The sequence below is a fragment of the Rissa tridactyla genome, chromosome 3 (genome assembly GCF_028500815.1).
Source record: "Rissa tridactyla isolate bRisTri1 chromosome 3, bRisTri1.patW.cur.20221130, whole genome shotgun sequence".
Lineage (NCBI taxonomy): Eukaryota > Metazoa > Chordata > Aves > Charadriiformes > Laridae > Rissa > Rissa tridactyla.
Window position 1 is genome coordinate 112,856,409 of NC_071468.1, and position 72,089 is coordinate 112,928,497.

General features: G+C 39.0%; 1 protein-coding gene and 1 long non-coding RNA gene across 4 annotated transcripts in view; both read left to right on the plus strand.

Annotated features, from left to right (window-relative positions):
• The first annotated feature begins 13,654 nt into the window (after nt 1-13,654).
• Nucleotides 13,655-59,158, plus strand: LOC128907722 (uncharacterized). Its single transcript, XR_008465713.1, has 4 exons — nt 13,655-13,703; nt 15,601-15,745; nt 19,522-19,586; nt 59,068-59,158. It is a non-coding gene; the product is annotated as an uncharacterized LOC128907722 (long non-coding RNA).
• Nucleotides 59,159-69,073: 9,915 nt separating this feature from the next.
• The window catches only part of LRATD1 (LRAT domain containing 1), an 11,566-nt gene continuing 8,550 nt past the window's right edge, over nt 69,074-72,089 (plus strand). For 2 of the 3 annotated variants that reach the window (XR_008465712.1, XM_054196908.1), the window contains exons 1-2: nt 69,074-69,208; nt 69,856-70,639. Coding sequence is in view for 2 of the 3 variants with exons in the window: in XM_054196908.1 (XP_054052883.1) it covers nt 69,893-70,639 (747 nt within the window). In the remaining variant the exon portion in view is untranslated. Of the gene's footprint in view, nt 69,209-69,855; nt 71,190-72,089 lie in introns of those variants that run through there. The other variant, XM_054196907.1, reaches the window with a different exon arrangement.

Here is a 72,089-nt window from a genome sequence, read left to right on the forward strand (position 1 = left end):
AGACATTGCAGACGCAAAGACCATGCAAGAAAAAACAGACCAAGTATCCTATATGCTCTGATGTAAGTACACGGTATGCCACTTATTTCAGAAGGGAAATGGGGAGTATCTAACACAGTAGTGGTGCAATCCCTTCCTATTCTGACTGAGTAGAAACAACACCAATTGATACCACTGAGTCAGAAAGTTAATTCAAACTGTGACTAGTTTAACTGTATTATAAACCAAAGCTCAGTGGGATCAGTGGGAAGGCTCTCAGGGTCTGAGAGCATTGAATGCATGACTTTGCTAAAAGCATCCACCAAATTTATGGAACACTGCATCAGAGAACATCAGAGAAAAATTAGTTGTTAACAATAATTTTTCAGTCTTAGTTAAGGCATATGTTTTTTCTGGTATCCCATTCTCCAATCTGTCTGGTAGCCTGACTTGCCTGGTCACAAAAAATAAATTAATATTCTTCTCTTTCTTTACTTTATGCTAATGTAACACACATACTTCTTAATGATAAATGCAGCAATATTGTAATAGCATACAAATTTTGAAGAAATGAGCCACACCAGTAAACTCAGATGCAGTCTGATAATGTAACTAAACCCTGTAACTAAGCACTGAATCTAAGAACAACAAAGAAACCAATTTCTTCTGTATTCACTTTGCGCAAGCTTCACCTTCTTATCTGCTGTGAAGAAAATTATCCTACGTAAATAATATCATCCAGGTATGCTTGCAAGCAAAAGTTAAGGCTGAAAAGAAATGTGACTACAACATCAAGGTAATGTTGTATTACAGAAAAACTAAATATTCTAAGTCTAAAATGTAAACTGTTAAGACTATAGAGTCTTTTTTAATGTATAAATTTTATATTTATAAAATGCATATTATAACCTTCATGGTTTAACTACAAAGCAGAGGTAAGACTTTTAATTGGTTTAACTGCATTTGTGCAGCTTAGCATATTAAGATATTAACCATGAGATTTAAAATTGTAAAAGCAATTAAAATGCTGTAAGATATTCATTTGTATGTTCTGTGTACTTTATGTTTCTTGGGACACCATGAAAAGATAGAGCTTTGCAAACAAAGCAGGTGGGTTCAAAATTTCTTTGTTTCATTGGAGCAGAACAAGTAACTGGGTAAATACCCTGTATTCCTCCTATCGTTAACTCGATAGAATACATCTGCCTGCTGCACCCTTATTTCATTGTAAGCATGTAGCCATATTAGTATATTAACTTTCCTGTTCTGTCTACATTCACAGTTCATAAGAGTTCTTGTAATCAGAAAGGTTAGAAAGTAAATATTTAGTATTCACAATATTTTTTCTCCTGGTTTCACAGAAAATAAGGAACGATTGCTTTTTTCAAATGTCTATTTATCAAAATTAGGTCACTTAAGCAGCTTTCGGGAAAGATGATGACCACCAACTGTGTGAAGAAATGGGGACTATTTAGTCCTACGAAAATTGGGAGGAGATTGCCTTTTTCCAAAATGGTCACCTAAATGGTCACTTTTGGCTTTGGTTCCATAAAGGTTTTGGGAAGTGGAACTCTTTTTAAAATATTTTTTTTAATTAAATTTGGTATCATAATGTTGTTCTTTGATATAAACAAAAATCATATTTTGTATCTGAAGAACAGCAGTGTTTCCAAATTATCTGTTCTAGCGTGACCCAGGACAATTTCAGCAGTATTTAGCTCTACAGTGATATGACCTAAAAATATGATATATTTCATCAGTAAGATCATGAAAATCTTACAATTTTAACAAGCTTATTTCTATTTCTAAATCAAATAAGCTAACACAAATTAACAGTGAATGTTACCACCTAAATCAAGGCAGTCTCTCTACCTCTACGGTACCTAAAGCATCAATCTTATGCACAATTCTATGCACTGGACTTATGGGTTATCAGTATATTAAAGTGTCAGGCTGTAAACAAGTTAGTGAAATGAAACTGAAATGCCTGTAATGCTACATCTTCAGAGAAGTACTTGGCACGCTTTTTGGCCTGGGCCAGTGACTTCCTAAAAAACCTTCGAGGCATGGCTCAGAAGTTAGCAGGAATATGCTGGATGCAGGCTAAGATAATTTCATAGTATGGATGTACTCAAATTCTGCCAGCTGGACTCAGAACTGGAGAAAAACTCTGGCACTGCTCAGTTTCATATAAATATAGCTATGAATAAATATTAATAGACCCTTTTTACTGTACTTTTCGGAACTGAAAAAATAAAAGAAAACATTTAAAGTGTATTCTTGGTACAGTGGTACCTTGATTTTAAGGGCAAGTCTTAGGTAACGTCTAAAAATGCTGAGAACTGAATTGGCATGAATTGTAGGCAACCAGAAATGACCCTTCTTCACAAGCATACCTGGTATGAAATGAGACGATAAAAGGGAAAATTTCTCTGAAAAGGCTTCCATTTAACTGTTACCCCATGACATGCTTCTTGTGTCTTTGTAATAGGGGCTATTGCGGACATTATTTCATGACACTACATTGAAAATTGTAAACTGCTTAGTTGCTCTCCCCTGGTGTCTTTTCCAGTTTTTGTAACAGCTTGAGACTTCTAAAATTCTAAAACCATCCTCCTCATGTATGCTTATTTAAGCAACACATTTTTATTACAAGTAAGCAGAACTTAATATTGGACATGAAGAAACAGATAGGTTTTTTCATTTTTTTCTTTTTTTTTTTAATCCTGAGCTAGTTTTTTATCATCTGTGCAGCATAGCAATTGTAGCTTCCACTGCGGAAAACCAGCATTTAATCATCAGTGGTTGCTTGAGGGACCTGACATTTTGCATCTCATAGTATTTTATTTCTGTAAAGATATCATGTTCAGTCCATAGCCAAACCCACAAATCTGGTTTGACCCCTCATTGAGGTTAATCAGATGCTCTGATATAAAGAGGACTGGAAATAACTGAAACCTTGTGATAGAACATGGCAAGGACAGGGTTGCTGTCTCTATTTTAAGTCTGAGGCACAGAGTAAAGGACATGTCAGGCTTTGACAAAACAGAGAGGAGAAATAAATTAATATATGGGTAAGTAAGGTAAAGTGTGACAGTCAAAATACTTGATGCGCAAATCAACATTTCGGGCTACTTAAAACTTTTTTTTATTGTTGTTTTTTTTATATTCAGTTGTGCTACCTGCAGGACACAGAGAAATCCTTGGAGTGACTCTGGGACACTACTGATCACTTAGGCTGGTACTAAAATGTGCACATTGGTTTCAGTCAATACGTTTTCACGCAGGAGCAACTGCCCATCATGGGAAGCAGAAGACTGCTGTCTGGCTCTGTGGACCAACCGTATTTATGGGTTACCCAGAATATAAATAATAAACGATCACAGTAAAATGCTTACACAGAAATCCTTTTGTTCCACTTGATTCTTCTGTAAGGGGAAGATTTCACAGGATCTTTTGAAATGGATAAGGTTAGAAATGGGCGTATAATGAAGTCTTTTTTCTCCCCAATCTTTAATCATAACAACTGACAGATTATTGACATTTAACCTTGAGTGTGTTATTTTCCTAATGCTGAGCTGGGTTTTTTTTTTCCTTTCTGTTACCATGTCCTATTAGACTGTTACTATATAAAGTAATGATTTCAAAAGAAAAAAAAAAAGTAATGACTTTTTTAAAGAATCTTTCAAAATGGTTTCACTCCCACTGAATTCAGAAAACGCTTTCCTCCCAGAAGATCTGAACAATGCTGTAGGCTGATGCAATTTGTTTTAAACTTACTGAGTATCCAAAACAGTTCCCTGACAAGAAGGCTAGGATTTACCCTCCCCTCTCTTTTCACGCTGTATGTACAATAGAGCCCTTTTTTCCTCTTCACCCTTGATCCACCCTTTTGGGAGAATTTTTTATTTTAGCTTCTTTTTCTGCTGTATGATTTATCTGACGCCTCTCTCTGTGCTCTCCTCACACCACATACAAATCCAATACTGACAAGCCAGCACAGTTTAAATTATTCACGCTTCAGTGTACGTGAGCTGCAGTGCAACAATCAGCAGAGCAATCATTCCATTCATTGGTCTCTTCTGAATTTATTGATGAAAAATTGCAAGAGGAAAACTAGAATCCTGTGTTGCTAATGAAAGCCTGACTCTGAGCAAAATAATTTCCATATAAGCAAACAGACCAAAAAAAAAAAACCCAAACAACTTAGCAAGAATTAGAATAAATGTATAAATACATAAATAAAATGAAAAATTAATATATTAAAATAATATTAGAAGACTGTGGAACAATTATTTAGACTTACTTTGCATGTCTAATATGATAGCACAGAGTCACATGGAAAACTTCAAAATCTCCTTTGTTTTCTTAATTAGTTGCAAGACCATCACAGCAAGATCATTTAATTGACTTCTGTTTTACATGTCAGAGGTAAAAACGAACTGGTAGAGACCGTAAAGGACGTCAGGAAACATTTATCTCTCTTCTGCCAAAACAGCTCGGCTGACATAAAGCATGACACTGAAAGCCAGGTTTATGCATCACAACGTTTAGTATTCTGGGTCAATACAACAAATGAGATATTTTGTGATACTAAAAAGAAGCACAGATTTTACGGTTGAATTTTGTAGAAAACACAGGCATCGTTAAAATTCATCTTCCTCTAAAATGAAATCTGCCTACCTTTTTTTTTTTTTTTGGTTTATGTAAATGGAGACAAACTTCTACAGGCCATACAGTAGTAGTGGCAGGCCAGACAGAGGAGTATGGCAGAGTAAGTAACTTTCCTCCAGAAGAAAAAGGCTTGGAAAAAACAATTTATTCAAAAAAGATGTTGCTCTTTTGGCCCTGATACAAGTGAAATGTCTTTGATCCAGTGATCCTCAGATCATAATAATAGGAATCATGTAGCTTATGGTGTGTAGTTACTCTAGTATCTAAGCCATATCCTAGGCACAGGCTCAAGCACGGGCTTTCAGTGCTACTTAAGTACAAGCAGGTATCTCACTACAATTTCACCCATGCCAATTAGCATTCTCTACCCTATAATGCCCTTATAATTCCCCAGAAGGCTTTTCACCCTGAGACACTTCCTACACTAAGGCATGTAATTTTTACCTTCTTTTATAGAAAAACTCTACTGTGCTATGCTGCAACACTGTTCTCAGCTTGTTTCTGACATTTTGAACTTGTCTCGTCAGACAGAGAAGCACCAGGAGACATTGTAGACTACAGCCGCTCCAGTGGAAACTGTGACTGTTCCCGCCTCCTGGAGAGAAAGGTAGGAAGCCATCTGCAAAAATATAATTGATAATGGGACAGCAGTGGTTTTAATGCAGAAATAGTTGCAATGTTGTTCCTTCAGAAACCCCTAGTTTACTGTGCTCATAGCTTATCAGCTGAAGGCACTTAAAATGTAAGCCAACGGCAAAACTCCAATTTATTTAAAAAGAGGCAACAAAACTCAAAGCTGGGGGACCACACAACAAATCTAATGAGCTCACATCAACAGGCAAATAAAGCTGGATGCTGACTCAGCTGTCTGTAGTCATTTTGGCCTAGAGTAAAGTGGGTGAGTTATAGCAACTTATACAAGTAGTTTGGTTAATGGGGGGGTCAAGAAGGTAGCTGAAAGAGACAGGTTACTAGAACAGTCAAACAATGAAACCTTTTGTTTACGGAATTTCTATTTTTCAAATAAATAAAATTCAAGTGAATTGAAAAAAATGAATTGTAAAGATATTCTCCAATTAGAAATTGTCAGAGCAGATGTTTTGGTTCTGGTAAGAAAGATTATTTTTCTCTGAGTTGTTGCATCATTTTCCTTTCTTACATATCAGAGGATCTAACAATACAATGAATTCAATGTAAGGTCACAGATGGTTTCAATCAAACAAAACGTATGTTGGGCAGTGAAAAAAATCTCACTGTTGAAATTTTTTGCACCAACCTCACTATGATCTGGAAGACTAATTGAAGGCAAGCGATTTCGTCTCACAGACAGGGCAACACAAAGGGGAGAACGAAGTTACTTACATAACAGTAGGCAGATCTTTTCACTGAATATAGCGCTTATTGCAAAACCAGCACCTATAGTCATCCTGATCTTGTACAAAGAAATTCTATTTTATGATTTCAGGTAGCCTATGTTGAAAGTGATGTCTGACAGGCAAGCTTTGAACAGGGAATCTTCTAGCATATGCAATTTCTCAGAGCAACTTTTTTGGTAGTGTGGTAAGTCTGTGTATGTGTCATCACTACTTTTCATTAATTGCTCTCTAAACTTCATATCATTCCTATATTGTTGCATGCCTTTTTTTTTTTTTTTTTTCCTTTCACAGAATCACATAATCACAGAATTGTAGGGGTTGGAAGGACCTTCAGAGATCACCTAATCCAACCCCCCTGCCAGAGCAGGGTCACCCAGAGCAGGTTGCACAGGAACGCACCAAGGCAGGTTTTGAATGTCTCCAGAGACGGAGACTCCACCACCTCTCTGGGCAGCCTGTGCCAGGGCTCTGCCACCCTCAAAGGAAAGAAGTTCCTCCTCATGTTGAGATGGCATTTCCTGTTTTCTAGCTTGTGTCCGTTGCTCCTTGTCCCGTCACTGGGCACTACTGAGAAGAGTTTGACCCCATACTCTTGACACCCACCCTTTAGATATTTATAAGCACTGATAAGATTCCCCTCTCATTCTTCTCCAGGCTAAACAGGTCTCTCAGCCTTTCCTCGTAATAGAGGTGCTCTATTGCCTTGATCATCTTTGTAGCCCTCTGCTGGACTCTTTCCAGTAGTTCCCTGTCCTTCTTGAACTGGGGATCCTAGAACTAGACACAATACTCCTTTTTCCTAACAGAAACAGAGATTTCCTTTCATTTCCCCCTTTCTCTTCCCTTTCTCCCCAGTTTTAGCATTGCTTCAATAAAGGTGATGGCAAGAAAATCTCTGTTAATGCCTTCAGGGCTACAGCTTGAAATTAAAGGTGTTGCAGCTAATCATAAACAGTTACATGGGTCTAATTCCCCCAGTCATTTTAAAAGCTAAAATCCAGTCCTTTTACAGGATATGTACAGTTTTAGTAGCTTCTTTTTGTGTTTCAGGATTACAAGGAATTGGCAGCTGCTGATTGCCCTACCTATCTCTTCAAAGAGTAAAATGCCACATTAAGCACCTGGTAGGGTTCTTCTTCAAGTATCACAAAATCTAATGTCTTACAAAGTGCTTAGCCCATCCAGACAGCAAAGGATATTGTACTGTTAACAATTCACTTCTTCTCTCTGCATTAGATCACTGTCAGGTCTCTTTGACAGCCTTTTAGAACTAGAAGAGATCAAACTCACACAAATGTATACAAAGTATTTTAAAGTAACAAGATACTCAAAAATTATCATGCGACATTGTCAGAAAATAGTGATTCAGTTGGTGTGAAATTATGCTGCTTTTAAGAAGTTTCCTTCACTACTGGGTTATTTCTGGAAGCAGGAGGGAAGGATGGGCGATGAAGAGGTTATTTTCAAGCAGTTTGACTTGCTGTCTTTAAGAAAAACAAAGGTAGTGACTATGTTATTGCTTTTCATGTGAACAAAGCAAGATTTGGAAATGCTCCTATTAAGGATTAAACTCCATGCTAAATTCCATGCTAGGTGGAATGCCAGATGTCTAATCTAAGTACTACCCCACTTTTCCCTGAAGATCAGATATCAAGTACCAGACACAGGCCTGAATATTCTTTTATGTATGGACACAGAGAAGCATGAATCACATTTTCTGCAGTCTAAGAGCACAAGCTAAGCCAAAAGGTTTTATATTTTCCCAACTGATCTGAGCACTTCTGATTGAAGGCACTGTTTGGCAACAGAAGGAAGTATTTCTGATCCATATATTTGTAGTTAACAAATATGTCACGGGATTCTCTCATTTGGCCACAGATCAGTTCTCCCAGGAATTATCCTCATGAGAATAGAGCTTGCATCAAAGGAACCAGGTCAGGTACTGAAAGCAGTCTGGCTGTGGCGATATGCAGATCCTCTTGGCTTGCAAAATCAGCTTCTCTGCTGCAAAGAGCAAAGTTAGCTCATTTAAACTTAGCTCTATACTGCTGTCTAGAATCCAGAAGTTACTTCCAGTGGTGCTAGAAGCTAACAGTAGCTATTCTCAGATAGTTCTGATATATAAGAGGCTTAACTCTTGCAATTTCAGAGGAAGAAAGTGCTCTAAACCATCTGGTGACGTAGTCTCATATTGATAGTTTAAATTCTTCTCTTAGGCACCCACAAATGTTACTGAGTAGAGGTGCTCTGGATTTTATAAAAGCAAATCTGTGTTTCCATGAAACTTTTCCAAATGCATCAGATTATTGTACAATTATCATTAAGGATCTTGAACTCCACCAATTCATGGTCACTGCAGCCAAGGCTATCCTTGAGCTTCACATTCCCCACCAGCCCCTCGTGGTGAGAACAAGGTCCAGCATGACACCTCTCCTCGCTGACTCCTGTATCACTTGGAGAAAAAAGTTATCATCAACGCATTCCAGGAACCTCCTGGAATGCTTATGCCCTGCTGTGTTGTCCCTCCAACAGATATCAGGGTGGTAGAAGTCCCCCATGAAGATCAGGTCTTGTTAATGTGAGTCTACTCCTATCTACCTATGGAGAGCCTCATCTGCTTGGTTTTCTTGGTTGGGTGGCCTGTAGCAGACCCCCACAGTAATGTTACCTGTCCCTGTCCTCCCTTTAATCCTGACCCATAAGCTTTCTGTCGGCTCCTCATCCATCCCCAAGCGGAGCTCCATGCACTCCAGCTCATCATTGGCACAGAGGATGTCACCCCCTCCTTGTCTCCCCTGCCTGTCCTTCCTAATGACCCTGTTCTGTAACCATTTGTTGATTTGACAGATTTGACTGGCCCTTTCAGACCCTGTCCCTTTGACTGGGAGGACTGAAAAAACTTCCTGCAATCCAAAGTCCTTTACCACCACTCGCAGGGCTCTATAATCCTTCTTGATACTCCTCAGACTGCTCCTGGCAATATCACTTGTGCCCATGTGAAGTGACAGCAGCAGATAATAGTGGCTTGTACAAGGCTTGGTAGTGTCTTGGTGACATCCTTGATACAAGCCCCTAGCAAGAAGCACACCTCTCTAGAAAGTGCATCAGGTGATCAAATGGGTGCCTCTGTACCTCTCAGAGAAGAGTTGCCTACTACTATCACCCATCACCTTTTCTTAGTTGCACTGGTTGCTACTTGGGGAGCTGATCTGGCTGCCTTACTCAGCTCCAGCATGTCTCCTAACGTGACTGGTCTTTCTTCACTCTGCAGAGCCGTGAAGTGGTTCTGCAAAGGTACCTCAGGCTTCAGAGGAAGTCTCTTCCTCCTGCTGGTCCTTGCCATTGCAAGCTTCCGTTCTTCTGCATTATTGCTCCCCCTCCAGATATGTTCCCAGTGTGTTCTGGTGGGGGAGGAGTTTTAGTTGTTTGGTCGTGGGCTGTGAGTCCACTGCAGACTACACTTGGAACCAGCTATATAACTCCTTCTCAACCTCTCTGATGCTACGCAGCCTCCTCACCGTCTCTGGCAGCTCAGCCATCTGCTGCAGGAGATCCTACACCTGGGCACAACTTTTGCAGGCAGGTCTGCCGCCCATCCCTACCCCAGGAGAAAGGTCTTGGCACCTTCCACAGTCTGAGGTCTGCACTGCAGCCTCTCCCTTCAGCAGCTCCATCTGGGTGGAGGCATCAGCCACTGCTGGGGTAGATGGTGCGGACTCCCCCAGCCGCAGCTGCAGCTTTTGCTTCCAGGTGAGTGCCCACCATTCTACCATTGAGGGTTAGGTAGGATGAGTGCCCTTGACCTGTGCAGATGGTCACAGAATGTTGCCTGGTTGCTGGGCAATGGAACACTGGAACAGGCTGCCCAGAGAAGTTGTGGATGCCCCATCCCTTTTCTAGCGGGAGATGTCCCTGCCCACGGCAGGGGTGTTGGAACTAGATGATCTTTAAGGTCCTTTCCAACTCTCACCATTCTATGACTCTATGAATGCAAGTTGAAAAGATTCAGCACTAGGTGCTTAATCTGATCACAATTTCTCTACTCAGTCTCTATGGAGAAGGAATGTAAGAATGCTTTGAAAACGGTTAAGTTAATGCTTGAATCGGTCCTTGTCAAATATATCATATACGTATATGATGTCAAGATATTTTGCAAAAGAAGCCGAGGTAGGTAGGATGAATGAATTGAGACTCATAAAGCTAGTAATCTAAAAATTATGCTTCCTGTCTAAATAATAATGTAAATTATCTATTTCTAATCTTTGCATAGTAAGAATTTAGAAGATTATTGAGACCTTGTTAGACTGAGGCATTTTTCCCCTACTCATCTTAGACAGCTCTCCTCCCGTCTATTTTATACATCATCTTAAGAGTCATCCTCATAGATAACTAGGCTAGGAGTTTCTGTTTCCCATAGGGGAAACAGAGCCAAGGGATTTACCTCCTGTTAGATACTTCAAGTTTGCAATGATCTCTATGCTTCATATACATACCTCAAAGGCATGCAAATGTTCAGTATTTTCCTACATATTTATCTGACAATTTAATATTGGATCTGGTGCAATTTACATTCATATTTACAGGTGAGATGACTAAAAGCTGTGAGACTTATGCATCATACTTAAAGAGAAACAATTTTTATGCAGTTATGAAGTGCCTCGCAGAAACTTTGTTTTATTTCTATAGGTACTTATAGAATGGTCGTCTTATGTGATTAATAATGGCAAAAGTAACTTAAACAATGGAAACTTTTCCCCAAACCATGCCACTGATAATCGCTTTTTGCACTGGAAACTGATAACCTTCATGGTATTTCTGTGTATACATGTATGTGTGTGTGTGGGCACACGTGTGTCCAACAGAAAAATATTGCTTATACAAGGTTGACTTTCACTGTAACTGTAACATGTCATCTTGAAAACACTAACCTTTTGATATTTATAGAAAAGTTCTATCTTTGAATCCTTTTGGAATATATTGTACTTGTGATAGAAGGATGTATTACTCCTTGTAAAGCTGCTATATTTTGTCTTCTGCTTTTATGTGTTTATCTGTCTATATTGACTCATTCCTGGTCAGGTCAGAAGTGGAATTCCACTTTGACCTGGAGGGCAAGTTTTGTGTAAAACTGATTGCACAACAGTCTTCTAACACAGTGGAAAAATACACACAGATATGTAGTTAATGTAGAAAACAGGGAAATGTTATTTTTTTATGTCAATGTTTTCCTTCATTTTAATAAAAACTCCAAATAGATTAATACCAAGAATTCTAATTAAAAAAAAAAGAAATCCTACTAGATTAATACCAAGAATTCACAATTCTCAGAGTAAAATCCCAGCTCTGCTGAAGTCTTTGTGAATTTTAATTTTAACTTTGATAGGAGCAGAATTTTATGCAGCAGCTACATGGAGAAACAGCAAGAATGAAGTAGCTGAGAAAGTGTTGTAATTTTGAAGGAAAACAAAGGAGATAACATTGTGTCAATACAGACTGACTTTCAGTATTCAGACTGTATTAAATTGTGCTATATCTCATAAGCATTATCTTTCATCTTTGGTGAAAAAGTCCACTACTCAGTCTAAGAGAACATATCAGACTTGTGTTCTTGTGGCTTGTGTTCTACAGAAAGCTCATAAGCAAATCAAACATTTCTGTTCAGCACATATTTCTCTATTGATTAATTTGATAAACAGTACAACTATCACATGGTGTTACTGTTGTATATCAGATTTTAGATCTGATATAACAATTCATACCTTATTTTCATGACAAATCACTTAATTGTACTTTTTCCTTACCAAAACACAAAAATATGTAATTTCTTAGCAACATACTTTATAGACAAAAACTGCATTAAAAGAACTGTATTCAGACCCATGAAAGCATGAAAAATCAAAATTAAAGACCTGACTTCAAGGCTTTAGGCACAACAGGGAGCATGTTAAAGAACATAACTGGACCCTTGCTGTGCCTAAATTGTGAGCTTTAGCTATGTCATGGTTTAAGCTACACTTTTAATGTCCTTATGCCAGGTAGTTGAGTGATGAATTTGCTTGATTTTTGGGATGTGGGTTGTTGGTTTTTGTTGGTTTTTTTTTATTAGACTGGGATTTGTCTATTTCCCTATCTGTTTGTTAATACTGATTATTTTGCAACAGTACTGGGTGTTGTAGACTCAAAAGGAAATTGATTATATTAACACACAATTAAAGCAATTATTCTGTCCAGAAATGAAAAACAAATTCATAACTGAATGAAAAATAGACAAAACAGAAGTACCAGAAAAATCATTGTGGAATTTCAATAATCTACTACTCAGCAATTACATACTTATTTTAAGAGTTTAATCTCATCAATTAAAAGCTTTTCATATTGCTGTATATTCAAGTCAAGTTTACGGTATATTTATCTTGCCTTGTCTGCTTCAGTATTACAAACAAGCAGTACCTTACACTAAAAAAATTTTCATTGATTTCAGTTGGCCTACTTACAAAGAAATATCTGTTCATATTAGTAAAGGTGGTTAAATTGGATAATTGTGATCTACATCGTACATTTGAGAACAATTCCTGTTACAGTTAATGGTCTCCATTGCCATATGGAGATTTTGGATTTATGTCCCTGAATTTTTACTGTATGTACTACTACATGAATTTCATATTATATTGTGAAAAAAATATTGGATATGCACAGCATTTCCACTTGGCTTTTCTGTGCTCAGATTGCAGTCAGAACGGGCAGTACCACCTCACTAAACTACTTCCACATATATATACATAGAGGAGTCTTCCTTACAACAGAACTGTCTCCCTTTCACATCACATGCACAACCCATGTCTTCCCATATATATAATAAATATTTAATATTCTCCATCTCTCTCCTCTGTAAAAGCTTGAGACAATATTATTTACAGATCATTTCACCACACAAGGCCCAAAAAACCAAAAGTCACTAGACCAAATACTGGAGATTGCTTGCAAACCATGATAACCATGGGTGCCAGTGGAGGTCCAAGATCTGCTGGCATCCTACCGGGGGACTCCCCTAACAGAATGAGTGAACGCTGCTGTAGGCCATCTACCCCAGCAGCTGTGGACTGGATTCTTCATGAAGTAAGCTTCTTTTGACTTCAGTCAGGCATGTTACTGGGAAGACCTAGTTGTTTCACACCAGATGGGAATCTGAGGACCTGCTAATGTGCATCATCATTGAACAAAAATTAGGGGAAAAAAGGAGGGACTAAGCTAACAATGTACAGTCATACAGACTGCCCATGCCTGAAATTCTTCTAAAGAGAAGCCAAAAACGTCAGCTCAGAAATGCCAGTCATTAGCACAGAAAAAAAATGCCACTTGACAGAAAAAAAGAGTCATCTTATCTTCTGAGAGTCATACAAGTGTATGCCTATAAAAAAAGTGCAACTGAGTAAATTTCAAACACCCTGCACAAAAGAACATTCTATTCCAAAACTCTGTCACCCATAACAGTGAGTAACGTGGGATTATTTAACAGAACAAATAGTTTAAAATGAACACTATTGAGCAAGGGGGTCAAATTACTGTTTTGGGCAGCTGAAGTATGCTATAGACTTGTAACAGAAAACAATCTAATCTTAACTCCAGAAGAACAAGCACACATATATGCTGGTTGAGTCAGAAGTACTTTGGATGGTAAGTTAAAACACATTGGATAAATCTAGTAAATTGTGCGGGTACAAAACATTACCAATTTTTTAAAAGTAATGAAAAAAATTTAAAATTATGTATGAAAAACTTTTTTTCCTTATTAGAAATGTTGTCTTGTTTCTTATTTGTATATTCTAGACTCTGTGTTTCTAAGGCTAAGACTTCAAGAGCCATACTTTCAAATTTTTCTGGCAACCTATTAATTTATCAATGAAAACTGAGATCCTCACATGGTCACATGAATGTAGGCTTCAGGAAAACACTGCATGTTGAACGGCTGTATATACAGTCCTATAACTTACAACTATGGCACTGGTGGAACTCTTGGATATCAGTAGAACCTTATTGGTACACATCCACAGGCCATTTGGGCATTGCATACGTAAGTGCAAAGATATCACTGGACTACTTTTAGAACAGAACTGGAACTGGGTAGGTGAAGAATTTTTACTATATCTGTAAAGGAAATAACACTAGGGCCTTCTCTCTGGTCCCCAAAACAACTGGCATGGTTTGGTTGTATCCATTCTATGAAACTCTCTTAGCGCCCTCCCTAGCAATCTGGCTACATTCAAACTGTGTACTTAGTTTATGCTGGGAAACCTGAGAAACTATTTGGAGAGTGTTAGTCTGCCAAGGTGAAAAACAGACTAGGGAATATTGCAACAATCAAATAAGGAGCATAAGCAACTGAGTTCTAATGCCCACATAAGAGGAATAGTACTGTAATTCTACCCTGGATGAGATCTGCAGATAATGCTATTGTAGCACATATGGCTAATGATGCTGTAATCGTATGTTGAGCCAAGCAAAGAAAGGAAACCAAACTACAGTGTGAAGAAGGTGAAGGAGGGAGAAAGGATGGGAGCTGCTTCTTATGGAAAGGGAAAATTCCTATTCTGCTGAGCCATTACTGTTGCTTATTTGCTTTCTGCTCTACCAGGTGGCTGTAAGGGAAGAACAGAAAAGCTCAGCCTGCACGTGAACAGTATTCAGTAATATCTGAAGTCAAGGTTAAAAGACTGCAGTGAGAGGCTGATGGTTCTTTTGAGGACCTGAGGCTGAGGAGCATCTTTGGGAACAGAAGAAAAACATGAGCTGATAAGATGGGAGAGATCCTGAAAATCTAAGATGGGACAGACTTTAGGACTGAGAAGCTACGATAGGTATTTGAGATTTGGATGCTTAAGGGGGCATTGAGACACAGTCAGAAGTCTTGTTTAGGAAAAAAGAGGAAAATGAAGAATTCAGGCTGCATCAAAACAAATGTGGCCAGCAGGTCAAGGGAGGTGATTCTGCCCCTCCACTCTGCTCTTGTGAGACCCCACCTGGAGTCCTGCATCCAGTGCTGGAGTCCTCAGCACAGGAAGGACGTTGACCTGTTGGAGGGGGTCCAGAAGAGGGCCACGAAGATGATCAGAGGGCTGGAGCACCTCTCCTATGAAGAGAGGCTGAGAGAGTTGGGGTTGTTCAGATTGGAGAAGAGAAGGCTCCAGGGTGGCCTTATAGCAGCCTTCCAGTGTCTAAAGGGGGCCTAAAAGAAAGCTGGTGAGGGACTTTTTACAAGGTCATGTAGTGACAGGATGAGGGTCAATGGCTTCAAACTGGAAGAGGATAGATATAGATTAGATATCAGGCAGAAATTTTTCACTATGAGGGTGGTGAGGCACTGGAACAGGTTGCCCGAAGAAGTTGTGGAGGCCCCATCCCTGGAAATGTTCAAGGCCAGGTTGGATGGGGCAACCTGGTCTAGTAGAAGGTGTCCCTGCCCATGGCAGGGGGATTTGAACTAGATGATCTTTAAGGTCCCTTCCAACTCTAACCATTCTATGATTCAAGATAGAAAAGAACTCTCCCACTGACTGGAATTTCTTCTTGTTAGGAGTCCACATCTGTAGAGTAAAAAGAGGATGCCCAAATGCTTTCCTACCAGTAATATTCTATGTAGTCAGACTGACCAGCCTGATAATCTCTGTACTTTCAACACAGATGAGAGAAGATTCAGCTGGATGGTACTTTGAGGACAGGTAAGGGGAAAACTGTATTTTCATTAGTCTGATCATCCTCTTCCATTTTGGGGGGATTTGGGGGGGCGGGATTTTTAAAACAAAGCAACACAAACACACTATATTTTATGTCCAGGAAAAAAAGCAGTGTAGTCCAAAACAATAAATAAGATTATTTTCATTGCTGGCAAATGTTAGTATATAAAAACAGGGGAACAGTAAAACAGCCAAATCAATTTGAAATGCTTGGCTGCAAAAGTTATTTTCAAGCTGGATATACAAGAACTCAATCCCTAATCTCCTGACAACCTCTCTCCTGACGTGGGCAAGAATACACTTTCATCAATATAGAAAGCTTCCGCTGAAGCTTCCGCTGAAATCCTTGAAAGAAAGATCTGAACCCAAACAGTAAAGGAAAATTGCAATGTATATGTTGAATGTAGTCTTAAATGGGCTCCCACAAATCCTCATATGCAGTCAAATAAAGGCTGGATAGTTTTTTATCTATCTGCATGCTCAGAAGAAGCTGCCTTTACACCTAGTTCCCAGCCCAGATGGGATCAAATTATACAGCTTTTTCAACACGACTAACTCTATCTACAAGCCAAACCAGGATAGTGCGAACCAGTTCTGGTCCCAAAGTAATGTGTTAGAAATGCAGGAATATGCCTAGAGGCTAGTGAGCCACCTGAGAGGCAGAATGCATTAGCACTCTGCACAGCCATGTCATGTCAGTGCATGCGAATTCATCTAAATTGTATCAGCACCAGAGTTGCCTTACGCCCCAGTGTTTTGGGACACAGGGGAAATGACCTATGGCTATCAGCACTTAACAGTCTAAACAAACTGCATAGGATTTATCTGATCTAATTTGGGCACCTAAAAATTTATTTTGGTCAGTGGAAAGAAATAGGTAATTCCCAAGGATGATTCAACACACATATTTTAGGAGCCTAAAGTAATTAGTTTGAACTGTAACAGCTAATGCTTAGCTACCTAAATTAGATTAAGCTGTGTACGTAACTGCAAATATCTTTTGAATATAAAACAGTTTCTTGCCCTTATAATGGCTACACTTGCATCTGAAAAGTCAGTGCTAGTTCTTTCTGAAGGAATAACCACTCAACATGTTTTGTAATGAATTTTTAATAGGCATGAATAAATTTGGGGTAAAAAATTAAGGAGAGCTTTAGAAGTATCCAATAGTACATAATATTATTTTCTAGAGTAGTACTCTTCACGGTGATAATGTGACTCAGGTCAGATAGTAATTGGCCTCTTTAAGGAAGACTGCCAATACACCACGGTGTCAATTCTGTTGGTTTTTACTGAGCATATTCTTTGGGAACTGCACCTCATTTCCTGGGAACTGAAGTTAGGCTGGAAAATAATTTTATTTCTCCATCAGATTGAAAGAACTGTCTGCTAGGAACAGGACAGACTATCTTTAATAGGCGACCTACCAGTAAAACCATAGTGAAAGGACATTGTGCAAATGGAAGAGCAGAAAATTTTAACTCCAGATTTTGAAAACGAAGAATTCTGGGAGGAAAAGGTGCAAATGCGTGGATCCATGATAACCTGAAACAAGGAATATCTGGCTTCTATAAGGCTGTCTGTTTGCTTTCCAGGTGCCCTGAAAATGCACTTCATGTTGCTGAAATCAGCTACAAGAGGGTTCCACAGGGTAGAATAAGGACAGACATTACCAAAAATACACATTAACCTACACTGTTTGATCTCATCTGTTTAAGAGAAAATGTGCTTCTGGTTTTGCATCCTTCACAGGGAAACATTGGCTTTGGTTCCCTGTCTTCTCTTGTATAAATAGTATGTTCATGTAATAGTTATAAATGTAACTATTTATAATGATGACATGAATTAGGTAGAGAAATGTCAATGCCTGTTTCTTGTAACAGAAAAAGTAAAATTGCATATCAACTCACTGTGACAAGCAATATCACAAATGGCACTTCTGGAAAAAAGATGTACTGAAGTAACTTTTTAGGGCTGTGCATGGTAGATTACACATGCAGTTCCCCTTAACATTAACAGAAATTACATGCTTAAACTACCACAAATGCTGTTGAGATTTCTTTCTGTGTTATAAAGCAAAAGCCATTGATTTCCACCAGAAAATAAAACTTCACAGTCAAAGGGATAGATGCAGACTGTACTCCTATGTTGTCAGCAGTCACAGATTGTGAGAACCAAAACAGTTACAGCTTAACAGAAAAGAAAAACTAGCTTTTTCAAGCATGACTATAACACCTTTTTCTTACAGTGTACTATCATTTAAAATTTAGTTAATGTAACTGCATTTCCAGCTTCAAGTAACATCCAAGTCCTCATCAGGACTTTTCAGTTTTTTAGATATAGATATGGGACTAAATAGCAGTGCTAAATTATGAAGCCTTCTTTATTAATAACCACCCTCTCAAATGAAGCTTGGTGCTTGAAAACAACCTAAAAAGTGCAGTACAACTAGAAATAATCACTTATCACGGCAGTAGTGCATAAGATTTATATGGCACATTTCCCTTTTTAAATGGATTTTGTAATGGTTTTCATTAAGGAGATATCTGAGGATGTAACAAAATTCTGAAGTGTACCTATCTGGGCATAGCCATCTTCAGTTTGCAGTGACCTGGGCCGGGGGGGAGTGTGTGAGGGTGGGGGTGGGAACTTTTTTTTTGAGATGGAAAACGTGGATTTTGTTTGCTTTATTTTCCTTTTCATACTGAAGAGAAAACTCCATCAAAGACTTTATCTATGGCATTCCCCATCACTGTAATACCTATATACTTAATAATCTGCTAAAAACTCCTGACTTTAGCAATATTATTATCCCCATTTTGTTATTGAAGGGAATCTGAGTAAAATCTGCTTTCTCTGGGGAACACAGGAAGTCTGTCAAAGACACCCATGAGCATGGATCAAGGTCTCCCACTTTAGCCTGTAGGTGGCATTTAGTCTCAGTCATTTTCCTTTCTCCCCTGGCAGTTTCCCAGATCTGTGGAGAGTTTGGTGATGCAGCTTCGGCTCCTGCAAATGAAATGCGCTGTTGTGACCGACAGCTTCATTGATAACCTCGTAATCCAAAGGGAGAGAATGATGGGTGCTGCACACTGGCATGATACGCTCTCAGAAGCCTGTATTGATCTTCCTGCTTAAAAATTGTACAACTATATTTTCAGGTGCTCTTGCTCCGTGGTGTCATTGTTTAGTTGCTGGTTATTCTTTGGTCCTATAAACCAACCATATAAAGTACAGTCTAGAAGGTGCAATCCTGCAACTCCCATCCCAGATGAACAAGTGCTTTGCACATTCAAGAAAAGAACAATCAGGAGACAAAAAATGTTTCTTTCTACACTTTTCTACGCTTTTTTTTAATTTTATAATTAGTCCAAACCAACTGTATGGTTACAACTCTGACACAACTGGAATCAGAAACATTGTAGACTCGAGGATCTGTAGTTACTTCTTATCACTACCTTTGTTTTTAAGCCTAATTATGTTCATACCATTAATAAGGATGTCATGTGAGTTGTTCTGATACATTAGTTTCTGGATTTATAAGCAAAACAAGAAAAGAGTTAAGATTGTTCAGGGTATGCCTCTGAAGTGAGCAAACCAAAGTCACAGTCCCTCTGAATACGATCTTCCCGCTGTACAGCATGACAACAGCAACAACAACAGCAACAACAACAACAACAAACTAAAGAGGCAGATAATGTTATTTAACAGTAATTAATTAAAGAATTTTTTTTCATTCCATTCATTTTGTTTTTTTCCAGTAATTCAGGTAGTAGTCTGTCCTCAGCCATAAATGTGTCAACACAAAACAGAATCTGAAGGCACAGTAAGTATAATAAATTTACCACAAACAATAGATATCTCCTGGATCAGTGATATATATTAACAATAGCCACTTCTTAATTCAACACTTTCCATTCATATATCATCCAGTCTTCCTGCTTATAAGTTAATACAGTCACAATGTGACAGAGTAAACCCGAGCAACAGGAATAAACCTGTCTTCCTAACTGTCTTTCCATCATTCTCTATCCCTGTCCCCTTTGTTCTGTGCAGACGTGTCAGGAGAGAAACCCATGGAAAGCTTAGGAAATGAGATGTTATATTTTATCTCCATTCCTAGTAAAATTCCCATTACATAGGTCTAAGCCGTTTGTTGGTCATGCCTTGTCTAGCTCGGTTCAATTAAATCATAATTTTGCACATTTTTCAAATCTGGGTTAAAGATCCTGTTACTCCAACATGATAAATTGTCATTGTTTAGATAGCATAGCCTCAGCAACTCAGTTCCAGTCACACCGTGTCTAACAATAAAGCCCTAGACTCCCCATGTAACTCAAAAAATGGCCAATTTCACACTTGATTTTCCACCTGCTCTATTCTGTAGATTTCATGCTTCTTGTCCATCTTTATACTTTTTTGCAGAATTATTTTGGATCAAACCATTAATAATCACACTATTAAAAAAGTCCCTTCATGTAAACAGTATAACCCTTAATTCAAATTCTAATGCTTTGAGTTTGCCTTCCTCTAGAACAACGTTTTCTAGCTTTTTATATGTTATAACTTACAAAAGTTTGAAGCCCTTTTTGTTTAGCTGTAAAGAAACTTCTGTTCTGACACCACCCTGTACCCACCAGGGACATGCAACATCCCTGAAAATACATATTCTGGACTATCTTTTTATGTTGAAGTTTAGAGAGCTGTGCTAGGCATCTTTGTGCTTTCCGCTCCTCTCTCCTCTGCCAGTAAACCTGGCAGAGAAGATCTCAGATAACAAAGTCATAAGACTTCAGTTTTTAAGCTAAATGTACATTTAATCTGTCAAAGATCTTAGTTCTCTGGTTTCGTCTCAGAAACCCATTCACTTAGTTGTTTATTCACTCTCAGACTCACTTCTGTGTGGAATTATCAGGGAGACAAGACAGTGCAGAACTGGTGAAGGAAGAAGTGATGGAGATCATAAAACCATAACTGAGTTGTCAAGTGAAAAACATGGAAAATGCTAGGCCTTTGCAGTCATCAGTGAAGATAACATGAAGAGGAAACTAGAGCTTTGTAAAATCAGTATATTAGCTTGTGTTTTCTTCCAGACTAAACATGATAAACTGCTTTGCAAAATATCCCTATTAAAGTCATGATTCAAACTCAGACTATAAAGGCTTGTAGAGGAGAGAAAATAATGTTTGAGATAGAATTACGGTAGTATTCATGTATTGGAATTAAGCTGTGTTTCTAATTCTTTGTATTCTTATAGAGATATTTGGAATATTTAAATATTTATTTCAGAGAACAGAAACAAGACCCAAATAGGCCCCTGAGGTGCTTCCAATTTAGATTTCATGGTATCTAAAATTAGCCTCATGGGTGATTCAATTAATACAGTCAGACATCCAGGCTCTCTAAAAGGTACACGAAGAAAGAGACATTCTGCAAACAACACAGAACAGTCCACTGGTACCCAGGCTACATGAGTTAGGCGTTCATGCTAGATACACACGGGAGGTCCATAACTGGAGTTCCCTTCTGATAGAAGATATCTCACATGGCATGACTCATTTGTTGAAACATAGTTAAGGGATGAACTTCTAAGGGTGATATTGGCTGTTTCTTATTAAATACTTAGTGTTGCAGAGGAGCATAGTACTCTTTCAGGAAGTAGATGTTTTGGATTATTGTATAGTTTTTATCTAATATTACCCGTTTTGAAGCTGCTCAAGCAGGAGTCTTCGGGAGTGCTTTTTTTTTTTTTTTTTCCCAAAAGAAATATCAGAAACCCATTAAAATTTAGTTAAATAAAGTTAGAAATATATTTTATATTATTCCTTATTTTTAGTACCTTTCTTTAAGAAAAGTTTTAATTGAAGAAGGAATTGCTGTGATTGTTGTACCCTCCTTTATAATACAGGGCACAGAATTTCAGCTATTAAGTCTTATGTCAATAGTTTCTGGCTGAAATATTTAATTTCTTTAAAAAAGAAAAAGCAACACATAACATTTCTCAGCACATCCTTAGTATTATGAAATGCTCCTATTGTAACATTTTGATTTGCCCAACTTGTGTTTTTAAATATTAGACATTCGTGACCTTCAGTAAGGTTTGTTGGCTGGGAAAGTGGGTCTAAGATTATTCTTCATTACTAAAAATATTATTAATGTGCTTTGTCTTTTAACATATATATTTGAAGTCACAGAGCTGTATCAGGAATGGTTGTACTTTTGCATCCTTTCCCACCCTGCAGCTAATAAATTCCAGATCACTGTAACTTAGTTGTCTACTGTTGAAATGTTAGCATCCTTTCTGATCAGCTTTTGGCCTAGGCCATCTAGCACTCTCACAAACAAGTCCTTCAAGTAATTTGAAATTGATCTTGGGTGGGGAACATCTGTCAATTGGTTTGATACCAGCAAACACACAGATTGAATGCAATCGTCCTAGATTTTTGATCTTAAGAGAGTTTAGTATCATTGATTCAACACATATTGGTCTTGCAGCCAGAAAATGAATACCTACAAATTCAGCCCTGTATATGGTCAGGTGCTTGGGGAAAAAAAACAACAACAACAAACCAAAACCACACTACAAAGCAAAAAAACCACCAAACAAATAAACAAACAAAAACCTCTCCAAGATATTTATGGATAGTGTACAGTAATTCTCTTCCTTGTCTAAATAACGATGATGGATAACTGTAGTTAAATATATGAGCTAAATTACAGACCTACCCTCATATAAATGCATGCTGGAAATGTTTAACAGAGGTAGAATAAGACAAAGTCAGAATCACACCATCTGCACTGTCACAATTAGAAGGACTGACTGTTTTGTCTGCATGAAAACCCTGGATTCGCAGTAGTCCCTTATACATCAGTTTTATTATATTTTAAGCTGTTGAATTGCCAACCTCGCAAACAGCACATATTTCAAATAAATTCTCCCCATGGGCTTTCAGGACTGCATCCAGGAGTCCAAGAGGTCTTCAGACTCCCTCTAGGCTTTACCTAAATAGCACAAAGATCAGCCTTTCCATGGCTGCACAGCCAAATCCAGCTGTTGAGAATTTTGTGTATGAGTCACTCAATAAATGTGTTGTATATGCAATTAATCTGTGACTAGCTTCAGTCCACGACGCAAAGCCTTCTGTAGTATCCCAGGTCTTTGTATTACTGTGACTTGGAATTGAAAGTTTGAGAAAGTTGATAAATGCTTTTAATAAGTAGGCTTTTACAAGGTTTTTGAATACATGAGAACAATGTCAGACCCCCAAATGTACTAAAAGGGGTAGAGTCTGACAAATGTTAATGTCTTTTATATATTCAAATACTTAATTTACAAATGAGCAATATTGATTGAGAGTGTTTCTTTAATGACAATGCCAGGCAGTGGAGTAGAGCTGACATGTAAATTGTCTTTTCTTCACTTGATCTGAAAATGGATTTTGCTATTATGAGGCATTGTTTCTATTCAGTAGGCAGTTCACAGCTGAATGCATTAAGAACTGAGTTATCACAGAATAATGGTGACATCAACATGTTTCACCTTTGTAAGATTGTACATTTAAGCTTTTTTTCTGAATAAATGATATTGATTTAATATATTTCACAACCATTCTAACTTTGAAAGATTTATATATCAGTACTTTTAAGACGTAGGTTAACTGAAACCTTTTTACTGTTAAAATTACAGAAATGACCTTTGCTTTCATAGACCTCAGCTTTTGAGTTCTTAGTATAAAGTACGGCAGGTATCTAATAGGAATAATTCAATTTGGCTGCTTTACCCTTAATAGTTCTATGAATTGATTGGTATGTTGCCCTTTTTTCTGTTTATTTCTGTCTTTTGTTTTCTGGAAATTTTTTGTTGGTTTTTTTTTCTTTTGTGAGTTTGTTTCTTTTTTTTTAAATCTAAGATTGAGGACCATACTATATAATTTCTTGTACAAAGTTGATTTTCATGTCAGAAACAAAATTATGGATCGATTAACTCGCAATCATAAGCTCTAAGTGCAAGCAAATGCTGCTTCTAATAGGTAGGACAATACTTTATTAACACATATGTTTTTCTCTCTGTCTATTTTTGGAAGATTTTCTTAGTGAAAGATCTAACTTGCTATAAGTATTGGCAGTCTGTTGGCAAAATGCTTTGCAACCCTACTTAAGATGTACTAAAAATACTGAAGTATGTACTGCATATGCCACATGAAAACTTAGACACATTTCTCTTTGGTGACTTTCCAGGGCCCAAATTTTCATTTGTAATATTCGATCTAAATTTTAAAACCAAGGTCATTTTTTGCATAAGTTAAATAAAATTCAAAACAAATCAAGGAAAAGAATGTTGCCTTATCAAATGTTGCCCCTTTCTGAAGACCTAAGACATTTCAATAAAGGGAATTTTGAATGATCTTTCAACTTCCCATATTTTATCTCCTCCTACATTTACAGACTTAGGCTACTAATAATTATATTATGATAACCTCAACGTGTGTTAGTTTTACCATGTGTAAATTGAGTACAAATTCTGTCATATCTTTGCAGGGGGACGGCTAATTTCTGGGAAACTTATCGCAGCATGAATTTAGAAAATGTAATCAGTTTCACAATCTGTTATAATCCAATTATCCTAAGTGATGAGTTAGTCCACATGACGGTGAACACTAGCTGGTATTTACTTCCCACATTACTTACATTTAGCCCTGTGTGATCACTAAGATTAAGTATCTGGACTTTTCTCACTTGGTTTCATAATGAGTTAAAAGATGAAACCTTACTTATATATCATACTAATCTCATATTATTTATATCCAAAAGAAAAGAAAAAGAGACAGGTACCCGATGCCTTCTTTGCCTCGGTCTTTACTGGCAAAGTCTGCTCTCAGCCTTGCCAGGCTCAAGTGGTTAAACACTGAAATAGGCTGCCCAGAAAGGCAGAAGAATATCCATCCTTGGAGATATTTAAAACAAGGCCCAAAGTAACCTGTTCTAACTTTAAAGTTGGTCCAGCTTGGAGCAAGGGTTTGGATCAGCCTTCATCACATCTCAGGCTTCCAGAAGCAATTCCATTCTGATTCCTTCGGAGAAACCTGTGTCAGCAGTGCTAAGGGCTAAGCTAATGACACAGGAAGGCAGGGGCCAAAGGTTCCTTTGGAAACGAAGGCTGTAATCATGAACAGCCAAAAACTCCTGATGAATTGCAGTTATTTTTGCAAAACATATTTGCCTTCAGAGTTAGAGTCATATCCATAATGCACACCAAACCGACAAGCACCAACCAGAGAACTGAGAGAGTCAGTTTACAAGAAGTGAAAAAAGGGGAATGATGTAGAAGTAAGAGGACAATATAATAAAAAGTGAAGATGCAAGTTGAAGAGGTTAAAAAAGGGAAGGTGTGAGGGGGGTTGGGGACAGAAAGGGAAAGGAATGTGAAACTGCAAATAAATGATAAATAATAGTGCCCAGCTAGAAAAGAAGAATATAAAGCATTGAATGGAAACTGCTTACTGTTATCACCTTTGCTTTCTAATCTTTGTAGCTGCAGAACTCAGAATGGCAGTACATTTCCCTACTGTCTCTATTATCATCACTCTTTTTTAATCCACTCTCTGCCTGCCTATCTTATTACCCTTTCATTCAAAAATGTGGCCTTTGTGGCCTTTGACTGTCTGATCTGGCTTTGTCTCACTTAATGTGACCCTCTAGCTTCTTTTTCATCTTTTTTCCATGGATCAGATATGTCAGTATATATTGCTGTACATAAGAAAGTATATATAGTTACTGGGTTTTACCATTACCTTCCCGTTCTAAATTTAGTATGCATATTTCAGAGTCTGAAATATCTGAGACGCCATTATCAGTAGTGTCTGGATCCTTAATGGTGTTCCCAGAATATACATGAGATGAGATTTAGGATGTTACTGCTCGAATAGCTGAAATATTAAAAATTCTGATGTGCACTACACTGATTTTCTTTACCCTGATCTCTTTTTGGTTTGGTAGTTGAAACGTACCAAACACATTCCCTGGATATAGCTCCACTTACTTGAGACTTAATCGCATTAAGAGGGAGATTTATTTTCCTGGTGTGTTTACTGCTCATCTCAGATTATCACGCACATAGAAATAAAAGAAAGAGAAATTAGGACATGTACCTATCTGAGTAATATCTGCCACATAGGAAGCCTTATATCAATTTTACTGATACAATAGATGACATCTTGACCTCAAAGATATTTACTTAGTATGCCTAACCGTAAACATTACTTGCAAGAGCAGAGATCATTAAAAATATATTTAAAGACTCAAATCCTACTTAAGAAGGGAAGATAGTATGATTGCTACTACAAGACAGGCACAAATACTAAAATTTGTTTGTCATTTCAAAGATTTAGTACTGTGCATTTGTTATTGCCATGTTTCTAGTTGGCTCCAGCTAACAAAGTCCCTTTCAAGAGCAGAATGGATGCTTCTCGCTTACTGGGATACAGTATATATAAACCACATCCATACTTGTAAACTAAATAATGTTGGACTTGCTGTCTTGCCCTTAGGCCAGGCCATGTGCTGACTCCCACTTCGTACAAAAGGACCAGTTGGGTAAATGCCAGCTGGCTCCAGTCCTACTCATGGTAGGGACTGTTTGAATAATTTAGCAGTCCAGCTGTGGGTATTCCACTGCCCATGCAGACCACCAGTTTAATTTACTAATAGCTCTAATACATTGATTATATTGGATTGTCCATATCTATCAATTTAACAACAAATTGGAACCAAATGTGCATTTTTCTGTCTGAATTTGTTGTCCAGATTCCCTGAGTTTCTCAAAGTGAACCACGAAATAAGAATTTCTGGGTGTTGCCTGTCTCATCTGGAGATAAACATCCTAACCTGTTAGATAGATTGGGGTCTAAAATGCTTTCATTGACTATGAAGGGAGATGAAGTTGGTTGTCAGAGATGTCAAAGTATACACAGCACATTTCTGAACTTCAATCAAATTAATCCCATTCTGGCTACTTATAGGTGATATCACACATGCTTCAGCTTATTCAGAGTTGGAAAGAAATTGCATGGGATCATGAACATTTGTTGCTAATTCTGGGAAGTTTGAGGCAAAAGCTTTGCTTATTTACAATGTTTAATGCCTTGCTGAATTTAGTTAAGCTGTCTGTTGGGAATAAATCAATGTGAAAGGTATCATTTTGTTCTACCACTTGTGATGGAACGAAAGAAAATGGCAATAACTTAGGAAAAAGCTTTGCTGTATTTTAAGAGGTGCTTGTCAGTGATTCGTCAAGTGTGTCCCTTCTAATCCTATTGACTGAAGTATAACACATTTGCAGCGGCACGTCCCTGTCAAAGGGGTAGTTTATGGTCTCACCTCACATTTTAATAAGAACAGTTCTGCAGTCTATAATTGTTGTAACTATACCAACAGAACGTTTCTATAGAGATTTGTTGATTATATTTCCGAATGTTATATCAACAGCACTTAAATAAACTTCAGAATGAAAAAGAGAATTATATTTGGTATGCATAGGTATATTCACTAAGGTGTCCATACTGTATAGTGACAGTCACAGAGTCTTTTTCCTCAAATTCTGTTTTACTCCCAGGAAAGAGATGGATAGGAAGCCTAAACAGGATTGCACAAGCAAAATTAGGATCACAGGAAATTAAATCCATGTTAAATAGATTATGAAAAAATGAGCATAGGACTTGATGAATCAGAAACAGATTTTGTCCACATTTTGCTCAAATCACTCTTCCAAGCTAAACAAAGCAGTCCAGAGACCAGGTAAACATTACACAAGTAATTTAAAATTTGTTATCCAGCTGCTTATGGAGAAATAAAATTCAGTCAAAATGCCATAGCAGTTACCATAGCCCAAATTTTTCCAAATTTTTAACATAGAAAAAAAAAGAAAAGAAAAAACAAAAAAAGGAAGAGCACAGAATGAAGCAGTCAGAAGTGAGGGAACATCAATATTACCATTTTCAAAGCAAATATAGTGAGATGCCTTTTTTGTGTATTTGGAATTTGATGCAGTCTTTAATTACAGGTTCACTCAGTATTTTTTTCTTTACTGTTGCTGTCAGTGCAGAGAATGGCAACTGTCCATGTAATGAGCAACTATTCAATAGCTGTTTTCTCGCTTATGCTCAATGAGTTGTTCAACACACTACTTACTGCACGTTATTTAAACCCTGCTCTGAATACAGAGTTATTCATTTCCTGTGGCTTTTCTTCTGGTACTCATCAGTGTAGTATCTGAGTGCTCTGCTTAGAATAATGACTTTACTTCCCCAACCATCTGATGAAATTATCACCCCCATTTTACAGATTGAGAACTGAGGCCCACAGACACAAACATCCAAAGTGCCCACTAATTTTCTCATTCAATCAGAGATACACAGAACCTGATTTTGTGGAGTACAAAGAATTACACAGCAGATTAGATGTTCAAAGCAGCATCCCACAGACAGCCGTGGCAGCTGTGAGTGTACACAATTTCTGCAAATCAGACCCCAGAGCCTCAATGCAGGCAGTTAGAAAATAAGGATCACACAATTACTTGTGTCTACATGGTACGTTGCAGATCTCTGAGAGATATCCCGGCCAGGAATGAACAATTTGGATACAAGAAGCAGTGTAGTTGTGCTAATACAACATTCTGACTTAACTATTTAGCTCTGACAAGCAGGATATTTCAAGCCTGCTGCATCTTTTTGCTGCTTTTCTCCCAAGACCTTCTCACCCCATCTCGTGGCCTCCTGCCTCACTCACTGTACACCCGACATCTGCAGCAAATGATTCTGAAGGGCCTGTGACAATGACAAGGAGGGCTTTTTCTAACTGCATCATCCTGATCCCTGCACCCTGCACCCCAAGGTGCATCCTTCCTCTACCCTGAATGAAGCAATGCTCAGTGGGAAAAAAAAAAATAGTGTGTAATTATGTAACTATATCAAAAAGCCTAGGCACTAGGAAGACAAATTAAGATAGCACTGCCATTTCTTTGAGTGCTTTAGGGACAGCTCTCCTGAGCGAACTACTCTCTTTTTTTTTTTGGAAAAAAAAAAAAAAAAAGAAGGAAAAAAGGAAAAAAAGAAAGGAAAGGAAAAGAAAAATTCCCTTTCTTTTCCTAATGAAACAAAACCAGGCTGCTACAAACACCTGTGGATGATTTTAGCCCAAATTATTCAAGCCTGGCAAAATTATCAGCAACTGAAATGGAGTCCCACATTTAGCTATCTTGAAATTCAATTTAATTTAATTTTTAAGTGTTACAACTGCATTTGTTATTTTGGCATATTAGATGTAGCCATTTGGTACGGAGTGATACTTATTGAGACACAGCAATCATCGTTACAAACTAAGGATATAAACATCTAGTTTAAACACACACATCTAATTGCTTGGTTAATGGTGATCTAAATGATAACTGTAATTGAATATTAAACCTTTTTAAGTATATTTGGATGAAAGTATTCTAAACGGTGCATGTTTTCATAATGAAAGAAATAATTCTTTTTTTCACCTAGAATTTGTGTTACAAAATTACAGAAATCAGTAGAAAAGACATTGTTCTGTGCTTTGTTTTTCATTTTTGTTTATCTTATAATCTTATGACATATGAACATGGAGTTTTCAATCTTCCTTCTTTTTTTTCCCTTGATTTTACATCAGGAAGTTAGCAAATGTGCAAAGCAAATTCATGAATTTTAAACGTGAGATAGACCAGGAGCTTAGCTAAAGTGTTGGCCTTTTCATTGTTTGAAATTCATCAGGTATCTGTTCCAGAGCAGTTTTAGGCAGGAGGATCATAAGGATTATCTAACTCTAGAGAACATTAATAAAACAGAGGAATTTTCAGCACTTAGCAGCACTGTTGGCTTCAGAATTTGGGACCATTAAGGAGAAATATTTCAAATACCTGTTAAAATACTGTTGATTGTCACAGCAAATGCAAAAAACAGCAAATAAACACATTTTCAAGGATGAAAGAAGCAAAAGGAAACACTACATGTAATAAAAACTTAGTTATATTAAAATCAACTGCAATAAAAAGCAGAAATGAACTTGGGTAAAATTTAGCCCGGGTTATTCAGACACCTTACCCAACATGTAGTTTTACCAACCTCCTAAGTGTCTGTCTTGGAGGTGAGTTGTACTTGATGATCCGGTCTCCTTGCCATATACTTGATGGACGGAGACAGAAACTGCTGAAAATGTTCACAAGGGAGATGTCCCATCCCATTTTGTGTTCTTCCCTCTCTGTATGAGTCAACTCTACATATTTAAATATACATCCACTCCTTGTGGAGGGTAATGGGAACCAGAAGGAAATACTAGGTGAAAAGGATTTTTAGCTAAGTAAAAGCCACGCATTTAACAAAGATGCTTACAGGGTTTAGCACTGATGTGCAGCAGGTAGACTACATTATTGTCTGGACCTTGAGTGGGTTTCACATCTCTAACAACTTGGTCGATGTTCAGGGGACACCACGTATATTTGCAATTAGAAACACTAATAGCAAAAATGGAGTTTGATAATGAGTAGGGTTATGAAATATTTCTGAAATAACAGATGACTGAACCACAAAAAGGTCCGAACAACGTACTTAAAGAGGCATTTTGGTATTTATAACTCCTTAGTGCTTCCTGTCAGCCTTCTCAGTAATTCTGTTTTGACTTTGCCCCAGCTCATGGGGATGTAGTGTAAAATAGGTAGTATTTAATGTCTTATTTCTTGCACTTGGGAGTTAAGGAAGTTAACAGCCAGAAACTCAGCTACAGTTACAAACGTGCCTTGACTGTCTGCCTGGGTCAGGAGGCAAGACAGAGAAAAGTCATGGAAAAGAAACTGGGAAATTGAAGGTATACTGTAAGATAAGTTAGAAAGAAGGCATTGCCGCATATTAGAAGAACAGTTATAATCTGAATTTTAGAAAGGCTGGCGTACCTGGAGGAGCAGGGTAGTTGTCAGAGAAGAGAAGGTGCACTCTTCCCCTCCTTACACTCTTGTGTGTGCACTGTTCCTGGTGTTCCCCTGTGGCAACAACAAAAAAAAAAAACTTAAAAAGGGAAACTGCTAACTGCAAATTCAGCCTCCGGGAGTGATTGCTCCATAGAGTGAAGTTTCGTTATGAATTAAACCCTCCTGGCTCCGTGCTGTAGAAAACGACTCTCGGATGTCAAGAATCTTCTGGAAACCTGCCTTCCACCCACTGTTTATGACACTGTGAAAATGCTGAGGAAGTGCTCATTTAAAACTGATATGTCTGTGAGCTCATATTTGGCATGCTGCAGTGCTGAAACAAATTCATTCATAGGTATTAAATATACTGAGATAAGGAATATACGAGGTGCACTGTGTGCCGTTATTAATCAGATGGAAGAGACACGATTAAAAGAAGAGAGACGCTTAGAGAGGTGGTACAAGGGAAGAAAATGTAAAGTAAGGTTTCAGAAAACACTACACTTAGCACCACTAATCTGGGCAAAATTGAAAGTTACGTACTCCCAAGTTGCTTATGCACTTTTGGAAATTCTACAACAGTGTGTCTGTGTGCATGTTTACATTCAAATAAATAGAACTTTTATCACAGTGAAGGAAAAAAAATCAATAATTAGAATTGAGCTCTTTCCTATTCCTAAAGGATTTTTTGTGTTTTGTAGATACCAGCCATATGTAATACAAACTGCTTTATGTACTACAAATCTGTGTAAGTAAACATTCATTCTGAATTCCTTGGGACATTTCAACACCTTTGTGTAGTTCATATGCTAATGAAAAAAGGCTCTCGTCATCTGCAGCTAACAAAAGCAAGACCACATTGTAAGTTAAAACACAAAATGGAAGTATATTAGAATAAATACATTTCTAGTCTGAAATTATTTCGATGTCATGTGGTGGAATTCCAGTAGGATGGTCATTCCAGGTATCAAGGGATGAAGTTATGCTCCACCTTTCCTTTATTTCTTTAATCTGTAGGAGTTTTCCCACACACAATCTGTGCTGCAGTTAAAAAAAGCGTTATGTTCTTGCATGTGATAGTTTGAGTAGACAGTTGTTTATTGAGCTGCACAGCTTTTCTACAAAAAGAGTCCAAGACATGAATTGAAATTTTTCAAAATTTGAAAATCTCCTTTAATTCCCCTTCCCCTATTACTCTGCCTTTCTGACAAAGCATCAATCCTCTGCACCAAGTTCAGCACTGGGAGCTTAGAAGTGAAACACAATGTGTATCAACTTCTTGGTCTGTGTTTGGCCAACTACATAGACCAACAACTCTTCTAGTGTCAGGATGGACTCAGAAAACCATCCCTCTCTGAAATGGAAGAGGGAAATGAATTTTTAAAAGAATCATTTTCTTGCTGGCACTACTAAAGAATGAGCTCAGAAGCCCTCTTATGCGGCTAGTTTAGCCGCTAGCATTTCTTTGTTTATATTTTTGTTTCATTTAGCTGTAGATATTACTAAGTCCATCCCAACAGCAAAGCATTGCCAATGAAGTCTCATGGAAATAGGGAGCTCTTAGAGATACCTAATTTTCTTCTTCTGAGGTCTTCTAGGAGAGACTGGCATCTACTTTGGTATTGATGCCATAATTTGCCATCTCTTAGGCACTGGCTGGATTAGGACAAATACATTTCATTATAAATGAAAAACATTCAATAACTAGTTTGTTTTCCACATGTTGTTCTCCAAGTGTTGTTGAAAATCTTGCTATAGGAGGCCTGTCTGCATAGATTGAACTGTCAGCTATTGAGCCATGAAGTCAATGGAAGGTCTATCAATAAACTAATAGGTACCGCTTGAAAGAAAGGCATATATAGCCGATTTTTGAATCGTAATTTGTCAAGCACAGTATTTACTGATTTTAATATGACAGACTGTATTCTCTTAAATGTGATATGCTTAGTTTTGTTGATATGGGGGTTATAAGATTAAAGAATCTATTTCAGTGAAAATCCTTTTTTCTGATTGTATAGATATTAGTATTGTGAATTATTTTATACTTGTTGCAGTTTTGTAGCTTTATAAAGCACTGCTTTGTACGCACTCCCACACATATACCCACACGCATAGCCAAGGGTGACCCTTGTAGCTACGAATATTTGGCATGGAGATAACTGGATGATTCATTTTTGATAAATCAGAAAGTTCATTTTAGACAAACCTCTCATTACCAATTTAATTTAAACAATTTAAATTTAAATAATTTACAATTAAATTTAAACATATTCGTTCTTATTCTCGAGAGAATTAAAATTAATAACTTTAAAATTTGACAATTTCTCCCCTGGAAAAAGTGAAATATAAAATGAATACAAAACATAAAATTTACAAAATCAGCCACTAAAACCAGGAAGAGCTCTATCCAGGTCATACTTATATCCAACTTATTGGGCTTTAACCAGATGTAAAATTCCCTGTACAGAAAGCTTATTGCAAACTGAGGACGTTATAACATTCTTAAGTCAAAAATGTTCTCATGAACACCAAAGGAAGTGGGAAGGCAAGAACAAGCTAATATATTCAAGTAAATTGGCTTGATGATCCACTATATGATGTGTGTTTTGCACAGCAGAACATTCATGATACTTATTAAAGTAACATCAAATTTTCGAAAAAGGGGAAAAAATGTAAGGGGATGATCTATGCCAGATGTATACATATACAAATATTAATATGAAACTGCCTGTATGCATGCATGTATACTTACACGTATACACAATTGTTCATGTATTTACATGCCACATGAGCAGCTGTTTCTGAGTTGGGCACAGGCAACAGACCATCTCCAACACTTACAGCCATGTCTGGTTTACCCACAGGGGACCACAAGCAGGTGTGCTGTGGAGACATGCCAAGCTGCTGCTCCATGGCTGAGCCATGGGAACTGGCCTTATGGCTACTGGGTAACTGGTGAACCAGGGCCAGTTACTGGGTAACTGGTGAACCCTGACCCTAAGCCCAGATAGCAGAGTCTGGCTGTGTTCAGATGCTCGCAGACCCCAGCCTACAGTGGTCACATCCAAACTGCTTTCCAGGATCTGCACCAGGAGGTGCTTGGGTCAGGCTGAGGTGCTTGGACCATGCCAGGGACCGTGCTAACGATTGAAGAGCACGGTCTGTTGAGTTCCCATGGCTGGCATCTGGCACTAGTTCATCATCAATCATGACACAGCCTTCACGTGCTCTTGGCCCTTTTGGTCTCCTACAGAGCAGCTGATGGTGTGGCATTTAGGGACATGGTTTAGTGGTGGACTTGTAAGTGTTAGGTTTTCAGTCGGACTTGATGATCTTAAAGGTCTTTTCCAGCCTAAATGATTCTGTGGTTCTGTATATATGAATGTATATTGGTATATATCAGTTTTTAATGTGTTTCTGAATATTTCACATTACTATAACCATAAAGTTTCACGCTGGGGCTCAGAAAGTGGATGAAGTACAGAATTCTGGAAGGTGAGAGGGTGTTACAGGAAACCATTACTGCATGCTTACTGTATTCTTACAATCTTTTTCCAAGCATCTGTTTCTGGCTGCACTCAAAGACAGGATATTGGTAGATATTGGGTCTGACCCAGCAGTGCTATTCTTACATTATCTTGTAAATAATTTTTCTTTTTAATAGCTCAAAGTAAGATCCTGTCTTAAAATAATAAATTTGTATTACGCAGTGCCTGGGGTCTCCAAGGCCTGTCTCAACATGGGACGAATGTTTCATAGTGGTGTGTTACATTTCAGTTCTTGAAAAACAGACCCTTGTTTATGTAGGTCTTCAAATAAGGATGATCTCTTTTCCTTCGTGGCTTTAATCACTATGTGATATTGATTCAGCCATGTATCGGGTGTAAAAAGTTATTCCATGCAACTATGGCACTTGCCCTTTCTTTCCCACTGATGTCCTTGCCACAGGAACGTATTCCCACATGATTGTGACATGCTATAATTCTTTCTTACAAAATGGGCTTTCAGCAAGACTTCCTTCATTTTCCCTGGCTTCAGATGGATATTGCTTTGCCAGTTTGTCCATAAAGGCTCATCATTTGTTTGTTATTTTCATTGCTTACAAGATTGCTTGTTGGCCTCAGATTGACATTGTTCATTTTTATTTTTTTTTTCATTATTTTTTTTCCTTCCTCCATTAATGAAAATTACTGTGGTGTTTTTGGAGTTCAAAATTTCCAAAAATTCTCTTAACTCAATAGTAATTTCACTGTTAATCTGATTAGTGAAGACAACCTTATAAAGACAGCACTCTTCCATCCGAGACATTCTAAGCTGGAGGATCTTTTTTACATACACATGTATCTCTTCTATGTCAGTAAGAGGATTAGTTAGAACTAAATATTTTCCAGTTGTCTATTCCAATTATCCATCAGTAAAAAGTTTACATATATATACACACAAATAAGTGTACACTGTTTGTGTGCATGAAACTGTTATGAAGTTATAGACTCTGCAACAGTAATTTTTCCCATGATTCATAAATATTCTGGTTCACTAAGATGAATAACGTTTAGGGTAGAACTTAAAAAATAGTATACACAAGACTTTTCATCCTCTTTGATTAAATTGAAGCTCTGTGTTAGAAACCGTATGTACTTATCAGTAAGCAGTATACTTTTTTTCCTTTCTTTTTAAGCTTGAGTCAACACAGACATGCTTTCTTCATTCAGTGCTGCAAACATTTCTTATTTCACAAAAAGACCTTTTAAATTTTAAGTACCTAACTTGCATATTCTTAAAAGCTAGCAAAATGAGTGGTAATTACCATGTAGATTTACAGACATTAGTAGGAGACTTTGGTCTCCAACTCCTGCAATACACACTAATCAGGAAAAAGGAGAAAGGCTATTAGCAATAATCTTTAACTCTACGAGAAATAACATGACATTGGTGGGTCTTCTATGTTAAGCACGAATCACACAGAATCACAGAATGGTAGGGGTTGGAAGGGACCTCTGGAGATCATCTAGTCCTACCCCCCTGCCAGAGCAGGGTCACCTAGAGCAGGTTCACAGTAACATGTGTACAGCTAGCAATGCCTAGGTTAAAAAAAGGAGGGGATACTTTTATAAGACCCTTTCTGGATTGGTCTCTATCTTCAATACTTCAGAATGAGTAGATCAATACTCAGCTCCATGCTAGATAGTCATTCTTGTGTCCAAGATAAAGCTTAAGATTTCCCTTTTACTACAGAATCGCAAAATCACAAAGAATAGCTGAGATTGGAAGAGAGCTCTGGTGATCATCTAGTCCAGCTCAAAGCTGGCGTTGTTAGTTAGCCAGATTTTAATATTATGAAGACCATCTTAATGTTGTGTTAGAGTGCAATACCTGACCATGGTAAATACCTCACAAAATTGTGAGTACATTATTTAACTCCTGTTGCTTTTATTAATCATGCTTGTCATCTCATCTTCCATAAGCCCATGTTGGCCTATCTTCCTTTCATTGTACGTACATTACATGTTCATTATATTTTTTTGGGGGAGTGAGGTCAAGCAAAACAGCTTATACTTAGATGCATAGTCCATTTTACTTTTTTAAAAACTGCTATAGATTTATTTTATTTTTTCATTTCTTAGTGATATGAAATTAGTAAAATTCAAATTACCTTTTAGGTTTAACTCTTCAACTTGGCTGACTTAAAAATGCTGATTTTTTAAGTTTCCATTTACATGTGCAGATGCAGGTTTAGCAGTTCTAAACAGAGCTGTGGTCTCCCCACCAGTACCGCCCAGAGCAGTGTGCAAGTTTTAAATCCTGTTCCACACTTCCATATCTCTGACTTGCCATGGAAAGCTCAGGCAGCATTGCCACTACAGAAACTGAGGAACTGGAAAAGTAATGTAATGTAGAAAGACAGTATCTTATTTTTACCTCATCTTGTTTCCACGTCAGAGAGTCATTGTGTTCCCCCTTCCCTAACAGTAATATCCATAAAATACTTTGAAGAAAAAAAAAAAATCAGACCTTGTATCTGGCTGTAAACTTCCTGAGAGAAATGTTAGCCTTTTAAAAAAAAAAAAAAAAAAATAATTGAGAATGTGGAAGTTTCCCTGTTTTGTAATTTCTGCTGCTTTTGATTTATACCTTGTTACTTTTTCTTGTATTTCCCAGAACATTTAGAAATTAATTCTTTAAAAATGTGTTACTGCTTATTTTCTTGTATTAGGTCGATATAGAATAAATTAAAATAGCCACTCTCATCAACATCTGAAAATACAGAGATGCTACTGACAGGAAGTCTAATCTATGCTAGGTTGAAGGAATACAAAATCTCTCAGCTGCGGTCTCTGGGTCATATCTAGTTTGGTTCCACAGTGACCTTAAGTCATTATCACCTGGCAGGTGTCTTCTGACCTATGGGAAATCAGTTTGTTCTCAAACTCCATCTCCTGTAAGATGCTAAATTTCCTATGCAAGGCTTGTCAGCTAAGCAGACAGGTTGAGAATTTGGACACTGAACAACACCTTTGCTCTTTTAGAAATGGCTTCTTCATAACAGAGATGAAACATGGTGGTGGAAGCTACATATAAAAAGCTTATGGAAACCTGGATAGTCCTTTTCCTTCGTATAGGCAGGAGAGACGGGTTTCTAGTACTGTCATTAAAAATCACAAAAAAAAAAGGTCACTGTATGAAGGAATGCAAATTCAAGGCTTGAGGGGAGAAGGGAGAACTAATGGCCTTTCTATTTATTTTATACCCATTTTGAAAATGTGAGGGAATTGCTTCAGAATGAAATCACCCCATCCTAAAAAAGCTAATAATCACCAACTGCTATTGAAGCACTTAATTCTAATTAACTCCTCATTAACACTCAATTAGGATGCCACTCCACATATACCCAATAGGAAGAAATAAATGAGATGAACAATTGATATTCTGGGCTACTGTATAGGTTTTTTCCATGAAACTGTGTTCAGCATTAAGAGTGTCTCATCTGGGTGTGTCAGAAATCACCCCAATGTCCTCTCTGTGTTGATCAGGATAGAACTTTTCTAATATATTTGAAGGAAATGTTATCTCAAATCAGCATATTCTCACTTTATGAAAGGATCAGGTATTTTAAAATTAATTTTAAACTCAGGCAAAATGTTCTGAATTTAGGATGATAATTAATTGCTCTGTAAATTGGAGGGATACTGCACCAATTTCTGTTCCTTGTGTTTTACATATGCATGGAAAACAAAGTGCTTTTGAGAATAAGCACTGAAATTACACTGCTAATTTAATGAACCTTCACTTCTGATACAGTTTGGCATTGCCTGTATGTGTCTCTATTGCTGGATAAAATGATTTTACTGGGAATCTCACGACGTATGGTGTCTTAAACCAAAGCTGCTGGAATCAAATCAGCTTTTACTGTTAAAGTAAGTTTCTGTCCCTCACGTTGGCAAACAAGAGTTTGTAAACCAGTGAAATAAAAAAAACAGGGATTAGCAGTCAGGATGGCAGGGGTAGGGAGGCAGGGGAGGTATTGTTATCATAATTTTTAAATCAATCCCATGTGTGTGTTTTTTTAGAAAAGGGGACACTAGTCATGGTGCAATTGTGTTGGTAGTATTTGTCTGACATCTGCACTGAAGTAATATTTATAGATATTTTTTGCTTTGGTTTTTGATTTATTCAATATTAACCATGGTTTTGGAAAACTTCGTAGATGTCACTTGGTTGCACTTTACATTGGTTCAAAGAGAAAGACTTGTATTCTGGATTCAACTTCTCAAAACTCATGAAGCTTGAAGTCTTCATACTGCTTGAAGTAGAATAGTAGAAGGGTTTGAGTTGGAAGAGTCCTTAATGATCACCTGGTTCCAACCCCCCTGCCATGGGCAGGGACACCTCCCACTAGACCAGGCTGCTCAAAGCCTCATCCAGCCTGGCCTTGAACGCTTCCAGGGATGGGGCATCCACAGCTTCCCTGGGCAACCTGTTATTCTGTGCTCTATACTGTACATGGAGTCTCAGAGGTGTTGTGCATGCAAATAAAGTGGAAAGATCTTCTCATTTTCTTCATGGTTTTCTTGTCGTTCTCCACCACAACTCTATATACCCCCTGTTTTAAATACTCTACTAACATTTAATAGAAATAGACCTCCTCACAACAGTTCTCATAATAAGGACAAATTTTCTAACCAGATGGACCTTTCCAACAGGCTGGAACCACATTTTACAAGGACTATTAATCAATTGAGTCTGTTGTGATTAGATAATTAATACAAGGAAAAGTACTTGACAAAAAGGGTAGATTTTAAATTTTTAATGATGTATCATGAATTAGCTAGCAGAATTTAATGAGGAGCTCAGCTTCCTACTGTCCATATTTCCTGATGAAAAAAATTAGCAGTCCAAAGATTTTCAGTGGCTATTAGCAACATCTAAATGTACAATTTCCTGCTCTTAATTTGAAGCATAATAGAACATTTTCATGGGGTGTCAAACATGGAAATGCATTAGTTCTCTCAGCAGATATGGGCTTATATTTTTGTAAAAATAAATCTATCAAATGGTACATTTTTCACACCTGCAGAAATCTTTCAGTGCTATAGGTTTCTTCTTTTCCTCATAACCATTTGGAACTCATTTACCTATGAATCACTGCTTCTGAATTCCAGTGGTTTGAGTTAGCTACACTGGTGCAGACCTGGAGGATGGTGTGAATTGGGCTTCCATCAACTTTTCCACTAAGCAACTGCTCTGACAGCAGCCTGGATTTGATGGAACCATACAGCTGTGACTGAAATACCTGTCCAAAGTCAAGGACAAATGGAAAGGCCTCTGAGACCTCTTAATTCTCAAAGAATTATGAATTTTGCACTTCGGTGTATTAAGGTGTATACTTACTATGTTTTTGCTCTGAACTATATATCTCTTTAGACATTGTAAGGGTTTTTTTTTCATATAGGAATATAAATTTGGGAAGCTATGAAAAAGGATTATTTACCTACTGTAATACTTTGTAAGGTATATGCTTATGACAACAAGTAGTGTCATTCCTATTAGCCCACAGTCTGACGCTGTCACTATTTCAAAATGGACCAGGCAACTACTTTATAATCCTAAACCCTATCATTTGGGGGGCTTGGTTCTTTTTTCTTTTTTTTTTTTTTTAAACCAGTGAAATCTATAATCCAAACTCTTGTCTATGTAGCAGGAAAAAAAAAAACAAAAACATGACCTGGTACATGCTGAAAGCTCGTGCTAGACAGTGAAGTGAAAGGACTAGATACTTTTTCTGAAGTCTTCCATGATGTGCAGACTAGACAGTAGGTGTATTTTCAGAGCGTCAGGTGTGCTGGGGAAGCACAGCATGCCCATTTTGTATGCAACCTTCCTAAACTGCGATGTTGTCTCTATGCTTGTATAGGTTACTCCTGAATGTTAGAGCTCCACTTCCAGTCCAAGTTATTGACCTGTGTGAATTAATGAGTAAGCTGGCACAAAAGACATGTGGATGAAAATATACAGAGCCTCTGTAAGGTCTTTAGCTCATTTCAGGAACGAATTACATTTATGAGATTGTTCTCTGTGGTATACTGGAATTTGCAGTCTTAAAGTACACAACTTCATTGACATGACAGTATGGCAATAAAGTTACATTTCTAGATGTAAATTTTGACACAAATTGACCATGTGATCAAACTCATCGCGTCGGATTGCCTTTCCTAAACAAACAGTAAAAATATATTCCAATGTAATATGAGACTGTCACTGATGTCAGCATAAGATGATCAGTTAGAGCCTGTGTTGCCAAACACAGGAAATAAAAACCAGGGGAAAAAAGGGCCCTGGGAACTGCCATCGACATAGAGCTGCTCAAGTAGAAGCACATGTATGAATTCAAGTACCTGTTCTCCCTTCTCCTCTATACATTGTTTCTGACAGCATAAAGGTGCCCTTAAAGTTCATTTCCACAGGAGGAGCGATAGGAAACACCTGAGACCAAACAAAGTGAAAAACCAAACAAACAGGTTGCACTCGCCTCCATCTGACCGGCAACCTGTAGTGGGCTCTTGGCAGCTGCTTTCCAGTGGTCCATCAGTGCACAAAGTACTTTTGGGAACCAGCTTGTGGGCTTCATGAGCGAAAGCAGGTCCATTTCTAGTTATCACCTTTCTGTAGTCCCTCTTCTTTGCACATCCTCACACTCGTTATGTAGGCACTGCATAGCTGATCCAATCTTGCAGGGGAGCAGAAAGGCCTTCTTCCGCACTGAAAATATGGAATGCAGCTTACCCATCTGGAAAGTCTGTGCATCGTCAATCTTTATCACTCTGAATTTTTATGCTTTAGACCCTTTCATTACATGTGATACAAGATCATAATTTACTTTTCCTGACACTCAGCTTGGAGAGGTTGGGGGGACCTGACAGATCCCTCCTGGGACTTCCGCAGCCAGTGGAGCTTCCAGGGATTCATGGCTCTTTGCCTGTGAACCATGTTTATCTGCTAAGGTGCATTGTCTCCACAGTGCTCCAAACTTTGCAGGGAACACGTTGCTTTTCCTCTGAGTCAGAAGCACATTCCTGTTGGGGCTTGCACTACAGAAACGTTGTCTATGCCAATGTATTTGTTTGGGCATCTGTAATTGCTGCAATCATATCATTTTCACCTATCATCGTCATTCAACAGTCTAGTGAAGATTCCAGATTGCAGGGACCATAAGAAATCTTAGAAGGCTCCATTCTAAAATATACTTTGTCAAAACAAATTCCAACGAAAAGCTGTAAAAGTGAAAAGTTGATTTAAAGTCTTTGGTTAGCATGCCAGAGTCAGGTAAATTTTTTATGCTAATTTCTTGGTCTTCACCCAAGACGGGTAGTTATCATAGCAGCTACTACTTTTCTCATTAATGCTATTGTGCATCTAATACTCAAAATACCTTCAGTTCTCGTTAACCTCAGGAGAAATCTGTGATTTAAGTGAGCTTACTTTGAGATTCACTTGGCAGGATAAAATCCTAGTGTGGGGGTTTGGGGAACAGTGGTGGGATTTTTTTATTCTAAATGCCCTATGTGTTTTTAAAATAAGATTTAAAATTAACAAAAATGGGAAGACAATAATTCTGGAGATAGTAAGAATGTCTCAGGTCACTTAAATGTAGAGAAAATCTGGAGTAGTTTTCATTTGCAGTCTTACTTTGTTACTTAAAATGACTAGAAATACAGTAAAATCAAATTTGTAGGGAACTTGAACTCCAATTTCAGTGAAAACAATAAAAATCAAACCTATTGATTGAAGTGGGTTTTTGAACCATACAGTTTTTTCATTTAAAAATGTTGATTGACGATAACCTATGCCATCACTACGAAACGCGTCCATATCTTTTCAAACTGAAAGCTGAGCTACATGTCTTAACAGGAATCTTGACAAATACCATGCAGTTAGCTGTTGCTTAACATAGAGTAACCATGCCCTTGTCCATCACTAATCTGCCTTTGGAATGTTGCATAACTGTGCCTGGGAAAACACGAGAGCACAAGGCACGCCTAAGCAAGAAATGAAAACCCAATGAGCAAATTAGCTTCTGCTAGTCATCGCATAAGAACAAATTTAGAAAGCATAATGATTTGAACTCATCAAAGGAAATCTCTGAAATTCTGTTCCCTTGATGGGGAAAGGGGGATGGAGTAAAAACATTATGTGAAAAAAGTAAAAATAAAAATACTTAGAAGCCTACCTGTATGTAATTCTTCACTTAGTGGCATAAATAACACTGCAGAACACTGTGACAGAATGTGATGGACCCAAAAGGAGCTTGATGCATTTCAGGGAAGGGGAACTGTGCAGGTACTTTGAACTTCCCAAGCTGGAAGGACTAAACTGGTGGCAAGCTCGTACAGATCAGCTGAGGAGTGGCTCTGTCTCCTTGCTGCCTATTGCCTCAGGCCCTCTGCAGTCAGAAACTGCAGGGTGAGGAACATCCTGGGCATTTCCTTCATGCTGAAATCTGAGGAGGAGCTGCCGTTGGAGCTGAGCATTTGGTGGTCAGGTCAACTTCTGCCTGCAAGGCTGTGGACAGTAGTCTCCGGGTTAGGGACATTTTCAAACAAGGTGTATATCTCACTGAAGTAATAAGAAAATACACACTTTTCATTGCTCTCAGCAAATTTCTTGATTTGAGGGTAGGAAATACAGCTAATAAGATACACGATGACCAACCACGGTTCCTGATCTAACTTACCTTCTAAACTTAAATGAACATCCATAAAGCCATAAAGCTACCTCAATATTCACTGATTCAGATCCTCATAACTTAAGACAGCCACAGAAAGTTATCCAGGAAAATGAAAATCCCACCTAGAAATGAATATAAGTCAAATACATCTAAGTAACCGCAGGCATTTACAGAGTAGTTGACATCTGAACTAGTGGTCTAGACTCCCCTGATAGTGAAGAGAAATAGGTATTTCTAGGTGCCATTCATAATTTCCTAACATAAATTTATAAAACAGACATGAGAAACTGTATTTTCAGTGTCTGCTTCTCCCCATAGACTACACCATGAGGCTAAGGCTACTTCCTGAAGTGGAGGTGTTTCTGTATTCATCTAGCATGAGGAGATCATGAGATCCATCTCCAGTGAATGAGGCTTAGTTTGATGACCTTGCTGCCCATTTTCTTTGTTATATTGTTCTTGTGCATTACGCGGGGGTTGTTCACTTCAATGTTTTTGATGGCATGTTAAAATATAAAATATTTCAGAACTCCACGTCTTTTTCTGGAAGAACAGTGAAACAGAAGATCCATTACACTCATTTTAGACATCTTCAGGTAGAGTACACTCTTTCATGACTACTTGGTGTTCACTGTGCAAGGCATGGCTATTACACTCAGTTCTGAGCTGTGCAACCCTCCTGTTTGATTTACACACACATTAAAAAGTGAAAAATCATGAGCTTTAAAATGCATCAATAGTTGCATTATTACTGGAAGAAAATAGGAAAAATACCCAACCCTGCAATTTTCCATGCATCTAAGAGAGTCATACAAAACTCAAAAATTCAATATTGTTCAAATCTCAGTGGCTGTAAAAGAAATGTTGATCTCAGTAGTGTGGTGTGGGGTTTTTTTCTGAAAATTTTTCCAGCAACAAGCAATATCTTTTCCCAATTAAGCTCTTCAAAACCAAGCATCCAGCTCCAGTGAATTTTCACAGCCAACTAAAAATCATGAAAGGAAGATTTAAAAAGGAACGTTGACATGCACTGTCTGGCACTGCTATTACAGGTTTTGTAGTATATTTTAAAAGTTGTTGGAAATCATTTAATTATTTCTTTTCTTTTTTTCCTTTTTATATCTTTGAGCTGAGTTTTTGACAGACATATTAACATTTCCTTTGTTCATATTTGAGTGCTGAATTATCTTTAATTGCCATGAACATTCTGCCTGCTTGAAGGAATTAATAAAACACTACTGTCAACTTCTGCATGCATATGTTCTGCTTACACATGAGGTATCAAAGACTGAGAAGAGGAAAAATTACTGTAAGTAAATTAATATAAATGGACCCTGGAGCCTTTTAGAATATAGAATGGAATGCAAGTTAAGAAAAAATATTCATTTTCCCCTTGGGCTTTTCAGAATTTTCAACCTCTTTTATCACGTCTAAGAAAAAGAAACAAATTTAAGCTTTCCACTCATCCGATAAAATCATATATTTTACTTACTTTGGGACAGAAACTGTTTTTCAAGCTGGACACTGAGGGGGAAAGAAGCCCCTTCTGTTATCATGAGCAAAATATTTTAAATAAAATTTCTCTTATCTACCACAAAACAATTTTTTATTGTTTATAAAAATAGCCAATATTCATATTATTGAAATAATAATTACATATTATTGAAATAACAGTTACAGGTTGCTATACAAATACTAATTACATGTATTTAACCATGCCATGTGAGGAGGTCCTCACACGAAAATTGCATGAAAATATAAAATACAAAATTGATTACAGGATAGTCTGGCTGAGTTGACCTGTTCGGATTGCTTGTCAGGAATAATACACCACTTTAACAAGTTGCTGGAAAGAACAAATTTTAGCCCTTGTAAGACTGAGCTCAAACTCATTCCTTACTTCAAGACACGGCAGAAGTAAAACTGCAAGCAGCCACTCTTCTGCATCTGCATGTAGAAGGGTTCAGTAGCCACAAACTGCAAAGGGTAGGAAGTGGAACGGTGTTTGAAATCTGTACAACAGTCTATTTTTAATGTACCAGAATCAAATTAACTTTGGTAATAGCTTTCATATTATATCTATTACTTTGAGTGCCTACAGGCCATGTAACTCTGTTAGGCTTCACTGGCATGTCATAATCTTCCTTAAGTCCAAATACATGACTTTTGTTCTTACAAAATCTGTCAGAAATTGTAATTTTAAGAGAAAGGAAAGTATTTATCCATTTAGTTAAATTACAGCAAATAATTTCACCTGAGAAATCTATAACTTCAGAATTAAAAGTTACTCTTTATGAAAGAGTTTTGCTAAAAAGGTTGTTATGCTGAATGCTTTATTTTTTCATTTTAAAATCCTGTTGAGTCTGACACAATTAATGAATATCAAAAACCACCTTAATAACTATTAAACAACAGGTCAACACTAAACTATTTCTCTGAGCAATTTTTCAGCTCAACCACTAAGCCAAAAAAGAATAATAAATCTATTCACAGATATAAACAGAATGTACAATAGCATATTTAGCAAAGCTAAATATTTCTTCCCGAAGGAATTACATCTGTGTCTCCCAAAGTGTCTGATTACCACTTCTCCCTTCTTTCTCCCTTAATCCTCTTCTTCATGCCATCATAAGGGTATATGTAGCCTCCATGACCTGCATAAGCTGTGGTACCAGTGCTGCAGAGGAGAGGCTGTACCTGGAGCTGCCACTATCTTTCACCTGGTGAAAGTCTAGCTGGCTCATCTCATAGCGTGCTGGATCGCAGTCTTCCAGAACATCTTCAACAAGTCCCTGTAAATTACTCTAAGATATGCTTCACTGCCCCCCAGTAAGTCACCAGACAGAAAGCTGACTGAGGGATGCCTTGGGCATTGTCTCTCAGATCTTCCTCTGCTGTTTAGTACCCTTTTCTGCTGCAATTACCGTCTTTTCTCCACAGTGTAGTCTTCCAGCCTGCTAGTTAGCAACTGGGAAAGTCCCTCTGACTCACCACTTCCCCATGCACTGAAAGGTGATCTCAAGGACTATGCTCATATGACTGAATAGAACTGAGGGAGGACAGAGACGGGAACTGGATTCTTGTAATCAATATTATTGTCAGCACTCTCACTAGTACAGCTTTGGTCCCTGCTACCTAGCATGCCCCCAGGCAACCCTGGACACATTTAGGAGGTACAGTAGCACAGGCAAGGGACTGTTCCCAGCAGGTGAAAGCCATCTTGCTTGGACTGGGAGATGGTATCATCATACAGATATATGTATAGATATAAAAATATATATATGCAGACACACATGTGACATCCTGGGGTGCATCAAGAAGAGTGTGGCCAGCAGGATGAGGGAGGTCATCCTCCCCCTCTACTCTGCCCTGGGGAGGCCGCATCTGGAGTAGTGTGTCCAGTTTTGGGCTCCCCGGTTCAAGAAGGACAGGGAACTGCTGGAGAGGGTACAAAGATGATTAGGAGACTGGAACATCTCTCTTATGAAGACCGGCTGAGGGACTTAGGTCTTTTTAGGCTGGAAAAAAGAAGACTGAGGGGGGATCTTATCAATGCTTATAAATACTTACAGCGTGGGTGTCAGGAGGGTGGGGCCAGGCTCTTTTCAGTGGTGCCCGGGGACAGGACAAGAGGTAACGGACACTAACTTGAACACATGAAGTTCCGTCTAAACATGAGGAGGAACTTCTTTATTTTGAGGGTGGCAGAGCACTGGAACAGAGAGGTGGTGGAGTCTCTGTCTCTGGACACATTCAAAACTCGCCTGGACGCGTTCCTGTGCAACCTAGTCTAGATGAACCTGCTTTGGAAGAGGGGTTGGACTAGATGATCTCCAGACATCCCTTCCAACCCCTACCACTCTGTGAATCTGTGATTCTGTGATATACATATGCATATACACATATGTATATTAATATGTATGTATACACATATACACACATCTGCATACACACCTGTGCTCTGCTGTTGCCCTCTGAGCCTAGCACAGCCTGTCTACTTTAATAACCCAGATGGAGAGGTTAAGTCATTTCCACCCCACAGAAAAACAAATGTGCTCTTAGACTCATTCATGGTCAAAGCAACATAAGTTCCCATCTTTGGAGTGTTTTTAACAAGGAAAAGGAAAAAAAAATCATAACAAATGCAAGATAAATTGTTTTTATTTTGGTTCATTTTGCTTCTCTTCGTACTCTGAAGCATTTCTCCCTTTTCCCATTATGGATGAATAAGTGCTAAAAATACTAACTCTTGAATGATATTAATTTTATCTTTATTTAGCACTCTTTTTCCAAGTCCCAATCACATACCAAGATTTACTATTAATTTTATCCATGATTGCAATAGGAGCAGAAGAAGGCCCTAGGCAGAAAAAGAATGGATACATCCATTCAACTCAAAATGTAACCTGGTAGTTTTACATACTTTAAATAATTAGAACAGAAACTTGCATTAAATATCCCCTTCTGAGAGTGGAAGACAAAGAAATACAAAATGCTACCACTGCCATCTGGAAAATGGGGTATTCTGTAGTTAGGCTTTGCTTGTCTGTGTGTGGTTTTCACGTTTCGCTATATTTTGCATTATTACTTAGATTTGCATTTCCCTGCATCCCTCATCTTCACTGACTTTTCATTTATTTCCAGTTCTCTTCTGAACATGTACATTGTCTCCGTTGCCAGAATCTCTGAATTTCTTTGAATTATTATAGTGTTATAGTAAACACTAAAATTAGCAGCGAGAACAACAACACAAAAAAAACCAACAACCCAGAAGCAGCAAACCCATAGTCGATCATTATTTTAGAGTAGTTACAATACTCTACACAATAACTCAATAACTTCAAGACATTAGCAAGGATGCAATTTTTGATCCCACTTTTGAACTGTTACTAAGCTCAAAGGGAATCATCAATCAGAGTTAGGAAAGCGGAGTCTTTGAAAGACACTATTTTCTTCCTGAGGCATATAGTGCTGTGCACTAATTAACTTTTTACTGTATTGTTTTCAGGTTATCAGTTATTTATGACAATATCAACATTGATAATCTTCTGAAGTATAGGTCACCATTAGTTAATTATGTGTTAGCAAATCCAGGATTAATTTCTACATAGCAAACAAAGCCTTCACAGCGGCTGCACAAATGTCTGAGCTTAAAGTAACTGTGGATACTTGGTGCAGACCAGGTATGGTGATTTTGTAATACATCTACCCTGGACTAGGAACACACCTAATTCACAGCAAACACCTCTTTCATAGTTCTGTGTTTTTAATGAAGTTATTCTATTTATGGTTTATTCTATTTAGGTTCTTCAACCATCTTCCATATTGCAGCGTAACTGGTCTTGCTGATCATTTTATTGATGTTGCATTTAACAATAAATTCCAGCAAAAAGTCCATCTGGTAAATTCTTCTTCTGGGGTATTCCAAGCTAAAATGTGTCCTTAATTGGTGGCAATTCCACTGGGCTCCTAACACACATGCACATGAACATGCACAGTCATGCATGCAACATGTACACAACGTCATCCAAAATGACCCACTATGCATTAAAAAAGTATATACTCTTGAATGCTAGTTTTGCTTCTTTCATGCCAGGACTTTATTCCATTTTGATTTTTCTTTATTCTTTAGTTCTCGCAAACTCAGAAACTTAAATTTGCTTATATTTCTCGGTTGCCTGCCAAAAGAGGTCATCATATTAAGTGCGCCTTTCTGTAAAAGCACCTAACACCTACCAGCCAGGTGAGTCAGCAGCACAGCTCTGCAGCTCTGGGTGATATACTCAGACCTGATGTGGTGTAAAAGTGCTGGTCTACTGAGTATTGCACCTCCAAATGGAATAGAAAAGATGAACCTTCTTTCTTTCACAAACTGAAGCTAAAGACCAAAGAAGATGATAAAACAAAAAGCTTCAATCTAAGCACTGTTGAGTCAGAAAAGAGAATGGATGCTGAGAGAAAGTACTTTAAACATCAAACGAACATTTATGTTATTTTTGGCTCTGCTAACACAAACCAATCCCAGAGGTAGACACCAACTCCAGTGCAGCCTGTAATACCAGTTATACAATCCTGGATTACCACTGAATCTGCGTAGAGGACATGGAGTTTAGTAGAACATCTTGCTGTGTCTTTGTGTGCTGTGCTCCAACTGTTCTAGTAGCATCATTATCGTTATTAGTTCTAACATTCCCTAAACATTTTCACTGCCTCATCTATTTTATGACTCTTGCAGTGAATATATTCCATTATGATTAGTAAAACAGAGGTATTTAGAGAAGTATTTATGGATTAAATTCTATTAAAATTTTAAGAAGAGGATATTTCTAACAGTGCTTGTTTATTGTATGAGAAATACCAGCCACAACAAAAGCAAGAGCAGCAGAATGCACCAGCTCCAGCTGCCTCGTACTTATATTTCTTATTAAAACTTGTTAATAACTCTGCTGAATTCCAGTCCAAATACACATAAACAAGGCTGAATGCATGTACACACATTGAAAACAAGGGAGCTACAGTCATTTACACCATTTCAGCATTTGTCTCACATTATGTTAACACGTCTCCTAGTGTTTTTCAGTTCCGACTTGGAACAGCAGGTGTTGTTCCATGAATCATGAATTATCCCCAATTACGTTTGTTTTCTGTTGTAAAATATTTTTCACTGAGGAGTACAATGAGAGTAAGTCTAAATGAAACCTTAATAGGCAATAATCTCATCTCAGGTAGAACGGCTTGAGATAGAAGTAGCTTCACTGAAACCAACAGCACTGATCCCCATTGCCTTGTAATGTAAGTAATATCTTTCAAAAGCAGAATGTGGACATTTTACACTCATTTAGTGCTGTTCCATGAAACAAGCTCATAACAAGGCAGATCTGACACAGTCTTTCTGTACTTACTGCCTGTTGTGGTTTAACCCTGGTGCAGCTAAGTGCCACACAGCTGCTTGCTCACTTCCCTAACTCTCAGTAGGATGAGGAATGAGGAAAGGAAGAATTAAAGCAAGAAAACTTGGGAGTCAAGATAAAAAAAAATAAAAAATAAAAAAGTTAAATAAGTGAAAGGTAAGTAGAAGAAGAGAGAAAAAAAGAAAAAAAAAATCCAAGTGATGCAAAGGCAATCACTCACCACCTCCCATGAGTAGACCAATGTCCAGCCAGTTCGCGAGCAAAAGGCGGTTAACCTCCCTAAACCTTGCTCTTTTCCTCCTTATTGCTAAGCATGATGTTATGTGGTAAGGATTATCATGTTGGTTAGTTGGGGTCATCTGCCCAGTTGTGTCCCCTCCCAACCTATTGCACATCCCCCAGTCTATTCTCTGGGATGGGGTAGAGTGAGAACCAGAGAAGGCCTTTGTGCTGTGCAAACACTGTTCAGAAAAAGCTAGAAGATTAGCGTGTTAACAGTACTGTTTTGACCACAAATCTAGAACGTAGCACCATATAAGATCCTATAAAGAAAATTAACTCTATCCTAGCCAGACCCAGTACAACTGCCTTATTATAAAATGGAATAATTCTTCTGATTTCATTGGATTTAAACTGGAATTATAATAACTGGTGAGTGAAATTAGAATTTAGTTTACATAGGTCAATACTTACGTCTGTGTTGTTTGAAACTATGTTATTTAAAAATAATATAATTTATTTTCTCTTCTCAGTTTAAACTACTATTAGCCAGTTTCTAATTGAACTGTGGAATAATTACCACTTTTATAAGTGTTCTAAATCATCCTGGCACTTTTTCTGAAAAAAAAAAAAAACAACCCAGAAAAAAACCCAGTCAAATATATGTGGTCATATATTATGCATACAGAGCAAATGAAACATATTGCATACTTTAATTTCTGTGTGCTTTAGCATTGCTAAAGAAAAGCCAACCACTCTTGTGGCTTTAGATGAACGCACATGTTCCTTAAGAGTATAATTTTAGTAAGTTTTCATGGTATTTTTGGAACATGGAACACACTTTAGAGTTTTGTGCTGTATTCTGAAGCACCAGTGACTGGTCTTCTCTGGAGGGCAATCTGGGCACACGGGCCCACTGCAGCTGACTTCACAGACCTTATGAACCACGCCGAGAAGAGAGGGACTATGCTGCTAAGATAGGCCTTTCTCATTTCTAGGTAGGAACACAAATAGGAGAGAGACCTGAACTGAGTGCTGGTAACCAGAAAAACGGACCCAGAACCTTAGAGGAGCTTTTATTGTTGGTGTGGGAAGCATGCTTTGAGGACGTGTCAATTCTGCTTCCAGATCCTAATTGGGTTGTGTGGAAAGGGCTTGTTCACAGGGGGTCCACCATACCTCTCCCAGTACTTTCAGCTGCGGGGCTGACTCACACAGGAGCAATTGTGTTGCCTTCACACCTAGAGCTGCACCACATCTCTGTCTCTGTGGAAGGCCAGTGGGAGAAGTCCTGCAGCACTGTTGCAAATGAGACAGATTTCAAATTGCTTAGAGATTTTAGGAAACATTAACCACAGCAATGATTGTTGTTTCTAATAGAAGAAAAAAAGTCAGCTACAAAGGTGCTACATTACCTTACATAGAAACACAGTACCTTTTGCTAGCTGACAGTTGGGGCCCAAAATATTCCTTCAGTATTAATTTTCTGTTTAAGTGGATTATTGCTGTTGCTCCCCAGCTTGAATGGAAGCCTGATGTCCATCAGATGTTTTTGCTAACTGTGATCAACACTGTAGAAGCCCTCTGAGCTCCTTTTTTATTGTAGTTATGTAGAAATACTATGGCCAGGCTTTCACTACTACCTGCTGCTTCTTTTTCTTTGACCAGTTTGTGCAGCTGTGATACTGTCTACAAAATAAATAACACCATCAAAAGAATATGATACACATTTTAATTCAAAGTGGAACAGTATTTGTAATCAGCTTCCCCTTTACCCAATGATCAAAAAAAAAAAAAAACCCAGCTCCCTAACTAGCAGTCTCTCCACTAGCCATTCTAAATCCCTTATTCCCTTTCCTCCTGCCTCTCCCTCTCAGTCGCAGGCATCATAACTGTACCAGTCACATTTCAAAACACATTCTCTAATTGCTCCCATTAACCATCATCAGTGAGACATTTAATTGCTGCTTCTGCAGTTCATCAACATGTCGGAATTGTGCTTCATTTAATCTATGTCAAACCCCTACAGAAAGTCCAGTTACTATTCTTCACTTTTCTGTTTATTTTCCAGTGCAGTATGAGTTATAATGTGCTGCATGCTGAGAATTCTCAGGTTATAAAGCACACAACTAAAATCATTCCTTAAAAGCTTTTGGTGATTGCTCATGCCTCTCAGTCCTAATGCATCAGTGAAACCTTTGGAAGAAAATTACAATGCATGGAGATTTTAGAAAATCCACATTGTTTATTTGTTTATTTGCATATTAAATGTAGAAAATAATCTCACACATTATTATTTCTATTGAAGCCAGAAATCTCTCATACTGTGCAGAAAAAGGGAAGGCAATGTTACAGGGATTAATAATGCATCTAATATGAATCTCTTGGTAAAATTAAAGATGAAAGAAACAACATAAAAATAGCATGAAAGCTGAGACATCAAAACACAAAAGCATGGGCATTCTGAATTCAGACTGCCATTTCACTTTTATTACAGATCTTTTGTGCCTAGGTGTTGTTACAAAGAACTACACATAACCAAAGCACTTTTGAACCAAATTATTGCACCCATTTATTTAAAAAAAAAAAAAAAGACATATGTAGTTCAAGAATTTTATTAAATACCCCGTCACATACCAGTAACTTAGTGGTGCAGGAAGATAGTAGCATAATGTACTACACAGTCTCCCTGAAACTTCATATTACAAATCCCTGTTTTCACTGCTTGTAATTTTGCAAAATATTAATGATTTGGGCTGAAATTTTCTATGGCAGATGCCTGCCTGAGGCTGTTTCTTTGGTGAGCAACATTCAGTCAAACAACTCAACCATTTTGGGGAATTGAATTAGGGGAAAATTAACATAAAAAAGTGCTGGCTCCCTCATTTTATAAAGCAGAACAATGCTTTGAAGCCCAGACAGCACAATTGCAGTCAAGGTGCCTTTTACCACTTTTTGGAAAATATATAGAAATTTGACCAATTCCAAACACTTGAAAAGAAAATTATAAACTCATGGCTGCATATTCTGGAAAAAAGCTTGTTAGAACTTGTTTTGACCTAACACAGTTCTCAGTGCTGTGTGCAGAGTTGCACATGTTCTAGGCCTCAGAATGACTGAGGATGCTGCACATGGCTCCACCATGCGTGTGTCATCCCAACTGAACGAAAAAGCACACTTTATCCCCCTGCACACGTGGTTCCTGCACATCACAGGCCTGCACAACATTTGCTGTAGCTTGCCCATGGCTAAGGGGGAAAGGCTGGAGTGCGATGATGTTAACCAGACACCATACTAGAAGGCAAGGACCCAGAATCTCCTGTGTGGTTAATGACTATCCTACTGGCAAAAAGAAAAAAAAGTTTCAGAGAGATCAGTGTCAAAAGTATCCACTAAACTTAGTCACCTGATCTGAAATACCAACACCCTTCTTTATTTCTTGAATGCTGAGTATCATATAACTTACTGATAACAGGTCTCTCCCACAGAACACGATAACAGGATCATTTTTAGGGGATAGTGAGGCCACTGCTCACAAGGAGATGCCACATTATTTCTAAGGTAAATAGTAGTGCAGCATTCAACATGCTTGATGACCTAAATATCTATTTCGGTGACACAGCAATGGAGAAAAGTTAAGTCAGCAACCAAATGAACGAATGATGGACAGGGATGATAGCCTAGCAATGAATGGCAAGGAAAACTAAAATATTTACTTTGGTTTTGCTTCACACTTACCAGGCAAGCTTGCTTCCAGCCCTCTGCTCATACCAGCATGCTTTGGAAAGAAGACTGATTGGATAGCAACAGGCAAAGGATTACTTAAAAAACTGGATTATTCAATCTATAGAGCCTGAAAAGATACCCAAGGCTGTAGAACAGTTGGCCAATGTAATTATAAAACTGTTTACTCGCTATTAAAAATCATGGCAATGACAGATCAGGCCCAGATTTAAGAAAGATAAGAAGGAAAACCCAGGGAACTATCAGGTGGACAAACGCAGTCCCTGGTAGGATGGAGGATGTATGTCATCCTAGCATCCACTTATGAACATGCAAAGGACAAGAAGGCAATAAAGAACAGTCAGCACAGATTTACAAAGGCAAATAATACCTGACCAACTTGATTGCCTTTTATGACAAAATGACTGGCTGGGAAGATAAGGCGTAGGAGTTCCTGTAACTTTCACTCCACTGAGGCATTTTGCAGTGCCTTTCACCACATTCTTGTTTGGAAGCTGAGAAATTGTGGTGGGATAAGTAGTCTTTTAACTGGACTGAAAACTGGCTGCACCACTAGGATCCAAGGCAGTATTCAATGATTTGAGGTCGAAAGGTTGGTAATGAAACAAGTGCTGCTTGAAAGCAGTGACATTGCAATTCAATAGCTTCTCCTGGATGATGATGCATAATGCTCCCTCAGGAAATTTTCTGAAGTGTTTGACACACCAGATGATACGGATTCAGCTCTAGAGACCTTAAGAAAACTGAGGAGCAGGCCTACAGAAGTGTTGTGAAGCTCAAAAGGGAGAAGTGCTAAGTTCTGCATGTGGGGTGGAATAACCTCATGCAGCAGTACTGCCTGAGTGGCACCTCCCTAAAAGGACCTGGCGATTACAGTGGGTATCAAGCTGAATATGAGCACAAGTGGACTGCCGACATGAATAAGATAAAGTGCATATTGGACTACACTAGCAGAAGCGAGCACTTAGCATGGTGTTCTAGACAGCATTAACAAGGCTGCAACTGGACTACCATGCGCGGTTTTGGGCTCCACAGCTCAAAATGAGTGTCGTGAAACTGGAAAGGGTCCATCAGAAAGCAAACGAGCTGTTTGGGAGCCTGGAGCATATGGCCTACAAGAAATGGAGGCACCTGTAAGTCTGGCAAAAAGGAGGCTAAGGACCTCCAAAAGCAGCCTACTGTCAGAAGAAGGGAAGTCACAAAGATGACATGGCCAAACTCTTTTTTTGTAGTGTCAGACTATTTAACAAGAAGCAGCTGTGACAAGTTGCAGCTTGAGAAATTCAAACTGGACGTTACAAAAAACTTTCTCACTATACAGATAGAACAGCTCTGGAGCAGTCTTCAAAGCGGTGAAATCTCTATCCTTTCTAATAAGTGGTTAGAAAAAAGCCACACCTGACGTACACCCAGGATTGATATTAGCCTCACTTTGAGCAGGAGGTGCACTAGATACACTACCAGATATCACTTCCAACTACTTCTACGAGTCTGGGACAGAAAGAAACTCATGCTGCTAAACCTTAGTTCTTCCAAATAGCGTACTTGAGGAAATCTGAATTGCCTAGGAATAAGAATACAGCTGGGCAACCATTACTAATAATTTCCATGAATACATATTCCATTCTTAAAAGCTTTTATACTAATTGTGTTAGCAACTATTTTTTCACTCCATTTCTGCAGTTGAATTTTACCTGGAGAAAGATTCAATGAGTTCTAACTACTGGACATCTCCTATGGCAAGTACATTTTTCCTCTGTAGACAGCCATCTACTACTTAAACCTTATTCAAACTCTCTCTGCAGAGTTTGACTTCTCTTCAGGGTCATTCAGTTTATACAGATGGACTGCTTTGACAACAAGAGATGTATTGATACAGAGGTCTGCTAAAACAAAAGAATTCGTGAATATAATCACCAGGGCAATAAGTAAGTTGTAGCAATTTACAAGACTCACAGATTCAAAAATTTTAAGGTCAGAGACAGGGATGTGGGAAATAACCTGACAAAGTAATGGTTTCACAGGAAAAGGTGTAGTTGGATGATAATCTAAACATGAATCAACAATGCCACTCTGTTGCAAAAAGGCATAGAATGTAACGAAAGGTATAAATAGACAGACAGCCTGTAAACAGTTCTTCTGTTATACTCTGCTCTGTTACAGCCTCAGCTGGGCTTCTTTTTCCAATTTTGGGCACCACGGTTTGTGAAAGATGTAAAATTGAAGAGAGCTCAGTAGAATAATAAGAACAACTGGGATTCTAGAAAACTTAAATGGAGAGAAAATTCCTGAATGAATTACGATTCTTTAACCTAAAAAAAAAAAAAAAAAAAGAGAGAGAGAGAGAGAGAGAAGACTAAAAGGGGAAATTCTTCAAATATGTAAAAGGCTGCGGGTAGAAGAGAAGGAATAAGTTGTTGCTCATGACTTAAGAGGTAGAACAAGAAATTATGTGTTTAAACGGCATCAAAATTTGAAATTAGAATATTATAGTAACACAATGATAAGAATAGTGAAGTGCTGAAATAGATCTTCTGGGAGATTACGGACTCTGGATCTGTAGAGACCTTCAAACCAATGTACGTGAGCTACCAGTACTCACAGAGGAAAGGGGCAGATTCGATAATGAAAGTGGTTATTTTTATTTTTCTCTGACTATATGGAAACCAATGACAGTATTTGACTGTTCCATACAATATACTCGGTCTTGAACATTAGATATTACAAGCATTGCATTACTGTGTGGTTTGATTTTTTTCCTAAGAATTAATAATTTTCTTTTTAAAAAAACATAACATTTTGTTTCTCCTTTGTATTTGTTTGGATTTATCTTTCTTCCAGCTGTCTTGTACTGATGGGACTTTATCCTGGAACCATGGAAACTCCCACTATTTCATTTACACAGAGGACTTAGGAGTTTGAATTGTGTGCCCCAAACATTTTCATATTGTACTTTTTACAAGCTTCTGCTCATGAGCAAAAGTAATAATCAAGAAATTTAATACGAAAGCAAGAAGCAATTTCTGCTCATGGAAATTATTCAAGAAAATAATTTTGCCCGATCAATACATTTGATGAAATAGTTATTTTTTTCATAAGCTATTTGTGAACTGAAGAAAAAAAAATGAAGAAGAAAAAAAATGAAAAAGAAAAAGAAACAAAGTGTCAAATAAATGATTCGCTAAGAATCACGAGCCCAGTTAAAGCTGAGATGAACATACGTGATTTACACCATTTTCAGTTTAATTTACTACAGTTGGTTCTTTGCAGACTCTTTCCTCTTTATTAACTTCATTTCTGTAATCCTTTCTGTTTCTGTAATCCTCAACAAGCCACATAACAAAGCTTAGTCATATTTGGAGAGGGGAGGTTATCAAAGCCCAGTTCTCCTGTACAGGTGTCTCTGGGGTTGCAAGGAGTTATTTGTTTCTGATCTTGGAAAAGCATTTCATGTGTCCATACCACGTATGATTGTAGTCATAAGCCCAGCTCACATGCTATAGTCAGGATGGCTTATTAGAACAGCTACTTTTTTTTTTTTTCCTTTTGACAAATACTCTGTGTACCAAGAAATATATTACTCAGTCATCAAAAATATTTTTCAAGTCCAAGTTAAATTCAGCAAGACCTTTCAGCCCAAAAATATTCAGCATTTTTGAAGAACCTAAATATTTCGTTTGGACATTAGCATTTAGTCTTTCTAATTAAGAGAGGAAAAACCCCTCATCTTTCAAAAGAAAACTTCACTTTCCACCTACTTATGCTTCATATTTAATTATTTATTTTTTTTTTCATGTAAAAAAGCGCATGTTTAAAAAATCCCACTCTTCAGATCGAAAACATTTGACTTAATAGAAAATTACTTTTTTCGTTAGTTAAATTTTTGTTTGGGATGTTTTTTTCAATGTCTGGTAAAGTCTTGTATGCAGCACAACTCATAAACAGCTGCTTTTTTTTTTTTTTTTTTAACTGAGCTAAAAGAATCACCGGCCATATCAGGGCTCTATAATTGTGAATTTTGTCATATTCTGGACACAGGGTTACCATCTCAGCCTCAGGTGAGTATCTCCCTATGAGTATCTCCCACAGAACAACAATCTCTGCAAACTTACAAGGGATCAGAGTCTTCCAAGGCCTTTTATCATTAGCAATTCTCTCTTACTCTGCAAGCACAACACAGGGGCTGCATGGGCTGTGCTTTCAGACCCAGAATTTCATCTATATTGTGGACTGTTACACCCCCAAACTTGATGGCATCCAAATAATATAATTCTTATAGCACTGTGTGTGAAAAATCAGCGACAGTCTAGGGAACAGGTGAGTGAAATGAAATGAACATGCAGTTATATTATTTAAATTCATTTCGGATTGACGATACATCCCTATCCCATGTTTGTTGCATTTCACTTACTGCATGTCCCCTGCAGAGATGTATCAACATCACCTGTTTCATTAACAGCACTACATTGTCTCCCCAGACCAGCACTGACATTGTAGCTCTATCATCTTTCATGTCCTAAATTACCATCTCGCATCGCCACAGTTTTTTACTTTTTTTCCTAGGAAGGAAGAGCTATGTTTACTATACTATTTAGCACCTAACTCTTCTAGTACAAGTTTGTTTCAGTAAAGGTCTGAACGGTCCCCCAAAGAAACAGACTTGTGCAAATTACTGTGAACAAACAGACAGCCCTTGTCCTATATAACTGCTATCGGACAACACAGAAGGTAAAGGGAGGTGAAAGAAGCACAAATATTCACATTTACGTAGGGGAAGGTAAGCTGTACAGAGATTAAGGGATGGAGCCAATAACGGATTTACACATCTAAAGCAGGATTTAAAGAAAATGGAGATGTTTAGGAAGAAAACTGCAATCTGCAAAGCAAAGTAACGGCTGCTCCCTAAACTTGGAGGCACTTAAACCCAAGGGAGACCGTAGATTCGAGCTTACAAGAGGTTAGCATTTCTCATTATAAGCATGCCTGAAGATTCCTGAGCGTAAGCAGCACAGCATCTATCAACAGTGGCCTGCTGTGAACTCATGCTAAATCCCTGGGGGTCCTCCTTGGGGCTCTGTGCTCTCCTCTGCAACACCAGCTGTCCACCACACAAAACCATGGTTTTTAAGACATGCCATGGCGATGCACTTAACCACCCATTTTTGTAATCAGCAGTCAAATGAGAAACCAGTCTTCAGGAAATTAGGATCCAGTACTTTTTTCTACTTTGTAGGAAAGGATGAAGCATCTATTTTTGGAGGAACACTCTCATCTCAAGGCTATTTCCATTTTTACATTAAACAGCCTTTGAACTACGGGAACAGAAATAGGAACCCAGGTTTCTTTGCCTTCAGGTGAGTACTCTAATCACTTAGTCAAAAGTTTTGCTCATGTTTCCTTGAATTATTTTCTTAACAAGGGCAAGGTTACAACACGATGACTGGAGAATAGCCAGATAGCCTGTAGTGTCTAACTAGTAGATACACTTAAACTAAATGACACAAATTTAAACCATTGTGGCTATATATGGAACTGAACCCAGATTTTTCACACCTAAGATGAGCAACACACCCATGTTTTAAAACCAAAAAGTGCTTCTAGTTCTTTCACTTTAAATAATAATTGATGGCACCATGACTAGAGTCAGAGTCACTAAAAGACTTTGTAGCACAGCTAAGAATAAAAAAAAAAAACATGTACAAAGCCAGTCTTGTCTCAAATCAGGTATTTTTTTCTTTCCTTTAAGTGCATATTTTCCTCTACAAAAATCCCATTAATTTCTCCTTTTTTATTTTGCCTTTTTTTTTTTTTCTTTAGCGGGGAGGAGGAAGTCAAGTTCAAGTACTGTCATACTTTATACAACTTATCCTGTGTATATTCAAGTCATGCTGCATCTTCTAAACTTAGGGGTAAACATGAATTTTGCATGGTTTTTTACTTCTGTTATTATTGATTGAACAACACAGCTAAGTAAAATGAGCTGTAGTCTACACTCATTTATGCATTATACATAAAGTAGTTGGTTAAAGTTTAGTATGCTGCATTTCTAAAAAATCTTGGTAAACAATAGGTGTGTATGGATATGATTACAAAAAAAAAATATATATGAAGATAACAGGGTTAACCTGTGAGTCTAAATAGGTCAGCCAAACTTTTAGCTTGAAGAATGATATACATGAATAGACACTTATTTGTATTTGAGGCCCAAGGTTTAGTTTAGAGGCTGGAAAAATGTTATTTGGAAATTATTAATGGAAATAGTATTGAATTTACAAATTTGGACTATTCAATTTCTGTTCAGCAGAAACTTATTTTTTAAAAGCATCACAGTGCAGTCTCAATGATTTTATTCAATACTTATACACCTTAGCAAGCTGAATGAATTCTAATTGTATACATTTATCATTTCTAAGCATCTAAGGCTGTATTCTTTCTTTGAATGCACACAGAATTCTCATTGGATTCAAAGGCAACTGTGTGCATGTATCTGGTGACAGCCTTTTCTGTATTATAGGCAGGATGATGCTGGTCTGTCAGTAAAATTGATATGAATTTTGAATGACTTTGGTCTACAGGATCGGGCTCTGTATTTGAAAAAGAAAAATAGAGGCTAACTACAAAAGGTGTTTATATATAGCAAGGTAGGATTCCCTAACTGAATCTAGTTCTGTGACTCAGTCAAAAGGGTTCAGCTAACATCATAAACCATGAGAGTGAAGCTTGAACAATTTATGAATAGCAACTGTCACCCAGATTGAATTTCTTCTTAGCTATTCAGTCAAGGGGTATTTGTTATTGCTTATAATATTTAGAAAGTCATTTTGGAGTTGAGGTATCGAAAGCCTCACAGATAAAAATATTTTATAAAATATTAACTAGCCTAACTGAAAGAAGCATTGGGTAGTCATTTTATTTAAACATTTAATTTTCATGGGAGTCCTTCAGGGCAGAAGAAATATCATCCATATTATTAAAAATGAGCAGAATTATAATAGAATGCAGTTGCAGAACAATGACTTAATAAAGGATCCCAAAGCACATATGAAAAATGGAAGGGCCAAGTAAATAACCTTGTTATAATACATGCAGGCAAATTGTAAGTTGCCAACAGCTTTTCAACAAAAAAAAAAACAAAAAACCAAAATCTTAAGTATAATGGACAATCCCTCCAGTTTTACAGGGAAAATGCAAGAAAACTTCATGTCTTATACTAGAGAAACCATTTTGCCTTTTCTCTTTCAGGACCTTGGAAAACAGCTAATAATAAGACAATAATAATAAAGTAACCTATGTGCACGTAGATACATATTTATATATGTATTTCTCATTAGGTCATTTAGGGACGGAGTTAACACTTCATTAGTGGAGAGTCATACACTGAAAATGTAATTTTTGTGGGGAACCACTACTTTACTCCTTATGGTCAGTGTTTCTGAAAAGGCATCCAATCTACAAAACTGATTAGGAACGTGCTGCCTACAGTTGTAAAATGTTAGTTGAAGACAGACATCAAAAAGTTGATTTGTCTCATGGCAGTAGTCCACCTAATAAGATTGCGTTAGAAGACAGTTACAAATACTTTTTTTTTTCTTTCTTTCTTTTTTTTTTTCTCTTGACAGCTTATTTTCTAAAGTTGCACTAGTTCTAGTTTCTGGAGATATTTTTTTTCCTGTACAAATGTTATGATGTCATTTTTATTTCAGATTTATTTGTAGCTAGAGCTAGAGGGGACTGTGGGAATTTTCCTACTAGTCTGCCATTATCACCCTTCTTTTACAGAAGGAACAATGTAACCACCTTTATTAAGGCCATGTCAAAATCATATATTCCGAAGGGACCAATAATCATGACTGTTTCAGTTTCAGAGTACCAGCTATGTAGTGCCAACACCTTTAAAAAAGATGTTTTTCATCTGGCACATATTCAACATCTTGTTACAGCAGTGCTGTAAATTTAAACTCTCCCTGTAACTACATGATCACAAGATCAACTATAAAAGAAGTTGAAGGAGTAGGTAGTTGGGGTTAAAGTTCACTATCAACTGGAATCCTCTTATTTATGATTAAATACAATATGAAACTGCACCTTTACTGGAAAAAAAAAAAAAACCACAACAGAAAAACCCCACCCTGAATAAAAATTCTCTTATATTGAACCTACTTGGATGAATATATGATTTAATTAGCAAATTTAAGATCAAGCTTACTATACCAAAAGCTTTCAAACATATAGCCACTGAAAAACAGAGTCTGTGGCTACAGTCACTTGGTTAGGCTCACCACAAGGCGAGACTATATTTTATTGTATTTCCTAACAGAGATTAAAATGAAATTTATGTGAACAGTATGAACTTTTAGACTATGTTCTTGAACCAAACAGCAGTCTGCATAAGTATAAATATTCTTCTATGTATAAGCAAATTTTCCCATTTGACTGTGGTCATGTCTGCTTAGAGGGTTTTGTTGTTGTTGTTGTTGCTGTTTTGTTTCTTCTATCTCTATATGAAAATGGTGGCATGTGAGAGCATTTTGGCATGTGCAAAGTAACACTGAGAAGCAGATCATCCTGGAAATACAAGGACCAAGAAATTAGATTCATTATTAATTGTCTAACTTTATGCTCATCAACGTCCAATTCTTCAAAAGGTCATAAAGCATGTTGTTGTAATCCTGGGGAAGGCTTCTTTGCATATCATAGTAGGTAATTTAAGATTAACCACCACCACCACTGCCACCCCCAAAAAAAAGCCTATGCATTCTGTTTCCATTCAGTGTAGAGCGACAGACATCTAAATGAAAATCTAGTCCCTCAGCTATTTTTCTTTCATACTCAAATGAATGAATATGATGCCACTGTCAGGGCTCTGAGTGCACCAGCAAGATCTACAAGCTCTTCCCCAGCTTCCTCAGGGTTTGCTGCCTGTGTTCAAGATCAGCTTTGATAAGATGAACTTCGGATCATAAGTCTGGGAGAAAAGCAAAGTTAATGATGAAGAGCTTTGAGGAGGCTTGGATGGTGCTTCAGCCCCTGATTTGGGAGTTGCACTGAAGCTCAGGCCCATGCCTCGGCTAGGCTTCCTGTATTGGGATGGCCATGCGTGGCTCCACTATCTCCTGGCTGGGCCTCAGTTGTCCGCAGTCCCCCACCCCTGCTCTGCTCCTTTCACCGGAGCACGGGGAGGCTGCACTGGGGGGCGGGGGCACTCCTGGCTCCCCACACCCTGCCCCTGCCCAGCACCCTGCCCTGCTGCTCCCTGACAGCTGAAACATGAAGAGGCTTCCCTCTTTGGGATCCTGTCTACCTAACAGTCTTCCAAGGATAAACATGTTTAAAGGAAGGTAGTTTCTTCCGGTTCCTCCTCACAGCCTTTTCTGCTACAATATCTTTTTGGTTGCATCACTTGATCAGGAGAGAGAAATTAAGTTTGGGGTCTTTACAAGTGCTATCTGACAAAAAATACACTTGGTCGTGCTTCACCTCTGCTTCAGGAGCTAGGTTTAATCTAAACAGCAGGCTACAAAGGGCCAGGTCACAGGTCCACGGACCAGTACGGTATTATTCATACTATTAAATTGGTAGCATGGCCTTTTGTGAAGTTTTGGCACAGGCCAGCTACTATTCTTCCACACAGGTTAGGGATTAAAATGGGCTAGGAACAATTCCTAATAGGCAGCTTGGATGCAGCCACTCGGTTTTAGGCTGTAGAGAATTCAGCTGGACAATTGTATCATTACACCATACTTCAGGGCCAGAGAAGTGTCCCTGGCCAGTTTCGCTTACAAGTGACCCATGAATGCAAGAGTCATGAAGGCATCAGAAGCCAGGAGAAGAGCAGAAAAGAGGCAAAGGGCAAATTTGTGGCCACAGTTATCTTCTTCAGTGAATTTTCCCATTTTATATTACACCATCATCTGATTAAAGTGACAGAAGATGTCCAGATCTCAAGGATCAAAATCTCAGGACGCTTCCAGACTAGTTAGATGTAGAAACTGTGCTTAGTCATGTACTGTGCCTGCTGCTATAGGGCTGGCAGGCACACGTTTACCCAGAATATCCCAGATCTGGGCATTATGGCCTTGCCTTTGTAAGTGGACAATATGTTGTCCACAAGCTGTGGACAAGCTGTTTGCAAAAAGTGAGAAACTCTACCACCTACATCAGTTGTGCTCCAGATCACAGGTTTCTCAAAGGACTAACACGTCTCTAAGGCCTTTGGTACACTGAGATTGTATTAGAGGTATAGGCACAGAAGAAGTACACATGGAGTACGCCACTTTAGAGAATTTCAGGTGAAGAAGATCCTCCCAGGTACCTTTTATGTCTAGGTGCCTATGGGCAGATCAGATTGTAATCTGAAACAGAGGTGAGTTTCTGGGCATCTGAGATTCAGCATGAACAGGATTGTAATGGGCAGATTTCTACAGTCTAGAGAAAGTTTATAAGACACAGAAAGGTTCCCACTCTTATCATCACTTTTTTTATCTCTGGTTGTTTATTGAAACAGGCGTTTCTAAATTTTTCTGCACAAATGTCCTCCACTCATTCAAATCAACAGAGGTTTCAGCTCCACTTTTAGCAACAGGGGTCCAAGGCTCCAAAGCTCAGCTCAAGGCAAGATGATAAGAACATTTAAAAAATAAGGTTTAAAAAACAAGCTACTGGGTATCTATTTTGTTACATATTTTAAGAGTTTTCACTGTCGTAAATTAAACATAAATGCAACAGTGTCAAAATGCCAAGGATAAAAAAAAGACACAAAAGGAAAAAATAGCAATGGAAAAATGTAAGTTCACTCCCTCGGAGTAGACCAGGACAGAGCCAAAGATGATGATGTTACCACGTTTCTTTTCCTGGAATGAGGAATGAGGAAAAAATTGTCAGGGTTAGTAGCAATGGGCTTGGGTTAGAAACATGGCAAATTACCATGACCTGGTGCAAGGAGAGATTATTATTACCTGGGAAGGTAATGGAGCGACTCATTCTGGATGTCATATCCAAGCACATTCAGGAGCAGGAAGTTACTGGAAGTGGTCAACATGGATTTACCAAGGGTAAATCATGCTTGACCAACCTCATAGCCTTCTATGATGTTATAACTGGTTGACTGGATGAAGGCAGAGCAGCAGATGTCATCTACGTTGACTTCAGCAAGGCTTTTGACATTGCCGCTCATAACATCTTCCTTAGGAAACTGAGGAAATGTGGACTAGACGAGGGGACAGTGAGGTGGATTAAGAGCTGGCTGTGTGACAGGACTCAGAGAGTTTTGATTAATGGAGCAGGGTCGAGTTGGAGGCCTATAACCAGTGGTGTCCCCCAGGGGTCGATACTTGAACCCCTTGAACATTGTTTAATGTATTCATCAACGACCTGGACGAGAGGACAGAGTGTATGCTCAGCAAGTTCGCTGATGATACCAAACTGGGAGGGGTGGCTGACACCCCAGAGGGCCGTGCTGCCAGCCAGTGTGACATAGACGGGCTGGAGAGCTGTGCAGAGAAGCACCTCATGAGGTTCAACAAGGACAAGTGTAGGGTCCTGCACCTGGGAAGGAAGAATGTCAGGCACCAGTATAGGTTAGGGATGGACCTGCTGGAAAGCAGCTCTGAAGAAAAGGATCTGGGGGTCTTGGTAGACAGTAAATTATCCATGAGCCAGCAATGTGCCCTTGTCACCAAGAAGGCCAACGGAATTCTGGGCCACATAGGGAAGAGTGTGGCCAGCAGGTCAAGGGAGGTCATTCTCCCCCTCTACTCTGCACTGGTGAGGCCACAACTGGAATACTGTGTCCAGTTTTGGGCTCCCCAGTTCAAGAGAGACAGGGAACTACTGGAGCGGGTCCAGCGTAGGGCAACAAAGAGGATCGAGGGATTGGAGCATCTCCCTTATGAGGAAAGGCTGAGAGAGCTGGGACTCTTTAGCCTGGAGAAGAGAAGGTTGAGGGGAGGCCTTATTATGGCATACAAGTATCTAAAGGGTGGGTTTAAGGAGGATGGTGCCAGACTCTTTTTAGTGGTTCCCAGTAACAGGACGAGGGGTCACAGGCACAAGCTGGAACACAGGAAGTTCCGATCAAATATAAGAAAAAACTTTTTTACGGTGAGGGTGACAGAGCACTGGAACAGGCTGCCCAGGGTGGTTGTGGAGTCCCCTTCTCTGAAGCCTTTCAAGACTGGCCTGGATGCAGTCCTGAGTAATGTGCTCTGGGCAATCCTGCTCTAGCAGGGGAGTTGGACTAAGTAATCTCTAGAGGTCCCTTCCAACTCTGAAAATTCCCTGATTCCATGATTATGGCTCTGGTTAATGAGGCTGAAGCTGGTCAATGGGAGTGTGGGCAGAGTGACACTGCATTGCCACTGCCCTGGGCTGAGAGCAGCTAAGTCTGCACTCACTGCCTTGCTGAGTAAGCCTCCATGAGCTCCTAGAAGTAAAACATCTAAAGCAAGCCTATCAATCACAATAGCTCAGGCAAAATAAGCATCTCCAGAAGGCCACTACTGGACAATACACTTCTGTGGACACCCTGCACTGCTTTTGTAACATCCTCTAACATCAACAGAAGCCTTCAAACTGAGAGGTTTATTTCAAGCCGTTGATTTACATAATTCCTATGAGTTTTCTGTAGTGTCCTTTAATCACAGTTTTATATAACTATGCTTATAAGTTTGGGTTGGAGGGGTTTTTTTTGTGTTTGTTGGGATTTTTTAAGGCAAGTTCTTTGCATTTATAATTTAAATTTGAGATTGGTGAGAAAATGAGAGAAAAAGTCCTTCTTGAGGGATGGAGGTAGGGCATGAAGCACTGATGAGAGACTGTGCAGCCAAGAGAACTGACATGAAATGAGAAAACGGGTGTTGTAAATGTGTTGCGTAGAGGTCAGGAAGAGATGTGGGTTGTAAGTGCTTCAGCAAGAGACAGAATACCCTCACTGAGCAGACTGGCAAAAGCATGGAAGACAGAAAGAAAATGGTTAAAATTTGGCAGGAGATATTCCACTTAGTTAGAAGTGGAGAGCTTCCTTAGACCAGGATTCCTTCCTTCTGCACCTGCAGTTTACTGAAGCAGTCTGTTCTCCACTATTTTGCATGGAAAAGATGAAATAATGCTTTGTTTGTTTAGAACTATCTAAAAATTACTCCACGTAGCCTTGATGATTGGCAAATGTGGGAAGTGTGAACTGTGCGAGTGCAACCTAAAAAGATGCAGACTTTAAACGGGGAAATGTAAAGTGTTTAGAAAACAGAAACTGGTGATGAAAGATGTACCTACGGAAAATGTCCTTCAACTTGGACTAGCTTTAACAATGAAGCACATTAACAGTTATAAAAAAAAAAATAAATCAAAATATTTAACCACTGTTTTACAGCCTTAACTATAAACCTATTAGAGTGTTTTCATAATTTAATTTAAAATGTTGCAGTTGGTGAAGGTCATGCCATAAAAGAACATATAATTTCTGACAATCATTAGAAAAGCATTTACACAATTCCAGAGATTAATAGCATCCATCTGTTATGCTTAGTCCTGTGAAACTTTTAAATGCATGCATTTGAATAGAACCCTTTTTATATATTTTTTTTTCAAATTCACTTTCTAGTTCTACAGACCCTGGATGTTACATCCTTAACTACTGTAAATAAGCTTAATTCCTGTGACTGTCAGGCTGCGGCCCCTGGGTTTATGAGACATGGGAAGTCTGTAACCATCAACAGATTAGTATAATTGCCACAGTGAAAAATAATTGATGTCAGTCTTAGAATGTCGTATCACTAAATGCACCTTTTTTTCTGTTCCATTTATGATGTGATACCTTTGCTTACGTTAGAAAATAATAAGACCAAAAATATGCTGTTCTAGAAAGACAACCATATAAATATTTGAATGGAAAAATAAAAGGGCCATTCAAAGTAAACACGTCTGTGTAAGAAACTTGTTATTTGACCCATAGGATCTTAGGTATACAACTTGTACCCCAAGAAACTGGAATTCACTATATTTATTTAAGGATGTATGGGTTTCTATCTTGAGAATAAAGTGGTGGCATTATTGTTCTCAGCTAATTAAACCTGAAAACTGAAAAAAGGCCAGCAGTGAAGAGAGATATTATCCACAAACACTGAAAGCAGAAATACTTATGTCTAAAAGACAAAATATTTCCACTGTGAAGAAAGTAGTAAATTAACTTCTAGATAAAAATGATACTTTAAGATGATTCACATATGAACCAAAGAACATCATTAGATTTTTTCATGAAGTGTCTTAAAATATTTAAATGCTCACTTCTCAGAAGTTCACATTAGAGCACAAGACTAGGAACTCAGAACTAGGTTACAATCCCATCACTGACACTGCCTGACTGGGAAATTGTGGTCAAATGAGTTAATAATTTCTGAGTTTCATTTCCATAATGTGCAAAATTAGTTGTAAAAGTGTGCAGTGGTATTAACTACTATAGATCACAGTTTTTAGATTTCATACATTTTAGGAAGGCGTGGACTGCTACTGTCAGGCAGTCTCATTTTTTACTTAAGACAGGTCATAGCACGTCTTCTAGTTACATATAAGGACAACCCACGACCACTGTTTCAGCCAGATGTGGAAAGACAAATACGGGGAGTCATCTCAACGTCAACCATCTAACATTTGTGTCCCATCTAAGTGATGGGAAGAGATGGACATCTCAGGGCAATTCATCCCTTCCTAAAACAGGCCGTGCAACAGGCGGGAGGACCATGCCTCTAGAGATGCCCATCTCTTCTGACTTAAGGAAACGCAGAGGATGAGTTTAGACTGCACAGGTACAACCTGAGGTTGCTAAAGTTAGGCGAGGGGCACCACCCCTCCAAGCAACTCTTTGACACGTGCAGCTGGGCGGGTTGTTTGTGGGGGTTTTTTAATGAAAATTACTTTCTTTTTTCCTCCCTCCTTTTTCTTTCTTTTCGGTGCCTGGGTCGCTTGTCACCGTCGCACCGCGGTGGCCACGCTCTGTAATCCCCCCAGGGAAGCCCCGTCTCCCCTACACCGAGCCGCCGCGCTGTCCCGCAACCCCGGGACTGGCCCCGGGGGGCGGCGGCGGGGCCCGGCCGGGCAAGTGACGCCGCGGATCCCCGCTGCCGCCGCCGCCGCCGCCGGCGGGCGCAGCGCATCGCGGCGCGGCCAATGAGCGGGGCCGGGGCGGGCTCGGGAGCGGCGCCGCCGGTACTTAGGCCCGCCGGAGGGGCCGGGCAGCCCACAAGCGGAGCGGGGCGGCGGCGGAGGAGCCGGGCGCGCAGCGGGGAGGACGGAGCTCACCTCCTCTGCAGCGCCCATGGGGACAGGACGACTTTAAAGGAGTTTTGAGAGGGGGGGGTGTTTCTGGCGCTGGGCGACCACGGGTACGGAGGGGGGCGAGAGCGGGGGTGGGAGGTGGGGGATGCTGATCGCCTGCTCTTTGCCTGTTCTATGCGGGGTCCCGGCCGCGCTCCGGGGATCGGGGTGGGGGCAGGCAGGGGTACCAGCTCCCAGGCCGTGTGCTGCTCCAGCCGCCTTCCCGCATGCAGCGCTGCCCGGCTCGGCAGCGGAGGGAAGGACTCGGGACCCTCCGGCCCGGCCCCTCTCCGCGCCCCGGGAGCCCTCTCCCCTTGCAGAGCAGGGAACGGAGGCTCCCGGGCTAACTCCGTGCCCCCGCGCCGTGCTGGCGGGCGGCGGGGAGCCGCCTTCTCCCGCGGCGGTGGGAGTCGGGCGCTCCGGGACCGTGGGGCTCGGGCAGCTCCGCACGGTGCGGCCCGGCGAGCGCCGGGGAGACGGGCTCTGCCCTGCCCCGCACCCCGAGGGCAGGGGGAAGGATCCGCACCGGGAGTTTCTTCCTTGCACGGAGCGGAGGGAAGGAGTGGGGGAGGGATGGGGGCTTAGAGCGGAATCGCTGAAGTCTTTTGTATGTGCCTTGATTTATTTATTTTTTCCTTTCTTTTCCTCCCTCCGTTTGCACTCTGCTTCCCTTCTCTTGTTCTCTGTGTCCCTGCCCACCCCACCCTTCCTTCAGATCCGGCGATTCCTGCCCTCGCCTCGCCCTGTCATTGATGGGAAATCAACTGGATCGCATCACCCACCTGAATTACAGCGAGCTGCCGACCGGGGACCCCTCGGGGATCGAGAAAGACGAGCTGCGCGTCGGGGTGGCTTACTTCTTTTCGGATGAGGAGGAGGACCTGGACGAGCGAGGCCAGCCAGACAAGTACAGCGTGAAGGGCTCCGGCAGCCCTGGCCAGGAGACGCCCACCCACCACCTCCACCACCAGCTGGTGCTGAACGAGACCCAGTTCTCCGCTTTCCGCGGCCAGGAATGCATCTTCTCCAAGGTCAGCAGCGGCCCCCAGGCTGGGGACCTCAGCGTCTACTCGGTGTCAGCCCTGCCTGCCCTCTGCAAGCCGGGGGACCTGCTGGAGCTGCTCTACCTGGGGCCGTCGGAGCACCCGCCGCCGCACTGGGCAGTGTACGTGGGCAGCGGGCAGATCATCCACCTGCACCAGGGGCAGATCCGGCAGGACAGCTTGTACGAGGCGGCCGCGGGCAACGTGGGCCGGGTGGTGAATAGCTGGTACCGCTTTCGCCCGCTGGTGGCTGAGCTGGTGGTGCAAAACGCCTGCGGGCACCTGGGCTTAAAAAGCGACGAGATCTGCTGGACTAACTCCGAGAGCTTCGCCGCCTGGTGCCGCTTCGGGAAAAGGGAGTTCAAAGCCGGGGGGGAGCTGCAGGCTGCTGCCGGCACCCAGCACCAGCAGCAGTACTATCTCAAGATCCACTTGGCGGAGAACAAGGTGCACACGGTGAGGTTCCACAGCCTGGAGGATCTAATACGCGAGAAGCGCAGGATCGATGCCAGTGGCAAACTGAGGGTGATCAAAGACCTGGCTATAGTGGATGGGAAAGAATAGGGAGAAGCAGGGGTACGTGGCTATCTTCCTTCTGCCCTGCCACAGAGACAGGAGGCTGCACCCTCTTTTCATGGGACGCAACTGGAAGCAGGATCCATGGCAACATTCTGAAAAAACCAGCATTCTTTACACCCATAGCCAGTATTTTGTTTGGCTTTTAATAGCATTAATGCTGAAAGAGCGAGAGAGAGGAAGAAAAGAGGGGGGAGGTGCAGGAAGGCTGTTCTCAGAGTATGTGGACAAAGTCTCTCCTGTAGATCGATGTTGACCATTCTAGCAACACGCCAATAAAATTTCAAATTGAAATATTTTTTTTTAATTTTTATTTCATGGCTTTAATCCATGATAAGTTTTGAACATCTGGGGCCATGGATGTGGATCTAGCTAAATGAGTTTCTAGCTAATATTTGCCTTGCAGCCAACCAAAAGCATCAATCATACTTTGCTGGCTGGGAGGGGAAGGGAGGGCTGAGGGGGAGTGGAGGGGGTAAATGCCTGTTTGTTTTGTTTCTCAACACTGTTGCTTCAGTCTGTAGCTGCAACCCAAATTTTGTTCCAGCAAGATACAAAACCCAATTTTGTTCCAACTCCGGCAAGATATTAACAGGGGAAAATGCTTTCACATTTGTGGTTGAAATCTATCATATTTAAAATATTTGTTGTCTTTGCTTTTTTGTTTGCAGCTCCCTGCTAAATATCATCATAATGCATAAGCTCTTTCCACCTCTTCCCTCCCCCCAGCCTCCCTGCCTTTTTTTTTTTTTCCTTTGGGAAAAAAGTTCGTGAGCAGCAGTTTTCCTCAAACTAAATTCATTGGTTAAAGGAGGTGGTGTATTTTGGAGAACAGTATACTCAGTGTTGCTCCTCAGAGATCCAGCCTCTAGGATCTCATGCTTGAGCTGTGGATTTGTACCGCTGTAGTGATTCTCACTGCACCACTGCTTCAATACCTCTTCATGCACAGGTCAACAGAATCCTGCAAGAAACAAATGGGTGTGAATTCTGCATGTTGCCTCTTTGAAACAGCAATTTATTGCATATCTACAATTCCACTTAAAGACAATAGATGTAATGTGGTCAAGTTCATCTTGTATTTCAAATTCCAAGCAACCAAAAATCCTGTTCAGTCTAAGTTTAGAAATCCACAGCTGCATTTAAAAGATGCCTTTTAATGTGATGTGAGCAATGCCTTGCCTGTATTTCAGATCCTATTCGCTCATTGCTTAATTATAAGTTTTGAAGTGAAAGATCAGAGTTTTAAATATATATTTTAAAAATCTAAACAAATTAAGTATACTGGGGCATTTCTAGACCTGTCTATTTTATTTCTTTTAATCATTAT